This window comes from Macaca nemestrina, chromosome 11, assembly GCF_043159975.1.
Source record: "Macaca nemestrina isolate mMacNem1 chromosome 11, mMacNem.hap1, whole genome shotgun sequence".
Classification (NCBI taxonomy): Eukaryota; Metazoa; Chordata; class Mammalia; order Primates; family Cercopithecidae; genus Macaca; species Macaca nemestrina.
In genome coordinates, this window is record NC_092135.1 from 43,201,293 (window position 1) to 43,273,381 (window position 72,089).

Below are 72,089 nucleotides of genomic sequence, written 5' to 3' on the forward strand. Positions count from 1 at the left end.
AATTACCCCACTATGCTTCCTATTCAGATTCAATGATTTTAAATCTTACTGCTCTCTTCTCTCACACTTTTTCTAACTTCACACCTTTTCCTTCCGCCAACACAACTAATTTGCTTACCTTCCTTCCCTCCCTCCCTTCCTTCCTCCCTTCCTTCCTTCCTTCCTTCCTGCCTTCCTGCCTTCCCTCCTTCCTCCCTCCCTTCCTCCTTTTCTTTCTTTCTCCCTTCCTTCTTCATTTTCTTTTCTTTCTATCTTCTTTCTTTCCTTCCTTCCTTCCTCCCTTCCTCCTTTTCTTTCTTTCTCCCTTCCTTCTTCCTTTTCTTTCTTTCTTTCTTTCCTTCCTTCTCTCACTTTCTTTTTCTTTCTTTCTCTCTCTCTTTCTTTCTTTCTTTCCTTCCTTCCTTCCTTCCTTCTCTCACTTTCTTTCTTTCTTTCTCTTTCTTTCTTTCTTTCTTTCTTTCTTTCTTTCTTTCTTTCTTTCTTTCCTTCCTTCCTTCCTTCCTTCCTTCCTTCCTTCCTTCTCTCACTTTCTCTTTCTTTCTTTCTTTCTTTCTTTCTTTCTTTCTTTCTTTCTTTCTTTCTTTCTTTCTTTCTTTCTTTCTTTCTTCTTTTCTTTCTTTCTTTCTTTCTTTCTTTCTTTCTTTCTTTCTTTCTTTCTTTCTTTCTTTCTTTCTTTCTCTCTTTCTCTCTTTCTCTCTTTCTCTCTTTCTTTTTCTTTCATTTCTTCTCTTCCCTTTCTCTTTTTCTTTTTCTTAGGTCACCTTGATGCCGTTTCTATGATAATAAATTTAGCTCTTCTAATTCTCTCTCCGGACTTATAACTGAGCACCACGAAGAGTGTTACTTAGAAGAAAGAAATTGGACATTATTGTGAAGATGTTGCTATTTTGGTTCATGGCCACTGTGTAAAGTTGTGCAGGTTTTGTGTGTGACAACAACTTTCAGTTAGAGGGAGCAAATGAAGGCTGAAGTCCAGATAAGACCACGCTCCACCTGTCACACATTGGAGCTGCAAATGCGACAGGCACTGACTCAATAAAACAGCACCCGTATTTTCTTCTGTATTTTTATTCCGTATTTTCTGCTAACCAAGTCATGCTCCTAGAGGGGTCCCTCTGCTGCCTGGAGGGGACCCTCTTTCTAAATAGTACCAAGGGCATTCTATGCTCTCTGAGGTTTTGTTTTTTCTGTCACATTAGGATTATTATTTATATTGTTCCTAAAACTGCACTAGGACAGAAACCCTTCAAAGAAACAGGAAGAATTTTTGGACCACAATGTGTGATTTTAGTGTAGAAAATTACAGAGGATATCTGTAGTCTGCTTAGGTAACCATAACCATCGTGTTTCCCTTTATTTGGCAAAGTTTCCTTCATTTATCATTTATCAGATTTCTGTAGCCCACTGAATGGTAGTCAACATGATTGGGCTTCAGTGAAAACATAAAATGAAGCCATAGTGTAAGATATTTTGAAGCTATTTGGCATCTCATTTTCACCAAAGCCCTGTGTGTTCTGAGATCCTCTCAGCCTATGATGCATCCTCACGAGTTATCAATAGAGCAAAATTTAAATGCAAGTGACAAACACACACACAGTCTAAGCTTAAGCATGGGATACCATTTTTAAAAAGTGTTCAGGAATTTGGATAAAAGCTAATCTGTGAATTATCTCAAAACTGAACATGTCTTATTCACTAATTAGTTAATTTAATCATGGGATGGTCTCCGTGCTTTAGGGTATCCTGTGCTTTGAGGTTCCTGGGTCAATATAAAGGAATTTAGTTACTTCTGCACTGGATTTGCAGTGCATTGCATAGAACAATGACAGTTATTCTCAGGAAACAAAGCCTTACTTCCATGAAATGGCACTTCCCAAAGCTGCCCTGTGATACGACTTTCTTACTAGAGCTGAACCTTTTCCTATGCAGCTTAACAAAAAGGTACTGCTAAAAGTTCTGGGCAGTAATTTAATTTGATATGATAGTGTGATGATTAAATGGATCTATGTCGCCTTTCCTTTAATTTAATGTATGGAACAGTTTTAATTTTAATAAATATTTTCTATGTAAACATTTAATTCATTGGAGTTCTAAATGTTGAACTCATTCTCATTAAAACTGCACTTTAAAATCATCTCCACTATGTCTTGATAAATCTAGTATTAAAATATTGGGTTTTGTGAAGATTGTTTTCCCCTGTGATGCATATTATTTCAAAGATTTCACTTGTAAAGCAGGTAATGAGAAGATAGTCTTTTGGATTTTACTGTAATTTAAGTAACTCTTTTTATTAAAAACAAGTAAATAAAAATGGGAAATGGGATAAACATTGAGAGTAAAATGTTTCTCAGATATGACAGACTATAATAAAGCCCCTTCCAAATATATGTTTTTGTCCTCCTAAGCTAAAAAACATATTCTCTTTTATGAACATCTAGCTTTTTAAAATAAAATAATATAGTAGGGAGAAAAAAGAATTTTATGTCCATAGAGCTTTCAAAGTTTTTATGAAGATTTATTAATAAATATATGCAAATATTCTTTTTTTCTATATTTTCTCCTTGTTAGCCAACTGCAAACTGATCACTTACAATTGTACTTGAGTGTTTAGTGACCAGAAAATTTACAAATGCTGCTGCCGCCAGAAAAACTGAAAGTGCACAAGCAGATTGAAGGAAATACTACAGGCAAAAATTAGCCATCGTTAGTTACTGTTGTTAATATTGCAGAAAATTGAAATGCTTGCCTCACTGAGAATTGGAAAACATTTCAGAAGTTATCTGGAACAATCCAAAAGACTCCTATATATACACAGATATAATCATTCTATGACATTGTGTTGTTATATTTTGCAACTATATTTTAAAATTCATTTGTACTTAATTAGATCTAAGATAATTTTAAAAATATAATTCTAAGCTCTTCGTTTGCATTTTATGACTGTATATTTAAAATCTCATAAGAAGATAAAACTTTTAGGATATGCATGCCGTAATTTATTATTAGTTTTATTTCCACTAATTCTTCACTAATATAACTGTCATATTGACATTCCAGGGTTACTTTTACAAAATTACCTCACATTAAGATTCTTCCTCTGAACATGTCCTTACTAAGTCACCACTAAACCATTAGCTAATCAGTGTTTTCTTGGCTGACTGACAGGACTTGAAATTACAATTTAAGATTCAGTTGGAAAATACATTCATTGAAGACATACTATGTTCAACGACACTCATTTAGATCTTACAAAAAAATCAGAAATAAGTAAGAGGAATTATATTACTTAGTGAGGAAGACATATATATCAACAATCAAAATACCAGCCAGAATGTTCTACATGTTCTAATAGAGGTAAAGCCATGCTACCCCATTAAGAAAACAATTATTTTTCACTGCTACATGTATTTGTTTTTACAGGCTTTATTTATTTATTTTTTTGGCATATAATGACCTCTCTCTGTCTCTATCTTAAATATATTGGCATATTTAAGAGCTCTTAGTCTTTCTCTATATTTCAGAAAGAATGAGAGGGGCTGAGAGAGAGAGAGAGAGAGAGAGAGAGAATCGTGAGGTAAAATTTTAGAATACTTTAAAAATACATATTCACATGTATGTGTTTAGTTTTTGTTTTTAAGGGACATCATAATTGATTTCTCCTATATATAGCTTTTCTCCCCTCTCATGCAACTAATGGCTATTGATATTTTCAGTGTTCATGCTTACAAATGACCTTATTGTGAATATCTCTGTCAAGTACATTTCCCTGACACCTGTTATAAAATGCTACAGGCTTCCATGCACATGTGACACCATATTGGAATGATCCAGTTCATTTGGCATAATGCAAATAGGTAGAGTACATGTTGCCTAACATATTTAAGCAGCATTATATTTTGATCAAGGGAGACTTTGGGAAGATTTTAGATGGTGTAATGTATAAAGATTCTTTCAGAGTGCTTATTATTAAAACCAACCAACCAAAGAAATGCCATTGAAAAACATGCCCTTCTTGGTTAAAGATAATGCTGAGACACATGATAAAATATGTGTAATTAAATTAGAATTTTCACTAAGTCATCATGCATATGGCCATAAGTAAAAGCATGTAAGCATATTATTTTTAAAGCATTTGCACTTTTATTTGACTCTAAATCTTTCCTGAAGTATTTTTTGACTCATAAGTTTTCTTAAATGGATTAAAATGATCAAGTGGAAGAAGTTCTGTGGGAATTTTTATCTTTGAAGTATGTCCTATATATTGAGGAACCATGAAGCATTTAGCACCATTAGTATGGAACTGATAAGAAGTTCTATCTGCCACTGATTTCTCACACTGTCAGTATGGAACAGGGTTAGCACAATACAGAACAAAAACAAATTTCAAGATTAACTAAATGACTTCTTTTATTTAACAAAATAATTTTATGTGCCTACTAGGTGCAATGTCTTCGTGCTTGGTTTATTGATTTATAACTGAATACAATCCAATTCCTGTCTTCAAAGAACTTTTATTACACACACACACACACACACACACACACACACAAATTCTCAGACATGGTGTGTACAGCCTAGCAAAGATTTTTCTCTCAGTTCGGGCATAAGGTGGTGGCCTGAAGGAGGACATAGTTATTTGAGAATACAAAGTTACAAATCAAACAAAAAAAATGCAAAATAATGTCATTTTTCATTTCTTTTAGGACTGTAATTGCAGATCCCTTTTCCTTAAGAGGAATGAAAGTTCAGGAGACAGGTCATGCACAGAGGAAGATGTGTCCAATACAAGGGGCAGGCAATGAGAATCAGATTGATAGGTATACAAATGCCTATTTTTTTTGCAAGCTACTAAGGTAAGCACTTAGCACACTATCACTGTCAGATAGACAGTGAAGGTAATGATCGCCAACCTTAATAAAGACCATATGACAAACATATGCTTCGCCATAAATGTTATATGTTTCCTGAGTGTACAGTCATGATTCTTTTACTTCCCTTTAAAGCCATAATGTATGTATTCTATTATGGTATAGTAAGTGTTTACTTTGTATGTGACTAGATTTTATTTTATTTTCTTCATCTTCTTCCTGGAATAACCTAACTTTTATTTTGTGTTTTTAAAACTCATGCCTTCAGTTTTCTATATATTACTCCTAACTGCTATTTAAAAAATAAAATTTAAAAACTGACTTAGTTTAATAAATATTTCTACCTCTATAACTTATTTCTTAAATTGTAGGTTTCTGGTGTCAAGAATTTCTCATTTTTTTTTATTCGCAGGATTCAACCCAAGTAGATGGTCAATATATGTTGTTTTCAAATTATTTTTGAATAAGCGTGTCATACAATCAAGTAATCAGAAGGAAAAGGAAACCCAAAATCTACTAGAAATGCACGGCTCCACTGTAATACGACATGTTCCCAAAGCATGGTTAGTCTTAGTTCTTTCATCTTTAGGACTTAGTAAAAATGCAATCATAAACATAATAAACATCAAATAACAAATTGAGTAGACAGAAACATTAATAATATTGGATTCATAAGCTGCACTGCTATAGTTGTTTATACACAGGGCTTAGGTTTGATTAGGTGGCATGGGATGATGCAAATGGCATTACAAATCTCTATTAATTGGGAAAGATTTCTCAAAGGATGTAGATTTTAAATTTCCCTCTAAAGGAGCTGAGTAAAACAGAATGTTAGAGAAGGGACTCTTCTATGTGTGATAGCTTGTTTCCATTCATAGGTAAGAAAATATTAGGTATGTTGGAGAGGAAATTCACTTTGGTAGTTTTGTGGGAAACCTTGAAATTCATAAGTATGATTGCGATGTACATGTTGTGTTCAGTGACAGATTAAGTTAGGGTTGGGGATACACAAGGTGACTGCTTTGATGGCAATATTATGTAGGGGGAGCAATTTGAGACAGAAAGCCCAATGAGATGATGAAAAAGATCATGATGAGGATAAATACACACCATATATATATATACACACACACCACCATATTTTATATATACATATATATTTATATTTGTGTGTGTGTGTGTGTGTGTGTGTGTGTGTGGCTATTTGTGATAGATCTCAGTTTATAAAATTTTTCCTACCTTTTTTGCTTTTAATGTTCACAAAATTGTTTAAGGCAAGTATAATACCTTTAAAGGATGAAGAAATGTGGAATGACTTATGCCAAAAGTTCAGAAATATGGAATGGAGAAGGGAACTGAATCCAGGTTTTTCTATATCCAGTCCAAAGCACTTTGGAGAGGGAGTAGCAGTGCTCAATGAGGCAGCCGGGTAAGAGGACTTTTCCAAGGGTGGTGATTCATTCATTCCTGGATAATGTGAATCTATCAGAGACAAAATGCCTTGCTCTCTTTCAGGCTCCTTCGTATTTCAAATTTGTCTATTTAGAAATATGACTAGAGGGGAACAAGGAATATTTTCATTATTTTCTTGAAATAAAACCCTGGTAATTACCAAGTTTTTTACTTCATGAAGTTGTTTGTGCCCACTGATACAAGAACTACTACAAATTTGCACATTGTATGCTTTTCACCAATGAAAGCTTCTTAAATAGTATAATAACCACCTAATTTTGTTAAGCATTGCTGCCAATGGGAAAGATGCATGAGTTAAGACTGGAGGATCAGACCTAAGCTCTTGGGTACAGTGGCCATAATTGGAGATTTTAGCTCATGAGAGGCAGGGAATTATTGATGGCTTCAGAGTCCTAAATATATCACCATTTTCAGTAAATTGAAAAAATATACCTTAAGTTGTAGTTAAATATATGGTCACTTGATACTGTCTATATGTAGCTTCACTGGGTATAGAAAAAAAGAGCTTGCCATTGAAAATATGCTAACCAACAGTTCTTATCCAGAGTGGTCTTATTTTTATTTTTAGCTCATGATTTTATCATCAGAATAACTGATAACCGTGTGTGTACGCCGATCCATTCAAGAGAACAATGTTCTTACTGATTAGGATGGTTGTAGAGAGGAGATTTGTTGTTGCCTATTCTATGAGTGTGAGCTACGCTAGTCTTGAAATATTTGGTGTAGCAAGAACAGTACATAGTTTATGGGCTCATTCTAATGGTATGCTCCTCCATCCTTCGTTTTTCATTGATAGTTAAACTGTTAAAGAATCAATTCAGAAGCACCAAATTAAAAGAAGTCAACTTGAATCCACAGTGCATATAAACTGCTTTGGTTCCAACTACAATCCACTTAAATGTCTAAAAATCAAGTGTAATTTGATAACTGGTAGAGAAAATGCTATCTCAGAACTTTAGTCCGATAAATATCATCTTCACTTTTTGGCAGACACTATCTGCAATAACGTCCAAATGAGAAAAATTCCCCTAGTCAATCACACATTTACCAAATAATATTATGGCAAGTGAAGCGTTCTCAGTACGGATTCACCTTAACAAGTCCAAAATAAGACTGAAATTTGTGCTGAGAAATAAAAAATGAACTAATTATTCAGCATAGAATGACCAAAAATACTGCAGAAGCATTTCTTGCAATTCCAGAATTTAATAGGGTGTATTGTTTATTATAAAAGATCATTGTTCTGAGTAACTTTTCCCAAGTTGTATAAGCTTGAGGATATTTGTGTTCACAATCACAGTCCTTCTGTTGGCCACCATGAGTTTAATTTTATGCCACTTTTTTGGAACTTTGTCATTCATTATGAAGTAATCGGTTAATAATTTATATGTTGGTGTACTAGATCCTAAAACGCCTTTTTGCTGATTATACAAGCGATATTTAGGAGAAATAGAAAGGGAAACAGAATACAAGCTGAACAAAAGACAATTCAAAAAATAAGCTGATGTAAATGATAGCATTTTTTAATCCATCTCATTGATATTGTTTAAAGATACTTCTGTAATTACTCAGATGCTTGCATGTCCTTATGCATAGTCAAAGCTGTTTATTTCACACCAAAGTATGAGCTACAGACGATTTTTCAAGTTGTTTTTTTCCCCTAGACATTTAACAAAACCTGGTCACAAATAAGCTTTGGAGGAGAGTATTTTTCTTATTGGTAATTTAGGTTGGATCTGAGGAAACAAAGGGTAATTTATAACTTTAATTTACTAAAAGCATGTGAATTGAATATGCTAGGATTCAATATCGGTACTGTGCTGCTTAACTCCAGCTGTATCTGTCTTTGTGAATGGTGATTAAAAAAGGCAAATTTGCTTACATCTTTCCTTGCTGACACTGAGGTCATTGCTTTATGGGTTTACTTTCATTTGCTCATCCATAGTAATTTCTATTTTTGGCTACTCTTGCAAAAAATTAGATGCCCTGGATCAAAATAGATATTCTCATAGTGCAATTGTAGCACCAGGCAAAAGCTACTGTATATGGAAAAAAAAAGAAGAGAAAGAGGAATATGGCTAGTTTCTTCATAAAATATAACCAATAACATTATGATACTTAACATGGAGAAAACATTTCACACGCTGCTCCTTGTTACCACATGAAAATGCCTTCATAATGGTTGTTCCTTGACACAAGGTCTTTATAAAAGAAATAATTTATTGTCCTACCTGTGACTGAAATAATGACTAAATCATTAAAGGAAAAGTCTAGTAGCTCTTTCAGAGTAAATCTTCCACAACTTGCTATACTGCTAATCGTAAGCATGTTATACAGTAAGTTAGCCCGAAGCTAAGTTAAGCAGACAGATTAGGACTGTAATATAGTAGCAGGACTCATAAATCAAGCTTGCTTGCAGATTTCCTTTCACTTACTGCTCCTTCTTACAGTTCAGACAAGTCATAATTACACATCAGTAGGCATTGTGAACAGAGGAATGAGCTACAACATAACGCACAATAAACCCTGTCATATAAAAGCAAACTGGATAAAATAACAGAAGCAATACTCCATTTTACAACATCACACTAAAGAATTACACCATGCCATTGTGTATTATTCTGATCAATCATGAATCCATCCACAATTGACAGCTCAGTGGGCTAAAATTTACCATTGAAGAATGGTTTCCAGTTTTATTATTTTCTTGTTTGATTATACACATTGAGCACAAGACTGTGTGTGATTCTGAAAAGCCACAGGTACATAATATAACACTGCCCTGCACGCATTGCAATTAAATAAATTCTGCTAATGCTCTTTTAAAGCTTTCTTTTATTAGACATGCTTAAAATAATTCATACCGGATGAACTGTAAGTGGTTCTTTATTCATGTTTTATTAGTATTATAATTTTGAGTAATTATTCAGGTATTCTTGTTACCTTAGACCAAAGAGATGTTGACTCTGAAGTCTTTTCTGTTATTTTCAGGCTTAGATGATATTACCACTAAGCTCAAAGGACCCTCCTTTATCACTAGGTTTGAGCTGAACATTGAAAATGGGATTTAATGAAACATGAGCAAATATTGGTTGTTTCAATTCTAATAAAACATTTAAAAGAACTAATAAATGTTAGGTAATTGTTGAATGCTAATCTAAAATTGCTACTACCAGTTTTATTTTATAGTTGGAACTCAGCAGGTGGGGGTATATATTTTTTACATTATTCATCAAATATTGTTTTGAGAAGCACGAAGGTGTTTTACCTACTCCTACTCCACATTCATAAGAATGTAATAGTTAATATATTAATGATATTAGAAATATAGAGAAAATAATTTTAGAGCCAGAGGGCAAATTATATGGTACTCTGGAATTTCCTTCCAGATGTTACTGGGTTCACATTTTAACTATTATTCCTATATACATGAAGGAAACCCTATTGAGAAATGAGAAGTTCACATAATGACTTTTATTTTAATTCTGATTCTTTTAATTTTTCCCCCATAGGATACTGTTTTGTAGATATTAGGATTTGGAGAGAAATGGGGAAATATAAGATTGCAAAGGCTAATGGGGGGGAGTGTGACTCAGTCCTATTTTATGCAAACAGTGACTTTGGAACCAAAAGTCCTAAGTTGAGGCTTGAATTGATCTAAATTCTACCATGTCCTTAAGAATCAGGGCCATGTTTTTGATGTCTGTCCACAAAACCATATATATATATATATCTGGTGTAGTAAATATGTTATGTTATATAATAGGTTAGGTCTCATTTAATCTTCAAAAAAAGTGAACATATGTGTGTGTGTGTGTAAAATTCCAATACAATTCCAATTTTTCATATTGGCAATTGCTTAAGTTCACACAGCTAGTAAATGGAGAGCCCAAGATCTGAAGCCAGGCAGTACAGGTAAGTCTGCAGGTCCCTCTAGTGACCATGCCCCACTGCTTATCATCTCAGGTCAACCCTTTGACCCTTCCCAATCATAGTAAATGTAATTCTCCTCTCCATGAAGAAGTTCCTGTCTAAATGATTGAGGTCAAAGTCTGATGCTGGGCTAAGTCTCACACTGGCCAGGGTAGAATGCCATGGGACCTTAAACTGAGAACATTCTACTAGAGGGATTTGGCCAGAGAGATCTGCTGGAGGATCTCTTTCAGGATTTGCTTGCATTTGTCCTTCCTGATACTGTGGCTTTATGGGTTTGCTTTCATTTGCTCATCATTTGGATTTAAAAAAAAAAAAGTGTTTGGTTTTTCGCTGGCTTGTTTAGTTTTGTTTTTGTCCAAACCTTTTGAAAATCAGAGCTAGCCTTTTAAAAGGCTATAAACTATTTATCCATTACAGAGATATGGGTGCTTTCTGAATACTGTAATTGAAGACTACAATATTTTTTGGTAGAATTAGGCCAGAATAATTTCCTACATTATGGCTTGCTTTATTGAAAACATGGACATGCTTGTGCCTTTTCTGTTATATGGCTACCCCAAATAATATTTAATTGAAATTGAATCAACTAGTTTATTTAGGCTCCATCACTCCAATATGTGAAGATAATGGTGAAAAATTGGTAATGGGGCACTGTGTCTAAATTAAAACACTTGGTTGATCAAATATTTGACATTCTATCTCTTATTTTCTTATTGTTGCAGTGTGACCTTAAGAGAATGAGGGAAGTCTATGAAAGCACAGGATAGGCCTAGGTTCAGGAGAGGTAGAAGCCTTCATACAATTCTGAATAGAAACTGTGTGTATATAATTAAAGTTATTTAGAGTCCTAACATTTTATTCTAGCAAAGAAATTTTACCTCTTTCTTGTTGTGAAGCTTTGACATCAGCTGCTAGTAAATACTGCAAGCAAATGGTAACTTTGTTATAATAAATGAAAGGTTTTTTTTTTCTTTTATTCATTGTCTTAGTGAAATTAACAAAAGGTGAGTAGAAAATGGCAATAAAGGGAGGGACAAAAAGGACAATGGCCTAAAAACTGAGAGGACAACACCTAAATAATTAAGATGCCTCTGTCTCTCTTGAGACTCATGCCCACAGTTAATTTATTAAAAATTGCACTTAATACTAGTATTGGCAGCTGAAGTTCTGAACTGTTTGACTCCTCTCCAGTAAAGTGTGAATCAAGTCAACAATTCATAAAATAGTTCCTTTAAAATGACAGCAGATAAAGCTTTTCCTAATAATGAAATAGAGAATGTTATGAAGTTCTAAAAAGTTTCAAATGGAGAAGCTAAGTAAAAAAGGATTAGTGACTGTCAATCTATGAGGTGGTGGAGGATAATTTTGTCTTAAACTGGAAATGTTGCTAACATCAGGAAAATTGGTATACAAAACACTATGTGAGACATCTGTTAACTTGGTAGCCAAATTAGAAAAAAAAACTTTAAAATTTCTAAATAGTCATCACTTTTCAATGGGTATCTGTGTGGACAGCAAAACTCTATAAAATACAGTTGAAGTTCAACTGTATGAAAAAGACATTTTGGCAATAGAAAATATCTGTTGGAAAATATGGATACTGAAATAATGAGTAATTCATAGTTGATTTGCAGTTTGGAGATTATATAAGTATATGCAGCCTTAGGGTTAAAAAGGCTTTTTCTTCCTCATTTATTTTCTTAGAAAGTGTTATTATCTAGCTTGTTTAAATAGCAACTATGCAAATTTCTTATGCTTTATAAATGTTTTACCAAAGAATTCTCGACCAATCAATTAATTCTATTTATTTATTTTTCCTGATTGTCAGCAGATGCGTATCTAGTGAGAATGGTTCTTTTCTTCTATGTTGGTTTGTAAAGACTGTAAATTCATTTCCTGTAGAAGTCTTTTGGGAAGGGGGAAAATAGTGACTCACATGAAAGGAATTGTTTTCTTCCCCCAGAAAGTTCTCTCTCTTCTTTATAGCTGGAATCTGGAGGAGTGAAAAATATAGAATAGCTTTGGAATGAAAATATATTTAATGAAAATTGCTTAGTAGGTACTGAGAATATTTAGCATGCATTTGTGTTAATATTCATCTTAAACTGTCTCCAACTTTTTTTTTTTTTTTTTTTTGAGACGGAGTTAAGCTCTTATTACCCAGGCTGGAGTGCAGTGTCACGATCTTGGCTCACTGGAGCCTCCGCCTCCTGGGTTCAAGCAATTCTCCTGCCTCAGTCTCCCCAGCAGCTGGGATTACAGGCACCTGCCACCATGCCTGGCTAACTTTTTGTATTTTCAGTAGAGATGGGGTTTCGCCATGTTGGCCAGGCTGGTCTTGAACTCCTGACCTCAGGGGATCCACTCGCCTCGGCCTCCCAAAGTGCTGGGATTACAGGCGTGAGCCAACATGCCTGGTCCTCCAACTTTTATTTATATAAATATCTGTAGGTGTAGGAAACTGAGATAAAGTCTTTGAAACACAGAATCGCAATTTTAGAAGGAACATTTGAGAGTGTCATCAACATATAGATGACATTTAAAGTCAAGGAAAATGGATGTATGTAGCAAAAAGAACATACACAAAGTTCTATGGCATCCACCACTACAAGGTTGGGAAGAGAAGGAGAAGCTACAAAAGAGTCTGAAAAAAGCAAATAGAGAGGTAGGAAGAAACTGAAAAGAGCGTGGCATCCTGGAAGCCAAGTGAGAAAAGTGCTCTCAGATCAAACATGATAGAAAATGAGAGTTTGGCACTGGATTTAGCAATATGGAGACGACGGGTGATTTGAAGAAAGGCAGCATCAGTGATGTTTCTAGTAAAATGCCTTTCCAAGTAGGCTTGAGAGAGAATGAGAGTAGAAAAATTGGTGACAGGAAATTTGAACAACCCTTATGAGGAACGTTGCTGGAAAAGGGAGTGGAGTGAGAGGGCAGTAGATGGAAAGGGAAGGAGGGTATAGAGAGAGATTAAGATGGAATAAATATCTACATTAGGTATATCTCCTAATGCTATCCTAATGTAAATGATGAGTTAATGGGTGCAGCACACCAACATGGCACATGTATACATACGTAACAAACCTACACATTGTGCACATGTACCCTAGAACTTAAAGTATAATAATAAAAAAAGATGGAATAAATAGTATGTTTATACAAAGGCAGGAGTGAGCAGAGAAAAAAACAGCTGTTGTAAGGAAAGGATAATTGATGGGATGATATACGGGTGTGACAGGACTGAGTCTAGTATACAAATGAAGAGGTTGGATTTGGGCAGGAACACCGGTTTAAAACACAGCTATGCCTATGTCTGTCTGTATCTCTATCACTCTAACTATCTACATGTTAATGTCCATCACACATACATATATTATTAGTAACTGAGGGCAAACGATATGGTTTCATTTGTTGGTAGGTGAGTGGATGTGATAATCGGAGTTTGTATCTTCTCAGTGCTTCAGGTTTCTCAATGAAATGGGAAGCCCAGTGATTAGCTAAACACAGTATCAGGGAATAAATGTTGGAGTATTGTACAGAGAGAAGGATGCAATAGTCTGGGAAGGTGGATGAGATAAACAGATCATGTTTGCCTGATAACATTAAGGTTAGGTTGTTGTTTATGAACTTAAGGCAAGAACAAGTAGCAGGTTATATGTTTCTCCCAAGCCCTAGGAAGGCATAGAGTAGGAAAAGAATTGGATTGATGCACTCTTGTGGTTTTCCAGAGAGTACAATAAAGCAGCAAGCAAGGCAAGGGAGTTGGGATTGTAAACAAGGAAATGATTACACTGATTGACCTTGGAAATCAAGCTAGGAAGGACTTATGTGATCTTCTGCAACATTTTCTGAAGTGGTCTCCTTGACTGCTTTCTCCTCTTCCTCTCTATCCTCTATGCTGCCATAAATTATCTATACTATATAGTGCAGAATATATCATCCCTCTCTCTTTCTTAGTAACCTCCAAAGGCTACCCATTGTCCTTAGGAGATACTGTAAACTTCTTAGCATGACATTAAACTCCAGCTTCAGCTTGCACCTTGCTTATGTCTCAGTCTAGTCTCATCATTACCCAGTCATGGCATGTTCTTTTAAACACGTTATTTTGTTATATTGTTCTCTTTATTCAAAAGTTTCTAGCCCATATTCATCCTGAAAAATCCAAAATGAATTTATCACTTCGAACAAATTTTCTCAATTTTTTTCAAGGCACAGATTATTCTTCTTCCTTTATGCCCATTGCATCTGGTAAATATATTTTAAGACACTTTAACACTGCATAGTAACCAACTATTGACACGTCTGAATCATTAGATTTAAAGCTGCAGACTGGATACTACTCACATGTTTTATTCCTGTAACTCCAAAAATTCTTGGCTTATGATTATCAGTAGGTATTTTTAATGAATAAATACATAAACATGCAGACTAAATTGAGGCCATATGGTGTGGTCTAATGACCTTCAGCCTTGGGTAAAAACTGGAGGAGTTCTGATTTAATATGATAGATATAGATCTTAACTCAAAAAAGAAAATATGAAATATAAGGTACAAATATGGCAGCTGTTTTGGAACTATTGTGTCATACTGTCTAACTGAGAAAAGTGGTAGGGTGTCAATTCTAAAGGCAACTGCTATAGACCTGAGAAGTTATTGGAGAACTATGCCTCTGGCCTAACGAATACAAACACACACATCATCCTTGCAGCTATGATCACTCTAAGTTGCTGTCATCCCCTCATTCAATGGGACTTGTGATTTTTCCCTAGATCGCATTAGCATTCGGGTATCTTGTTGCCCTTGAGCATTTGTGTATATGATTGTCTGCTTACTTGGTAAAATGCACAGTTTGTTTTCGTGAAGTGTCTCCCGTCTACTGTGCCTCAGTTTACCTTCACAAAAAGTGGGGGTGTTGATTTTTTGTTCTGTCTACTTACAAATGCTGGGAAATATAGATTAACAGAGGGATATGAATGTCTTTTAAAGTGCCAAAAATACAAGGAATTATTGTCTGAAACAAGAAAAAAATCTAAAATATTCGTTGTGTTGTGAGAAATGGAGAGTTAGGCACACACTGCCTTCATCTACTTAATAAATAAAAGCTAATTTAATAAGCAAAGCAAATACTTGTGTCGAATCTTTCACATTAGTCCAAAAAATGCACTCAGAGGGAAAATGAATAACTTTAAGCTTTAGCTATTGAATAACTATGAAAAATCTGGCAACAGCACTAATGATTAGAATGTTCCCATGGTATCAGTCATGGTGGTTTTTTAAAAAAAATGTTTTTTATGGTATATGAAACAGTGAGCTAACAACATAGTGAAGGCTTTTCTCAAATAAGGGAGAGTTTTTAGGCTTTGAAAGAAATTAGATTACCACGTAGAGTTTAAATAACCTAGGCAAAACTTAAATCAGAAAGAAAGGAAGGGAAGTGCAGAGCGGGTAAATGGATGTTTTCCAAAGCTGGAGAATTGATAAGAAAAGAGAGTAACACAAATGTGCTAAATTACCCAAGCAAATTCATTCAGCATTCTAGGCCTGAAAGGTCTAAAAGAAAACATAGCTATCTGAAAAGCAAGCAGTGTGTCCGTGTGGCTTCTGTCACTAGGCTCATCATTAGGGTGTTATGTGTGGTAATTGCAGGCTAAACTTTTGTGTGCTAGTTGAAAGAGCTGTGACCAACTACAGTTTTCAACCTATAGTATAGTTGTTTGGAGACTTCTCACTATGTCTGAAATGTGTTTGAGTGAAGTCCTTGATTATGTGTCTGGCATGTTGCATTTTCAATCTAGTCTTCTAATTAGCCTTTTATATGTGTATATATCTGAAAAAAGTAAGAGGTAAAGCAAGGAAGAGGAAGGAATGCTTTCTTCTCTGAACTAAATAAAATGTTTAATAAAGATAAGGAAAAACACCTAGCAAACTAAATCTCTAAGGGGATTGGTTCTAATTAGGAAATGATGTTTGGAGGGTATTGTAAATAAAAACGTTAAGTTTGAAATCATATAGACATATGATTTTAAAAATACATTCATTTTCCTGTGTAAAATCTTCAGAGAATTTGATGTTATTTGATGTAAGAGGAGGGAGAATTTATAAACTGCAGGGATTTTCAATTACAAACCTGAGGGATTCCACCTCTCACATGCTGTAACTCTATATCATAAAAGAGATTACGACTAAATTACTAACTAAATGCTGGTGTGCCAGAGATGACCTACAAGCATGGCACATTTGATAACTACAGTGTCGTAAAAAAATGTTGAATAGATGGCCGAGACTTAAAAGTTGAGAGATTTTACATTCAAAACCAATCCAAATTTCCAGTTTAAAAAAAAAAAAAAAGTGAAAGAAATCTCGAGAGCTGGCAACACCGACCACACATTGCTCCCGGGCAGCAAGTAAGTGGATTTCATAGTAGTTGATCCTTTACATGAGGCATCCATTTCCTTGATCTCTTAGATTGTCCTCATTCCCTATTTGTCTTATAACATGCTAACTTCACTCATTTAAGTTCCCTGATGGGCACCTGTTAGCATCTCAGTTTGAAACTTTGCCCTTAATGGGATCGTGACCTCCTTTGACAAAACTTGACTTTAAATCACATGCTGCTATGTTAAAACTTGTAGCATATAATGAGGGGCCTGTGCAGCTGCAGAAATAAAAGCAAGATGTTATGTGTCAGTTGTAATTGACACCCCCCAAAAAAGAGTGACTTAGTCGTTTAATCATATCAATTGAGTTATTCCTTAGGTGGAAATCACGAGGTTAATACAGATTATTTAATGAAAAACTATTTGTATTGATTAAAACAAAGGCTAACTTGAAAGTAGGTCAGCACCTTGTAGTAAGAAAGATGATCATTTAGACATAAGGAATGGGAAGTCAATATAATTGGTTATATGTAAACAAAGAAAACAGAAAAATAATTTTTTAAAAGCACCTGCATCAAAACCCAGACAAAATGGTTTCAAACAAATGGCATAGATTTAAAAACTGCCACAATACCATTTCTAAATAAAATCAAGCCGATTTTTAGAAATATAAAATGATCATATGTTATTTTTCCCATTTGAACCAGATTTCTCGGATTAAATTGCTATTTAAGTTGAATTTGATAAAGATAAAATCCATAAATGAATGCAGAATATATTCATAACAATATTGCACCTTGAGGATAAAGTAGATGAAGTAGATAATATGATATTTTTTATTGGACCAATAAATAAAAGGCAATTCTCGAGCCCCAAAGTCTCAAGTACATTTTCACTTTAAATGAACACACTCATGAAGCATTTTATTGCAACAATTTCTTGTGGGAATATATAGGTAAACGGCTGCAAGAATGTGAAAGTGCATTGTAAATTGTAAATCTCTATTTAAACATTCTTCATGTTTTTAGCATAGAGCTGGACCTTATTATGACTTCTCTGTGCCCAGATTCACCTCTGCTTTATAGAATTAAAATAAATTGCAAGAGAAAGGACCGGTAAATATTCCCTCACGTGGAGAAAATGATTAGACTTACAGTATGACAAAATCATTGATTTAGCAGCAATATGAATAAATATAATTATATACTCATAATGGTAATTCGCATAATTGTTATACAGTTATACTTTCAATTACATGATTGTAATACTAATAGCTAACATGTATTGAGTGCTTACTATGTGCCAGTAAGGACTTTGCCTGTATTAACTAATTTAATCTTCACACCATTCCTAGCAGTTTGAAACTATTATCATTTGCATTTAAAGAAGAGGAAATTGAGACAGGGAGGTTAAGTAAATTCTTTGAGAGATCACACAGTTAGAAGTTGGCAGAGTTGGGATCTGAACCAAACCAATCTGGTTCCAGAGCCTGTGCTCAATTAGATGGAAAATTTCAGGACAGGGGCAAAGACTTAACACTTTGATAAATTTGTGTTCAGCCTCACTCAAGGAGTATAAATTTGGCAAACTCCTTAATTTATCTGCCTCAGGGTTTTGTCTTTGGCGATAATAAAAGCAAGTTCTTAGGTGTGCAGTCAATGTTAATTAAATCACATAGAAAGCATGTAACTCTATATATGAATCTATATGTCCAATAATAGGGGGTCAGACATTGTTACTATTATAGCTTATTAACAATGTTCACATGGGTATTAATAATAATAATTGATTGGCACCTAGCATAGTGATTTACAAATCAAAAGGTAATTAACATTTATAAGAAAATGTAGGAAAGAAGAGGTTAAATGTCCTCCTTATCTGTAAGATCTGGCCAAAAGTTATCACAGTGTCGTAGAGCCTAAATAAAATGCTGGCTAACACCTTTTTTTGGTAGATGGACAAAACCTGGTTACTTGCTCAACTGTACATGAAGGTACTGGCCTTGCAGATTTTACCCATGCCACAAAAGTAGCAGAGCAGCACAGTGTGGATCACTTGGTGGATATTGTGAGTAGAAGTGTCTGATGACATCCACAGACAATAGGGCAATCTTCCCCATGTCCCCATACAGGTGTAGACATTGAAGGAGGTATGGAGGAAGAGAAAGACAGAGAGGGGAGAGAGAGAGAGAGAGAGACAGAGAGAGAGAGAGAGACAGAGAGAGAGAGCGCCTTAGCCCAAAGAGATATCAAATTTATCATGAGGGAAGGCACACACAGTTTTGTAGTATGCACCAAGTGATCAAGGACAAAGGGAGTATGGAACATTTAAGTAAAAACTAGAGCACCAGTGAATGGGGAATGGGGATTTCAAAAGGTATCAGCAGAAAACAAATGCCTCAGCCCAAGGTCTGCCCTCTACTTGATGCCATATGAGATCCTCTGAACAATATCTGCTACAGTAGAAGAAGGGCAATACAACATGATTTGGGTGCATTCTAACCTAAATGAAAAGGGAACGAACACTGACATTATTGGATTTGCCAGAAACTGATTATGTTACAAGTCCTCAGGTTTCATGGAATCTTAAAAATTATATTCTTGACATACATAATTATAAATCCCTTGGAAATTATAAATATAGCAGGTATAATAGTATAGGTCTAATTAGAAAATCTGAGTAAATCAGCATGAAATGATTAGATCTAAAGATAAGAATGTTGTGCATGACACATTATAAAAGTAAATATAATTTGTACAAAGCAAGAAAAAATACAGAAACCCATTAATATTAACAAAAATATATTTTTTATATATATGTTATATATCCATAGGTATAACATATCCCTAGGGATATATATGTTATAAAGCTAATCAAGAACACAGGATCCATATAAAGATAACTATTGCATTTTTATTGAGAGATTGAAAATTAAATATATGAAAAAGATGACTATGCTTTTATATGGAAAGACCATAATATCAAATCTTTTTAGTTTTGAATCAATTCATTCAACTTAAAAATAATTTATATTGGCCAGCTGTGGTGGCTCACACTTATAATCCTAGCACTTTGGGAAGCCAAGACAGAAGGATCGCTTGAGGCCAGGAATTTGAGACCATTCTAGGGAACACGGCAAAACCTTATCGCTACGAAAAATACAAAAAAAAATTAGCCAGATGTGGTGGCACGTTCCTATAGTTCCAGATACTGGAGAGCTGAGGTGGGAGGATCACCTGAGCCCAGGGAGGTTGAGGCTGCAGTTAGCCATGACTATGCCACTGCACCGCAGCCTGGGTGACAGAGTGAGACCCTATCTAAAATAAATAAATAAATAAACAAACAAACAATTTTATCTATTGGTGAAAATGTCCCCAATTTTATTTAAAAATAATGGATAGGCTGGACACAGTGGCTCTCTAAAATAAATAAATAAATAAACAAACAAACAATTTTATCTGTTGGTGAAAATGTCCCCAATTTTATTTAAAAATAATGGGTAGGCCGGACACAGTGGCTCACACCTGTAATCCCAGTAGTTTGGGAGGCTAAGGCAGGTGGATCACCTGAGGTCAGGAGTTCAAGATCAGCCTGGCCAACATGGTGAAATCCTGTCTCTACTGAAAATACAAAAATTAGCCAGGCGTGGTGGCAGGCACCTGTAATCCCAGCTACTCGGGACTTTGAGGCAGGAGAATGACTTGGGCCTGGGAGGCGGATATTTCAGTGAGCTGAGATCCAGCCACTGCACTCCAAGCTGGGTGACTGGACGAGGCTCTGTCTCAAAAAAAAAATAAAAATAAAAGTAAAAACAATTGGGTAATATAAACAATGGAATTCTGAAGATAAAAGGTAATTGGTAGAGGAATCTCATTACAAACTACTAAAATATATACTAAATGATAACAATAATTATCACAGAGAAGAAGTGGTTCTAGAACAAAAAGAAAAATAATGTTTATAGAATAGAGAAGGTTAGAAACAAACACAAACTCACGTACGTGTATGTGTGCATATGTGTGTGTATAAATGGTGTGTATACACCATTTATATATATAATACATGTCTGTATTCATAGATGACAACATTACTCCAAAATACTGGTACAAAAATATATTTCATAAATAGTACTGAGATAATGATTAATTATCTGAAAAACTTACTTTATTCCTGGTATCACAGTAATTTTGAGTTGGTTATGAGAGTTAAATATCAAAGAGTAATGCCCAGAAGAAGTAAAAAAAAAAAAAAAAATTGGTGTTTTTGAAGGTAAAAAGATTATCTTATAGTATGGTATTACAAATGAATAGATTGATTTATTTGACCATATAAAATTTATTCTTGTTGAGATGAACAAAGGAAAATTTCCACCATGAACAAAGAGAAAGGCAATGACCTAATAGGGGAAATATTTGCTACATATGTATTATATTTGGATGATATCTTTCATGTATAAAGAAGTCCTGCAACCAAGTAATGACAAAATGAATGCAATAATAGAAAAGTAGGAAAATGCATAGCAAAATGTTCAACTTTCTTAGTAAGCAATATATTGGTTTTTGCTTTATCAAATTAACAATTTTTTATAACATCTATTTTGGCTAAGGATAAGAAAGGTCACTCTAATACATTGCCAGGAGCAAGGTAAATTAATACACACTTTCTAGAGGATAATGTGGTAATATTTTTCATAACGCCAAAAAGAACATAGTCATTGACCCAGTAATTCCATTATTTTTAAGGAACTAATCAGACAGTTATATAAATGATTTTCATTAAAATGTTGTTTATAATAGTAAGAAAACATAAAACAATCTAAATTTCCAGTAATAGTAAAACAAATTATAGTAAAATTTGCAAAATGGAATATCACCTAAATGCATATTGATCTTTTGACATGGAAATAAGTGTACGTGTGTGTAAGTGTGTAAATGTATGTGTGTGGTATAGATGTAATTTTGTTAAGTTGATTTTAGAGTAATATTATATCACACACATACACACACATACACCCACATACAGAAACACACAGAGAATATAAATGCACAAATACATGTTTTCATTTGCATATAATTTACATATATCACATATGAGACATTTAAATATCACATAGACTAATAAATCACTATATATAAATATACATATATACACATATATACAAATATACATATATGCACAAATATACATATATGTACATATACACATACGTATACATATGTATACACATACACACCATAGCTGTACACACAAACATACGATAGCTGTAGTCTTTTATTTGCCATGTATCCATATATTAGTATCTATGCATATATATCTAATATACATCCTCAAATGATATAATCCATAGATGTTAACCACGATTATGCCTGTGTAAGAGGAATAGTAACGATTTTTATATTTTCTTTATGCTTATTTATGTCTCTAAATTTTTCTATGATATGCTATGTAGAATATTGCTATATAATTAAATAAATAATGTGAATTTTTTTTTATAATGACTTAGTAAGTAACATCTTGGTTCTTTCACACGTGTGATCAGTGCAATTCTGATTACATTTTGTGCTTGGATGAAAATAAAAATTCCATTTCTCATTTTAATCAACCCTGCATTAATCTCTGGCAGTAGTTGGGTATACTGAATTGTTCTTTCAGCGATAATCTTGTGAAAGGTAACTGTTTTCCCAAAAATGCATCACCCTAATGAACCACCCATTGATACTGGGCTGTTACTCATTAGCCGCCTTCTATACACTAAGATTTGAAAACCAGGGAAGGAGAGTTTAAAACTGACACAAAGTCACAGTAATGAAGTGTACTAAGATTTCTTTCCCCCAAATTACAATGAGGAGAGCTCTCTGGATTTATTGTAAATTCTCAGTGAATATTCTCCATTAACAACATACTATTTTTCTTTGACTGCAGTGTATGTCATCCTTGCCTAGTGGGAACCCTAATTTGCTTTAAATTGCCAAAGTGCTCATTATGGAATGCTTAGTAGCTAGAGTTTGTACATAATATTTGAAAATCAACCTTAATTTTTCTGCCTGAGATGAACACTTGGATTCCACAGTAAACATAATCAGAGATTTACAGAAACCTAGTGAACTCTGTTTATTATACTTGTCTGAAATAGCTACAGAAAAGGTCAGAGGTCCAACGTCTTCATGCAGAGACAGATCATGTTCTAGCTGGTTCTGAAGAGAAAAAAACAGTAGGTGATGCTTTAATGAATGGCTTATCATGTGAAACACACTATGTGATAATAGCAGTGTTGGTAAGACAAGAAGGAAGTTTTTTCTTTCCTTCTTTGTAAGAGCTTAGTTTTACATTGCTTTAATGCTAACATTTCAATAGTACCATGTAAAACAGTTCACTGAGAAACTTCAATTCTGCAATGAGTCAAGTGATTGATTTCATAAACTAAATTAGAAACTTTTAAATTTTATTTTATTTTAGCAAAAGCTGGCCTCTTATAAATGTAAGCATCTGGGCTGGAAACTTTTAGATTTCTTGAATTTATGATTTTCTTTTATTCTTCCCTAGGCCTTAAGTGAAGAAAACAGGAAAGAGGCCTCCCAGAGGTGGAAGTTGTATTGTAAAAAGTGGTCTTATGTTTTAAGATAACTTGCGGGAATGATAGGAAGGATATGAATAGGCATCCCTTGTTTTGGTGAGTTCGTTTTTCACAATGCAGTGAACCAATTAGAACACTTAGCTTACCAGATTCTCCTGACTTCAAACTATTCTCCTCCCCTCATTCAGCCAGCAAAACAAGAACAGGCTCAATGTCTAAAAGAAATTGTTGCATACCAACCAGTTTCTCTCTAACTTTTATTTTATTTAATTTTATTTTAAGTTCGGGGTAGATGTGCAGGTTTGTTACGTAGGTAAACGTGTGCCATAGTGGTTGCTGCACCTATCAACCCATCACCTAGGTATTAAGCCCAGCATAAGTTACCTATTTTTCCTAATGCTCTCCCTTCTCGCTACCAAACTGCCCGACAGGCCCCAGTGTGTGTTGTTCCCCTCCCTGTGTCCATGCGTTCTCATTGTTCAGCTCCCACTTACATGTGAGAGCACGCGGTGTTTGGTTTTCTGTTCCTGCGTTAGTTTGCTGAGAATAATGGCTTCCCGCTCCATCCATGTCCTGCAAAGCACGTGATTTTGTTCTTTTTATGGCTGCATAGTATCCCATCGTGCATATGTACCACATTTTCTTTATCCAGCCTATTATTGATGGGCATTTGGGTTGGTTCCATGTCTTTGCTATTGTGAATAGTGTTGCGATGAACATATACATACATGTATTTAACTTTGATGTGCATAGGAATAATGTAGAGACCCTTATTGTGCAGGTCTGTGATTGTTCATTTCTAACATGCTTCTGTGAGGGTGATGCTGCCTGTCAGCAGACCATTCTTTGTGTAGCAAGGTTGTATACAGGTGAACAACAACAACAAAAATAATTGAAAGGATAATTCCATGTATCAATAGATCAATAGAACAGAATGGAGTGATGAGAAAAGGGTCCTAATGTAATGAGAACTTAGTAAATAATAAAGGTAGATATTTTCATCAATGAGGAAAGAAGGATTTAGCCCATGATTAGTGTTGAGGAAATGGATCAGGTCTTTGACGCAAAGAGTATCGTCTTCCTTTCTCACATCAATACTAAAGTCACTGCCGGGTGTATTGCAAAATCTTATGTAAAGTTCATTACTGTAAAAAAGTCAAGGCTGGGCGCGGTGGCTCAAGCCTGTAATCCCAGCACTTTGGGAGGCCGAGACGGGCAGATCACGAGGTCAGGAGATCGAGACCATCCTGGCTAACACAGTGGAACCCCGTCTCTACTAAAAAAATACAAAAAATCTAGCCGGGCGAGGTGGCGGGCACCTGTAGTCCCAGCTACTCGGGAGGCTGAGGCAGGAGAATGGCATGAACCCGGGAGGTGGAGCTTGCAGTGAGCTGAGATCCGGCCACTGCACTCCAGCCTGGGCGATAGAGCGAGACTCTGTCTCAAAAAAAAAAAAAAAAAAAAAGTCAAACTATAAAACCATAAAATAAACATAAACCCAGAATGGGGGGTCATTTAAAGTATAAAACAGGGGCACAATTACAAAGGAAAACAATTGATACATCTGAAAAAATACACTTAAAACTTTTTTATGTTAAAATAATTGTGAGGTAGATAAGTTATGAACATATTTACAGAGTGTAACATTTCTAGTAAAAAACTGATTCTTGAAAGTTTCTATCGTGACTCAGTAATTCTACTTATTTTAGCAAAATATTCCAAGATGTGTTTAAAGGTATTTTCATATAGATATGAATCATAGCACAAATGAGTATATTAAAAACAGAAAATATCCAAATTAAATCATTAGGAATGAGTTCAAATGTCTAGACTGTGAAATAGTAGGAAAACATATTGAGTGATAGTTCAAACGAGTATTTAAAATTGTATGGAATTTTCATGTTTTTTTTTTTTTTGATATGGAGTCTCGCTCTGTTGCCCAGGCTGGAGTGCAGTGGTGCGATCTTGACTCACTGCAAGCTCCGAGTCCCAGGTTCACACTATTCTCCTGCCTCAGTCTCCCGAGTAGCTGGGACTACAGGTGACTGCCACCATGCCCGGCTAATTTTTTTTCTGTATTTTTAGTAGAGATGGGGTTTTGCCATGTTAGCCAGGATGGTCTCGATCTCCTGACCTCGTGATCTGCCCGCCTCGGCCTCCCGAAGTGCTGGGATTACAGGCATGAGCCACCGCACCCAGCCTTCATGGTTATTTTAAAGTGTGAAGTAGATTATCAAATTATATTAAATGTCTGGGTATATACATGTGTGCATATAATACATGTAAGATATTATGCATATGTATGTGTTTACATATATCAATGATGATTAATGGATGGATAGATAGATAGATAATAGTAGGTAGACAGATATACCCATATATATATCCAGAGAGAGGAAGAAAACATCAGGAAAAACAGATTTTAACAAATATTTGCTCTGTTTAGTGGGATTACAGGTGATGCTATTTTATTCTTTATATTGTTCTATATATTCAAATTTTCTGTAACAAAATGCATTATTTTTATAATCATAAAAGGGACTATAGTAGTTCTTTTTTAATAAGTAAGAACTATGAGCCTAGAAAAAGTACATTTTTCATAACACAACAATTTTAGTCTGGATAAAACCAAAATCAAAGAAGACCCAGAGCATTCTCTGCCCTAATAGTTGCCCCTCTTACCCCTAAATAATGCAAAAGGGACTCCAAGGGACAAGAATCCAGATTTTCCTTTATTTTTAATTTGTCAATCATAAGCCATTATTAAACATCTACGATATGTCTAGCACTCTGTTAATGCATCTGTTTGTAAGACATTTCTAATGAGTTAGCATGACAAAATATACATACTTGGAAATCAAAAGATTTGTTGTTACAGTTAAGGACACATTTCCACTTTGAGATTTTTCTGATTTGCCTATTTTAAAATACAGTTGTGTCAGAAAAGAAATACTTTTTAGTGAGACCACAGATGTGATGACCACTGTGCATATGTTATGTATAAATTCATAATCTTTTGCAAAATAGATATTATCATCCCTCATGTTGCAGATTCAGTAATTGAGATTTGTTTAAGGTATTAGAAGAAAGAACCCCATCCATCTAGGACTATAGCCAGTGTTCTTTCCTTCATGCTATATTGCCTATTGTTAGAATTTTTACTTAATAAACAAGGAAAAGCAAGAGAAAATAGAAGAAACGTTCTATGCTATTGAGTGTTATGGATTTGCTACCAGGTGCTAGGTCTGTACAGCTTCTGGGGATAGTCTGTCCTGATTTCTTAGCCTAACAGTCCTCCGTCTGTCCAGGATCAGAGAACAGGCATTAATTGAGTTATTTTGAGTCTGTTTTGTGACTATAGACGTCCCCTAGGGAAAGTGCCCAATGTGTTCTGTGAGGATCAGTCATTTATTAAACTTCTCACACACTTTAGAGAACTAGTAAATAAACAGGAGCAAATTGTGACTACAGAAACAAATCCTTATGGTGTTTTAATTGTTAATATTTAAAAAGATGCTAAAGAGGTCATGGAAATTTCTTCTCTGTTGGACTGGTACTTCTGCTCCAGGTTATAAGGGAACAGGTGTGTCGCAGTAGCTCAAATATCTTGAACATCTTTTTCTTCCTGCTGCCAAATACTTTCCACCAAAAAATAGGAAACTAATATTTAACATGTTGCTTAATAAAAGAACCAACATGTATTTTAACGTGGAAAAAAGTCACCCTTGAAAAGCGGCACTGAAAATGGGGCTAACGCAGGCCGTCCAGAGACCTGCAGAAGAGGAACTTTGCTACTTCCTTCAGGGTACACTCAGAACAACTGGGTGTCCTTTGTTGCTGTTCTGGAATCATATGACCAGTCTTGGTTCCACCCACTTGCTTCAGCAAGAACATATACTATGGGTCTAGGGTGCTCTTAGGCCACTTATGTGCTTTATTTTCAATCTCAATCTTTATTTTCAAGCTCAATCTAAACCTGCAAATTCCACTTGTTTTCACTGATTTATGACTAACTTCTCTGAATTCATTAAACCCTTCCACCCAATTCCACTCATTTACACAAAGAACATTTAACACACTGATTTGGATATCTTGCACATGGAAAGGAAAAACTGTCTTTCTGAGAACATTCTAGTTTTGCAGTTTTCATATTTCAAAAAAATATTAAAGTGAATATATTTTACTAAATTGTATTACTATTAATAATATATTATAAATAGATGTGTAATAAAGATTTATGAGGTATATAATAATATAATATGTTATGTAACATATAACATACTATAGATTAATTTTAATGCTGTTTAATATATTTTATTAGTGTTAAAGTAATTTATATCATGCCCGGTGTGGAACAATAAGTATAAGCTTGGGGAAATTAGTATAGTTTGGTGGATAAGATGGTGAGTTCTGGAGCTAGAAACATAATTTTAAAATTCTAATCTGCCATTTATTTGCCAGTGTGACGTGAGCAAGTTACTTAACTTCTCTGTTGCTTTGTTAACTTAACTTATAAATGGATGTAATAATGGCACTTATCTCAAAGTTTGATAGAAGGATTAAATAAAATTAATGCAGTGCTTGGAATATAATAGTCTCTCAAGCAATGTTAGCTACTATTAATATTCTCTGAATTGTCATGGATTATACTGCTTTTCGGAGGATACACACATAAACACAGAAAGACATGGATTCCTACTTAGGATAACTTAAATTCTATCTGAGTACATAAAAACATAAGCAAATCACTTCAACACAACATGGCAATGCTATGCTATAGATGCACCACCTGCGTCTATGGGAGCACAGATAATTCATATTGGTTCTGCCTCTGGTCGGGGGAGGATTCCTAGAGAGGACATCTTTTCCTGAGACTTGAAGGAAAACGAGGTGTTATTGAGGTAAGTAAAATATTTTGGAACATAAAACGGCATATGAATGAATTGTATAGGATTTGGGGACTGATGAAGAACAGTTTCTGGATTAGCCTATCATATGGTCGTGACAGTGCCATTGCCAGATGTAGGGTCACTGGAGGAGATTTATGATGGGGAAATTAAATCTATCTACAGTTTGGGACATGTTAATTTAGTTCCGCTTGTGACACAGTCAATTAAATGTATCTGGTGGGCATTTAGAGTCAAAATATCGGGTCAGTACTGTCACAGTAAATTTGAAAATCTTCAGAATATAGATGGTAGTTGAAAGCATACAGCAAAAGACTTTTTTTTTTTTTTTTTTTTTTTTTTTGGTAAAAGAAACGGATGAGGAATAAAATGTTGGGTAGAAATCAGTTTCAGATACCAAACAGAGGAGAATTTCTCAAAATTACCCCTAGTGATGCCTTGCACTGAATAACATTTTGTTATTGTCGTTGTGGGAGACCATCCTATGCAATACAGGATATCTGGCAGTTTCCTTGGGGCCTCTTCTCACTAGAATCTAGGAGCATTCCTTGCCTTCTCTGGTTATGACCCTGTGTCTCCACACATTGCCAAATGTCCCCTGGAGGACAAAGTCACTTCTAGTTTGGAAGTGATGAAACAGAAGAAGGGAAACTGTGAAGCAGAAGAAGAGAGGATTTTCAGCCTGATAGGAGGAAAACAGCATTTCAATGTTCTTGAAAACTACAAGGACAAATGCTTTCAAAACATTGAGAGAATATTCATTGGTTTTTAAAGACAGGTAGTTTTCTATTATTAATATTATTATTTTATTATACTTTAAGTTGTAGGGTACATGTGCACAATGTGCAGGTTTGTTACATATGTATACATGTGCCATGTTGGTGTGCTGCACCCATTAACTCGTCATTTACATTAGGTATATATCCTAATGCTATCCCTCCCCGCTCCCCCCACCCCATGACCGGCCCCAGTGTGTGATGTTCTCCACTCTGTGTCTAAGTGTTCTCATTGTTCAATTCCCACCTATGAGTAAGAACATGTGGTGTTTGGTTTTTTGTCCTTGTGATAGTTTGCTGAGAATGATGGTTTCCAGCTTCATCCATGTCCCTACAAAGGACATGAATTCATCCTTTTTTATGGCTGCATAGTATTCCATGGTATATATGTGACACATTTTCTTAATCCAGTCTATCACTGCTGGACTTTTGGGTTGGTTCCAAATCTTTGCTATTGTGAATAGTGCCGCAATAAACATACGTGTGCATGTGTTTTTATAGCAGCAAGATTTATAATCCTTTGGGTATATCCCCAGTAATGGGATGGCTGGGTCAAATGGTATTTCTATTTCTAGATCCTTGAGGAATCGCCACACTGTCTTCCACAACGGTTGAACTAGTTTACAGTCCCACCAACAGTGTAAAAGTGTTCCTGTTTCTCCACATCCTCTCTAGAACCTGTTGTTTCCTGACTTTTTAATGATTTTCATTCTAACTGGTGTGAGATGGTATCTCATTGTGATTTTGATTTGCATTTCTCTGATGGCCAGTGAAGACAGGTAGTTTTAATCCTGGACAGTGAAAACCATTACTTAGATGTGTCAACATGAATGTCTGTGATTGAATTTGCCAGAGTAAATTCAGATGCATATGGAAGCCAGTTTATAATGGGTCAAGAGGATGGCTGGATTGAAAGAGAAAACGTAGAGAAAACAAAGGTAGAAGAATCTTTTATGAAGTGTAGGTGAGATGGAAAAGTAGAAAATAAGGTACCTGTCAGTGAGGTCACACACACAGGGTGCAATTCATTTTGGTAAGAGAGACAATGGGGAAATTGAGAGTGAAAAGGAAAGAGAAGAAAACTGATGCAACAAAGTCAAGCAAGGTGTGAGATCAAGAGACGAGGGGAGAGGTTGACTGGGAGCACTTGATTCTTTTAGCCTGCAGGAAAGGAAAGCTTAAGTATTAGTTATCTTTTGCTTCATATCAAATTATCCCCAAACTTAATGGTTTGAAGTGAGAATACTACTATCTCTCAGCTTCAGTACCTCGAGAATTCAGAAGCATCTTTGCTGAGTTCTCTGCTTCAGGTCTCTCACAGGCTCCAGCAAAGTTGTTGGCTAGGGCCTATGCTATCAAAATCTACCTTAAAGGATATGCTTTCAAGATCACACAGCTGGTTGCTGGCAGGGTTTAGTTCCTTGTGAGATCTTGGACCCAAAACCTTAATTCCTTGCTGGTTACTGGAGGCTGCCCTCAGTCCTTTGCCCTGCTGCTCCCTCTAGGCAGCTTATAACATGGCAATGTTCTTCATCAAAGTGAGCAAGCCAAGGAGAGTGACACAGAGAGACAAAGAGAAAGAGCGAGAGCAAAACAGAATTCTGTTTTCTATAATCTAATATCCAAAAAGATATCCCATCACTTTTGTCATATTCCATTCCTTAGAGGCAAGTTACTAGGTCCATGCCATACAGAAGAGGTAGGGATTACACAAAGGCCTGAAGACCAGCCATCATTAGACTCCATTTCAGGAATGGTATCCCACAGTACAGAAGCAGGAGCATATTTGTAAAAGAGGGGCACATAAAGCTGAGAGATTTCACACAGGATGGCCTCAAATTTCTCAAATATGTCTCTCTGAAGGTGAAGGGGAAAGTTTTGACTAGAAGGCTGAGGAATAACCTGAATGAAACAGATAATAATCTGTAATATCTGCTGAATGAAACAGAAAAACTTGACCAAGAGTAAGAACAAATAGAGTCTTGAAAGAGCTGAGAGACCAGCTATGGTCAAGGTCAATGAATATTTTTGGCATCCATTTATAAGTTGGGGGTTTCCTGAAGCAGGAATCATCATCCAGGTACAGAAAGAAGAAAATGCTGATTTTTGGAACTCATTTATGACTGGAATTTATTCAGTGGTCACTGTAGAATAGGTAGCCAGCATATTGAAAGACAGTGAGAAGCTATTCGCAGTTTGGCATCGTAAACTCTAGGCAGGAAAAGAGTGGAGAAGAGGAATGAAATGACAGAAACCAGAGACTTTAGGGCTGTATATAATAAAAAAGAGATTATTGGAGAAATTGGAATGAGAGAGAACATAGTGGGTGAAAGTTCATGGTCAAAGATAAAAATGCAGGATTTTCAGACATTTGTTATGGAGCAATTCTAGGTTAAAGCAAGACCCCTCTGCCACCACAGTTAAAATCTGCAGTAAAATGGTACTGAAAATCAGTGGTGGGTGGAGGCCCAGGAAATGTGATTGCATTGAAAGAACCAGATTGATGGAAATACAAAATGTCAGAGTAGAGAACATCTTAGGAAACTTGGGAAATACAGATTATTTTTGTAACTGAGAATCAATATGATAAAGTGGAAAGTATCAAACAGACTGATTGATGTGCTCTTAAGAAAGATGTTGATAAATGGAGTTGATATTTTTACTAACAACTGGGAGTTAGTTAGTGTAGGAATCACCATACATTTCTGGAGCCTATTCTGGTTTCATGTTTTACCAAACCTGATTTTGCTAACTCATGTAACCTAACACCCATTGTTATATAGGGTGTATATATAGGTAATGGGAATTGTACTTATTTCATAGAATGATGGTGATCAAATGAGGTCATGCCTGTAAATCACGTAGAAGATGGCAAACAATCAACTCATGGTGAGATCATCCTTCTTATTTATTTACTGGCCATTTTGAGTTAGGGTAAAAAATCCCAAGCATGGAGTTGGAAATCTACTTGAATATAAAATGATATATTACAAAAAATAATGTAGTCTTGTGTGACGTTGCTACTTCTCTCTATTGGATGTAGAAATGAGCACTCCTTGTCTGAAGTCTCCTCCTAAGTGTTTATAGACTGTCAGTTTGCTCATTCAGGTCGAAGTGCCCTTAGACTTGAACCAGCTGTCTGTGGATCCAGTTAACAAGCTAAGGAAGACTGACTGGTGGAGGAAGACTGACTGGTGAAGAAAGAAAATCGCTCATGCTGACAATCTGAAGTAGTATACACCCTTACCCTTCAGTATCAAACCCATCTCAGACAAATGTACTGCCTTTGGTCAGCTTTGCTTTTTGAAAGATAAAGCACTGTATGAAGCCCTGATTCTTTTCAGTTTTTAATATCTTCCTCTGCACAAAGCTATGCAGATCTATGATCTATGATCTGCATATGGAGGATCAATCCTTCAAATACAGGCTTATTTGGAGGAAGGTGGAAAGTAATAAGACAAAACTACTAGAATTATTTTTATCATTTTTTAATTTACACTCATCTTGCTCATTAAAAAAAAGTTATTGAAAAGAGCTAACATCAATATACAAAGTTAAGTTATCTATGGTGACACACCCAAAGGAAAAAAATAATAGATCACATGGAATGGTCCACAATTGAATTAATGCATCTGTCATCAGCATTACTTTAGAGTTGTTGATAAACTTGAAACTTTTTTTTTCATTTGGGAAAACAGGGTCATACACAAAGAAGATCCATTTATTAACAACATGTACAGATATGCTTTCCAAATATATTCATCTTAGCTCATTTATGTGAAAAATTAATATATGAAATATTAATTAAGATAAAGACTTAGCTGGTGTAAAAAAGAAACTCAAAATTACAATGACTTTATAGACAAAATTTTCCCCTCTTACATGATAGCATCTGCATGAAAAGTTCCATTTGGTAGCATAGCTCTGATCCACACTGCCTTTCAAAGTCCAGGGTTTCTTACATCTTCCTGTTCACCCACCTCTAGTTATTTTCCTCATCTGCCTAACTCAAGCTGGGTGAGTTTGTTAGTGTTTATGGGAAAGGCAAAGAGAGTGTGTGGAGGATACATTGTTACTCTTTCTAGGCCCACACCTGGAAGTGGCACACATTACTTCTCACATTCTCTTCATCTCATGGATACATAGAGCTGTAAGGGTGTCTGGAAATGTAATCTCTATCTGGGGAGGTTGGGGCTATGTTTCTATTACTGTGAAGAAGGAAAAGGGACTTTAGTAAACAAGTAGCAATCTGAGTCAAAAGGAGTAAATTAAACAAAATCAATATTATCCAGATAGCAATTCAAAATAAATGCAATTGTTTCTTTAAAAAATATACAAATAAAGGGCTATTTCTTAGACTTTTCTATGCTGCATAATGAAAAGCATAGTTATCAAAAATGTAAAACCAAGAAATATTTTATTTTTCTTTTTGGAAGAAATTTCTGATTTTATTTGGTTCAAACTGTTCTGTAGCATTTCCTAAGGAGCTATATTAAAGTTAGAAGAAAACTGAGCAAGCTCATTAGGAGAACATACAGAAGATTATTGCAATTATTTTGAGTCATCAGTTTTATCTATGCTTAACATGCAAGTAATGCCAGCTCAAGTAATACCAAAGATAACTGGACAAGTAAGAGTTGTTGCCAAAGTCTTCTCTATATTTTTAAACAAGGTATTAGTTGTAAAAATAATCTTTATAAAATGAATGAATGACTTGCTTGCACTTTTACAATGTGTAAAAATTAAACTTTTCATTTTAAGAGGGATATAAGATTCATAGGAGGGAGATGCATAGCTATGAAAGGATCCTTTTCTCTCAATGTTTCACACAAATAGTATGATCGATGTTTTCATACTAAAGTTGAGGGTGTCAAACTGAATAGAGAAGGAGTTAGTGATATGTGAATACAGAGATCTACAAGTATATCTCCAGTGTAACTCACTTCACCAGCTTGAGGAATAATTAAAGACTCGTTTCTTTTCAATATTTAAATAAATTTTCCAAGTAACTGGAAGGGCACCCATTACATTTCCTCTCTTAAATAGTTCGTGAACACCTAGAGCTTATTTAGTCTAGAGAAGTCTAGAGAAACCTATCTTGCTTTCATATGTGAAGGAGAAAGACAACTGGAGAAACTGATCTGCCACCGATGGGCCCAGTTTTCTGCTTTCTGTTGTATCTATTTTGATCATAACATACATATCCCTATTGAAAACCGGTCCAAGACAATTTGAAGTGCTCTTGTTCACCGCTGTAGTGATGCTTTACCAGACGTAGGGAGGTTGATTCCTCCACCTCGTGATTTCTGCACTTTGGATTAATCATGAAATATCCAGATTTGGGGAATTCCAAGCTTATAGAAGTTTACAGATGTTAGCTGACTTCTCTTGCCCTTTTATCGTTTCCATAGTTGATTTCTGGCTTCAGCTGTATGCTAGATGATACCAGCTGAATCTACTGGTGGATTCTGATTGGCCTATAAAGTGTTAATGTGTAGAGTGGACACTGTTTAAAAAATCAAAAGAGTTGGTTGGGCGCGGTGGCTCATGCCTGTAATCCCAGCACTTTGGGAGGCCAAGGCGGGCGGATCAACAGAGGTCGGGAGTTCGAGACCAGCCTGACCAACATAGAGAAACCCCATCTCTACTAAAAATACAAAATTAGCCGAGCATGGTGGCGGGCACCTATAATCCCAGACACTCAGGAGACTGAGGCAGGAAAATCGCTTGAACCCGGGAGGTGGAGGTTGCGGTGAGCTGAGATTGTAACATTGCACTCCAGCCTGGGCAACCAGAGCTAAACTCCATCTTAAAAAAAAAAAAAAAAAAAAAAAAAAAAAAAACTCAAAAGAGTTCACATAAAAATCCAAGTTTCTAGTTTATCTTTAAAAGGGAGATCAGACAACCTTTGATCTACATTCCTGCAAGGGGATAGGGAAGCAACTGCTTTCTCGCCTGGGTTTTGCCACACTCACTCCCTTCACTTGTTTTTGTTACCCAGGCACTTGTGATTGCAGCTCTCTGGCGCCTGGTGTTGAATGTGGGTCTTTAAGTCGTGCTGTCCTTTCCCTCATGTCAGTAATTCTCAAAGTGTGACTGGGGAGTTTGGAGATCCTAAGATTCTTTCAGAGATATCTATGAGATCAAATGTATTTTCATAATAATAATAATATATATTACTCAACTTTGTCATTTTCATTCTGTCACAAAAAAGCACAGTTTGAATTTTGTACTGTGCATCTGACAGATCTGCATAATTCAGTGGACCAATATTTTTCAAATGATCAATGCATGATTTTGTAAAATCATGCATGGTTAAAAGATTTATTCAAAATGTGTGATAGACTAATTGGTATTGATGAAAGTGAGTATAACAAATACATCAATGTTGTTTTAGGTTCCATATTGGAATCTAACTCATCTTAAAGAAACTAACACTTGTCAAGTTTTGGTATATTAAATAATATAAAAACCATGTTGAAGAAAGTTTAAACTATCCCTCCATTTTTCAACTACCTATCTGTGCGACATTGAGTTTTCTTTACATACTTCATCCAAAATAACACATCTTAAAGATTGAATGCAGAAACAGATATAAGAATCCAGTCTTTTTTTACTGTTAGATGTTAATTTGTAAAATGTAAAGAATTTTTTTACTTTAAACAATATAGTCTTAATAAAATATGCAATTTATGTAAATAAGGATAAGTATTATTTTAAGTTATTTAGTACATATTTTTAAAATATCTCTATTTTATTATTAATATGATAAATGTTGAAAGATATAATTCATATAATCAACAGCTCCTGAGGGGGCATTGATAATTTTAAGAGTGTAAATGGGTCCTGAGGCCACGTATTCGAGAACCAGTGCCAGAACTCATCCGGAATTCAGTCAGTGCCACTGCACTTAATCAGGAGGATGGAGCCAGAGCCCCACGGAACACTTTCTGTCAGGAATCCTGGACTTATACAAATATGTCCACTTTTGATGGACTAGCTCTGTGAGTGTTATTAGGATCCAGTCACAAACAGCTCTTTTATGACACATCTTTCCCACGTGGGGGGTGCCTGTTTAATGTGCTTTTATTTGCATAAGCAAGATGTCACAAGTAAGACAGTGATCTTTGAAGACAAAAATATCGTGTCCTAAATAGAAAATACTTAAATGGTAGCTTCTTTCCATGAAGTTCCACCTGACCGAGCTCCCTGCTGCTCATCAAATTTGCAAATGGCAACATAAGCTACTAAGAAAAACTGAACCAAAATCAAAATGACTGACTTCAGGTCAGCAAAGAAAATATCGCTTACAGCTGGCAATGTTAATTCCTATGTGGGCAAATACTAATTTCTCAAATATATATTGATGAATTGTCAACTATTAACTCAAGGCAACCATTTGTACTATGCAAATTATAGATATGTTCACGTTTCCATTTATGCAAATGTATCTAAAATTCCATATATGAATATCTCTCATAATTTACAGAACTACTTAGTTAGGAAGGCAAAGTTTTTTGTGTATTTGGTTATATGATTTTTATTATTTGACAGTATAAATTATATATATTTAATTTATGTGTTTATATATAATATTTTATGAAAATGACTTTAAATATCATAAACTTTCTTATTGCTGTGACTTAAGATATGGCATTAAAAAATACTTGCCAAACAAAAAGCTTTATATTTTATTGATACATCACAACTACATACCCAGAGTTCTAATTGAAGGGGAAGCTTAAAACTGGGCAAAGAAAATGGAATCTACTGTTAATAGTTATAACTTTGCCCTGAGCACTAGCTAATTTTTGTGTCATATGTATGATTTAAGGTTAGACTGCAAGTTTAGCTGCTTGTGAAGATCCCTGTGTTCAGAATCTCTTTCTAGTTTGTTTATTACTTTACATATCTGTTCATTTAGATAATTATCTGACACCTGCTCATGGCAGATTGTTTTGACAGATTTTATTGGCTGAGATCAGTTTGTCACCTGCCATCTGTCCAGTAAAGGTGAGTTCAACAAGCTGGTAATTTTTGGAGCATTATAAAATATCATTTCTTATTAGTTATATTTCATAATCTTTTCCTATTCTTAGAAGGTATTGAACAGAAAAAAATGTTATTGACACATATTATGAGATACAGTATCTTTAGTCTTTATAAGATATATTTCTTTATCAGAAATGATGACTTCAACATTATTTGTATTTAATCAGGAATATTTGATATTGAAAGAGAATGTTGTTTTAAATTAAGTATTTAATTTGGTTTGGCATCTTGAACAGTTTTAAATAGCATTATTCCCTTTTCTCTTTTGTTGTATTTTTGACACTTTAGCAATCTATAAATACCTCAAATTAAAGTGAATATTTTAAAGCACATATACAACATTGTTTATATAATAATGGAATTAGAGCATCTCTATTAGTATAGACCTTTTGAATCCATACAAAGCAAACAACATTCAATGAGAGGAAGAATAAGTAACTCAGTGTCTGACTGCCTAATAAAGAAAACAGTTTTTAAGCAGCAGTGATAATTATTTTAAGTTATTTTTGAAATGAGAATTTAAAGAAACTTTGAAAGCCAATTATAAAACTCATATAAAATTTAAAAAAATATATAGGCTCTGCTTCTTAGAGTGGGCCAATATTCCTGTTTTTTTTTTGAATCAAAGGAGTAATTAATTCTAGTGGAAGAAATAATATTAAATTTACTTTCATTTTTTTTCTACTTTTGTAATTATTTACCTACCATTACCTGAACACTTACCATATGTCAGGTGCTGAGGATGTGGTATTCAGCAAGATAGAGCTAGTCTTAGCCCTTCTCAGACCGGGTAAGGTCTAGCTTTTATAGTTGTCCTAACGTAGCCCGGCTATGTATGTCCTCTCACCGACGCCTCTAAAGATTACTATTTGAATATGCACCTCTTTTTGTAACCATATGAATTGACCAACAGCAATTGTGAAACCCATGTAGAAAGCAAAATTAGAACATCTTGAGACACTTAAAAATGTATCCAGTGGCTTGCGAAGTGACCTGTACTTTGGATGTATATTTATTAGAGGGGAGGCCAGGGTTTTTGCTACCCTTGTAACTTCTCCCTAGTTATCTGGCATGATAGGAATTTTTCACAGACTGCTCTGAGAAATGAGTCCAACACTGGTTTAGAGTATGCTATTGGACTTTGGGGAGTTCAAACAAACAAACAAAAAAAGAAACAGGGCAAGGCAAGTCCTTACGGACCTTCTGGGATAATAGGAAGACAGCACCAACATAAATATATGGATATAAACACAAGTGACTCCAAGAAATAAATATACACAATCAACCACTGGACCAAAGGCACTCTCAAGGGCCTCTTTGTGCTATATGATCTCACGATTTGTTGAAGCATAGCTTTCTAGAGGAATATACAAAAATCTTAGAGTTCCAAGAGGTATTAAGTTCGAATAACTGGGAATCCTCAGAGCCTCTGTGGAAAGACTTCATCAAAGAATTAAGCCTTAGGTCATACGTATCAGACACACAGAATCACACTCATCAGAAGCACAGCCAAATTGCCACCATGTCGACATGCTGCCAAAGTATTTAGCAGAAGAATGAAAAATACAACCAACTGGGCCATTGTCTACATGGCATGGAAGAATTGCTCAACTAATTTTTTTGATTGATGTGACCAGTTGTTTTGGCACCATGTCAAGACTGCATCATACACAAGTGCCCTGCATGAGTCATTACAGATTCCAAAGATGCTCAGATTCCAATCTGGCTACATTCTGAAAACTAGGATTAGAGATATTTTTCCAATAAATCTGTTGACTTATTTCTGATCTAGACAATAACAAGAATTTTGTTTCTTTATTTTAAGGATGATTTATCTTTAAAATGTTAGGCAACCTCATTGCTTATTTTACGACTATATATGGAAGAAAAATTGCAGAAAATGTTGTGCTGTACAGTAAAAAGTAATTTTATCAGGATAAACTGTTATTTTTTCTAATAAACAACATGATGTAAAATAAGTTGAATGACAGAAATTCTCCTTGAAAAGTAACACTTGGGGACCATGAGGGAACTGAGTGTGGGAATAGCTATGCCACATGAAACAGAGATCATGAATACAAGTACATACCACAAGTAACTTCCATTCACTTTAAATAGCACACATTTGAAGTAAACTCAGAAAACAAAGGTAGTTTTAATCTTCATGTCTAAAGAGTTCAAATAGAAAGAAATAAGTAGATAAAAACATGAGAATCATGCCTGTTAGGAAAGCCAGACAAGTTAGAATAAGAGAAATCAAGTACAGGAACAGAAGATGATTTGGAGAGGAAGGCAGCCTCAGTTGGTCACGTCTATCTTGGCCTTAGGTGAGGGTAGAGGTGTTAACCACACCAAACTGATTTAGTAAGAAAGGAGTATATTTGGTGTGTACTAAACATAGTCTTCAATTGGAAGGGAGCACGTTTTTCTGATCTCCAATAATTGCCCCATGAAAAAGATATTGGTGATAAAGAAAACATACTAATCGGCGGTATACATGCTAAAAGTTTTAACATAGACTATCTCTGGGAATGAGATTTGGGAATCTTACTTAATGTCAGATTTGCCCACTGAGGAACCTAGGTTGATCATTCAGTGCGCTTGCGTCATTGTTTACCTGCGGAAACTGAGACTCAGGGAAAGCAAGAGTCTTATCCATGTTCACATGATGGCAGACAGAGGAAAAGGCATAAGACTCTGGGGACCTGGCCAAGTGCTCTTTCTGTTAGTTACATGCAAACATGCTAACAGGCAAAGTGAACTTTCAGCTGTTGATCTTTGGCATTAGAGTAACAGACAGTTTTAGGTTCAGTATTCTGTATGTAAGTCATCACTTTCTTTTGTCATATTTTGCTGTTAATTTTGAGCACTCTTGGAATTTCTGGGTTTCTTGTATAGATTAACTTGGAAGTTGATATCAGGATTTGAAAATAGGTGTAAAGAATATCTTTTAAAATGAAGTATAGTATCTCTTTATGTAGACGGACACTGGGTTACCAGCACTAACAACAGATTCTTAGTGGTGAATTACCTAGTACTCCCTTCTTTCAATTAATTCCTAAAAGGCTTTCTGTTGTCCACTGTTTCTTCCTCATTCAGATTGCTGTTCTTCCAATGCCTTCCCTTCTTTTCCATATATGAGTTCAAACAGCAGGCTGGCTAAATTCTAATGATGGTACAGCCACCAATCTACAGAAAGAGGATATATGACCAAGAAGTTCTCTTCATTAACTTCTGAAAACATCAAAGGCATAGTTTAATACTTTGTTTTTCCGGTTTGAAGGCAAACAACTGATAAAGATAGAGATGTTCCTTCCCATAAGTAATTATTTTGTAAGTGGAGATAACGCCGAACTATCCTAACGCCTATGGATGGGTGAAAATTCTGCCAGGTTCAATGATATAAGACAATCTGAAGTGATCAAGAAAGGTTGTTCCACAGTACTGGAAATAGCTGGATTTTGCACTAATTGTCAGCCCTCTGAGCCCAAGCCAAGCCATCAAATCCCCTGTGACTTGCACGTATAGGCCCAGATGGCCTGAAGTAACTGAAGAATCGCAAAAGAAGTGAAAATACCCTGCCCCGCCTTAACCGATTACATTCCACCACAAAAGAAGTGAAAATGGCCGGTCCTTGCCATAAGTGATACATTACCTTGTGGAAGTCCTTTTCCTGGCTCATCCTGGCTCAAAAACTCCCTCGCTGAGCACCTTGCGACCCCCCACTCCTGCCCGCCAGAGAACAAATCCTCTTTGACTGTAATTTTCCTTTATCTACCCAAATCCTATAAAATGGCCCCACTCTTAACTCCCTTGGCTGACTCTCTTTTCGGACTCAGCCCGCCTGCACCCAAGTGATTAAAAAGCTTTATTGCTCACACAAAGCCTGTTTGGTGGTCTCTTCACACAGATGCACATGACACTAATGTCAGATATTTTCTGTTTTTTTTTCCTTGAGAATAAAAGTATAAATGACCTAAAACACTTTAATATTAATTATTTAGAACATATCTAGTATAATAACCAGAGTTGGGTTTTTATACTGCATGATCCATGGAGAGTTTCATCTTTTTTTCTGCCTGGGACTCCTCTTTTCTCACTTTTAGTTACTGCTCTGCCAATTGTTACTTCTTTGGGTGCAATATAAAGACCTGATTTTCAATGTTTCCACTAAATCCTTGATTTGGGGAATTGAAGTATTTTAAATTGTTTTGGTTTCTTTGCTTTTTGCTTTTAATATTTCCTTACAAAGTGACACATTCTCTACATTGGAAATGCAGCTATGTATTTTAAAATAATATGTTACATAAACATCTTGAGACTAAAAACTAAAAATATACCTTATGGTAACTTTTGTTTAGTAGGAAACATAATTGGTAGGAAGAGGGAAGTCATGTACATGGTAAATATCAAGTAAATATCATGTAAATGATATTTAAGATTTTGTGTTAGTGTGTGTGTGTATATATATATATACCGGTATATATATATATATATACCGGTATATATATATATATATATATATATATATATATATATATATACTGGTAAAAAAAGAATTGATTTTGTTTTTATTTAAAGTTTTAAAAATCTGATTTCATTATATATTATGTTCCCATTATGACCATTACTTTTATTCCATTTATTCAGAAACATTCGGGATACCTCATGGGCACAGGGTGCTAAACTGGGTGCTATGAGGATATGCCATTGACATTAACTTACAGTTTATTCAAGACCGGATTAAGACAGGCAGGGTAACTGCTGCATGTAGAAGGCAGATTTTCATCATTCCGTAGGATAAAACTTGGCCTTTTGACCCACATTCTTTCCTAAGTAAAGAGAGTTGATTTATCTCAGTAGAGAATTAGAAATTGGAAAGAAGCTACAACATACCTTAATTGCAATCGTGTCTTTATTTATTTTGGAATTTAGACATTTTCACTGGAGAAAGCACCTACTGGGAGAAGGGTGGTGGGGGAAGAAATAACTTGTAAATGTGATACGGTGAATTTAATACAGAGATGAAGTAATAAGCCCACCAGCATTGTTCTCGACAATCAGCTGTAATTAGTAATATAGATGCCAGTTTCATGTTTATTTGACTGAATCCCCAAAATTATAAAAATAATATAAAACAAGAGGGAAAGTTATTAGTGAGGTTAAAGGAACTTAAATAAAAGATTATAGTGACAGGAAAAGACTGTACTTCTGATGGAGATGCTCATAAGAACTTCACAGAGGGAGTAGCCTATGACTTGAACTTGGAAGAGTCAATAAAATTTAGACATGAAGATTAGAGAATGATAAGAGTGAAAATACAGAAGTGAGGAAGTATGAAAAGTATGCAGGAAATATCAGAAAAACAAGCAAAGAAATTTGACAAGTGCACTGGGTTTGTACAGTTCTTTGAACAAACTTCAGCAGTTTTGGTCTCTCAGGAAATGGCAACTCCATCCTTCCAGTTGCTCAGGTCAAAAAAAAAGGAGTCATCCTTGACTTCTTTTTTTCTCATATAACCCACATCCAACCTGTCAGCAAATCTGTTCATTCTAACTTCAAAACAGACCCAGAATCCAATTTTTTCTGAATCTCTCTATTGGCCTACAATCCAAAGGCTTCTCTTTTCAATCAGAGAAAAAGCTAAAGGCCTTTTAATGATCTTTCAAACTCTGTACAATCTGGATCCTGTTTTAGCTTCATTTCATCTTTGGCAAATCTCCACCCCTCTTTGAATTCTGTCCACACGGTCCTCTTTCTTTATGTCAACTGGGATGTGGCCTCGGGAACTTTACATTGTGGCTCTCTCTACTTATAACACTCTTACTCCAGGTGTCTCCATGACTGCTGTCTTATCCTCTTTAGGCTTGTGCTCGAAGAACACCTTACCAGTGAGGTTGTCTCTGACAACCTTATTTAAATCAGCAGCTCTGGCCCCCATTTCAACTCCAGACTCCTCTATTCCTCTTTCTACTTAGCTTGATAGCACTTACCCCTAGCTGTTTCAAACAGATTAAATTAAGTTCTGCTGGGGCAGTTAGTGACCCTCAGATCCCAGCCTCTTACAACATTCTATATATCCAGATGGGTCAGTTGTGACTCAGCTGTATATAATTTTCTCCCTTGGTCCCAGGACAATAAATCCTCTATATGGAACATCACTGGTTGTTTTCACAAAGAAAAATAAAACATTGTTGAACCACAAGCTAGCTCTTAAAGCTTTTTCCTGGAAGTGACAAATACCTCTTCCACATACACTTAGTGTTCAAAACGAGAAATACAGTTTGACCTAATGTCAATCAAGTGGTAAAATAGAATTCTTATGCACATAGTGAGGGGTATTGAAATATTTGGCAACCTGTAATAAAATCCACCACTTTATATGCCATAAAATAGTTATTATTTACTTGGATGTTATGTGTCTTGTTTATATCTTGGGTAAGTTTCCTGGAAACACACTCTGAGATAGAGGTTGTGTGAAGAAAGAGAGTGTTCTTTGAAAATTCACATGTATGGAAGTGAGGAAGACAGGATTAGACAGAGGGATATACTGACTTTTAATGTGGTTGCAACTGAAGATTCAGTCTACCCCATAGGAAGCTCTGGATCTTGGCGGCCCTTCAGAGTTGTCCAAAGTTAAGATCAGTAAGTCAGGGCTTTGTATTTTCATATCTGATGGCCATTGTTTGCAAGTATCTTCCTAAAACAGGGTGGAAAGTTGCCCAAGGGAGTTCTCTGCTATAGAGGACACTGCCATTAAGGGTAGAAGGATGAACGGTCAGCCATCTAAAAGTCTCAGCAACTGGGGAGGGCAGAAGTAAGTTAAGTGTGTTTGCTTGGACCAGAATATCTTGGCAGAGCATCAGAGCACCAGTTGCCTCCACCAGAATGAGACACCCAAGAAGGTTGGGGCTTGCACTTATTTGGTTTATTGCTATAGCCACCATGCCTTGAAAAGCTCCTCACATGAGATATGTTCAATATTTGTTGAATGAATAAACGATTAAATGATTAGTTTGTGTGAAATTTCAGGTTAGAAAGGGAGAAACAAGAAAAGCAAAGAGGGTCTTCAATAACTACAGAGTTTAAACTTGCAAACAATTTAAATGCTTTGAAATATGTTTCAGGAATAGGGATGAAATGGAAGTGTGAACAGTGGATTGAATGTGAGGAGGGATGCTAGGAATGGCTATCAGAAAGCTAGTGTCATACTTTAGGTGGAGGAAATGTGATGCTTATGGCATGAGATTGAAGGTGGGCAAGGGTGGCCCATGAGAGCAGAAGAATATCTAACAAGAATACAAATTTGGCATTATGGGAGAGCAGAAAAAGAGAACAAAAAAAAAATCAAAGATGTCTTGGAAGGATATGGTCTAGGTAATGAAACAAACAAAGCAAACAAACAAAAAATAAGGAAAAAAGTCCTTTGAGAGGGGAAATGAAGAACATACTCTAGTTAACTCTTGGGAAAAAGAGACTTGGCAACAGACTTGAGGACACATTACAAGACTTGGGGACAGAAACACATACAATATTGGCAACAGAAATAATGTCCTTTGGTTTATGTAGCAGGTAATTTTATATTTTTCTGATTAATAGTATAAGAAATGAGTTGTTTTCATCATTTGATTTGTTTGTAGAAAACTGTCTTAATTATACCAGTCTTTGGTATCAGATACATACTGCAGAATTTGGTTGTGATACGGACAGGAGGCAGTGAAATACTAGGCAGGAAAGGGTGGGGTTCCTGATGAAGCTCCACTTTCAGGCCTGGACCCACAGTTCAAAGAGGGAACATGAATTCCTGTTTTCTTGCCCAAATGTTGCCCTTTCCAAAACCACCCTGGCCTCCCTGCCCCCAGCCTCACATCCTGTACCCATAAAAACCCCAGGCCCTACCAGTGCAGAGACAGAGTGGCAGAGAAAGAGAGAAGAAAATAAGCAGCCGGATGTCAGAGAGAAGCAGCTTAACTTTAGAGGGATGGCTTGACAGTGGGACTTTAGAGAAGAGTTTGACTGGTGATGGATGAACTCCACGGGAAGGTGACCTTCCTACTCCATCCTCTTTCCAGCTCCCCATTCTGCTGAGAGCCACTTCCATCACTCGCCACTTCCATCACTCACCAAAATCCTCCACATTCACCACCTTTCAATCATTCACACGACTTGGTTCTTCCTGGATGCTGGACAATAACTTGGGTACCAAGAGTGTGGGTGCAAAACACTGTCACCCTGACCTTCCACTGAGCTGTTACACACTTAAGCTGTCCATGGATAGCAAAGCTAAAAGACTACACTGTAATACTTGCCCTATGGGGCTCCAGGGGTCATGGGTACCCCCCAGCCCAGACACTGGCACAAAGCCACATGGAGTTCTCCTGCTGGCAGCCAGAAGTACTTGTCCCAGCCCCTGCACCCACTCATCTGCATGCTCCCCTTCCCATGAGGGGTTCAGAGCTGTAGGCAGAGTAATCAAGCCACCCCTTCACAAATACCATGAAAGGGTCAAGGAAACTATTCCATTTCAATTGTTTGAAACAGAAATAGATGAAACATCTCAATTACTTAGAAATTATCAATTAACACCGGCTGGCAATCTAATGAGACAGTACATATTGTTGAGGGGATCTGACCATGGCTTTCATATATAAAATCAATTCTTTACTTTTTTTTTTCTGAAAATTTTATTTCAACACAACTGTGCTTACAGAAATACCCTCATATTGGTTAATAGAATGTGATTTAAATTTAATTTATCTTACACAATTTGAACCAAAAACTCGGTACATGGTTTAGGATTTTAAAAAAGGATTTGCAATCTGGTTTATTTTTATCTATCACAAATGTATAAAAGATCCTTCATCAAATGCTGCTAAAGAAGGCAGCAAGAACCTTGAGAAATTTACTATTGGTTTGCCTCAGAAAAATAATACATGTTGCACTGCCTAAGTTTATAAAATTGGTGCAACAAAACATTGTTGTAATGTTTCAATACCAGATTTGAAAGTTTAATGACTAATGGAAATGGAAGTGGCTGAGAGGGAACCTATGCATGCAATGCAAAACTATAAAACTTATCAGATTTAATGTTGCATGTAGATTGTAAATTCATAAAAACCAAGATTCAGATAATTTTTTATATCTGAATTAACACGATTTGTTCACTTCACCTGTTGAGGTCAACGAGGAAACTGGACACACTAGCTGTAAGTTTTTCTGAATCATGCAAAAAAGAAAAGTTAGTGTCTTTCTCAGCTTTTCAGTCCAGAAGTGACAGTCCACTACAGGCAAGGTATTCCTTCCATTGTCAACATGTACAGGGTGACATGCAATGAGGTTTACTTGTGTTTTAATTTGTATCTACACTCATATGCAAAACAGTCTCCAAAGTTAATGACCACATGACTTAATATGTATGTATGTATGTATGTATGTATGTATGTATGTATTTATATTGAGATGGAGTCTCATTCTGTTGCCCAGGCAGGAATGATGCCATCTTGGCTCACTGTGACCTCCGCCACCTGGGTTCAAGTGATTCTCCTGCCTCAGCCTCCTGAGTAGCTGGGATTACAGGTGCCCGCCACCAGGCCCAGCTAAATTTTGTATTTTTAGTAGAGATGGGGTTTCACCATATTGACCAGGCTGGTCTTGAACTCCTGACCTCAAGTGATCTGCCCACCTTGGCTTCCCAAAGGGCTGGGATTACAGGTGTGAGCCCCCGTGCCTGGCCAATGACCACATGGCTTTAGAAGTGACTCTGAAAAGTAAAATGGCCCTTTTTAGAAGACTGAAGCAAAACATCCAGCCATAGGTATAAGACTTGTCAAAAAAAAATGCAGCCCCTTTCTAAATGTTATTTAAGGATTCAATGAAGTGTTATATGATAAGTCCATTATCTAGTTGTGATATAGTACCATTTCCATCAAAATGGATGACTGATAACAAATTTATTATAGATGTTCTCTATAGTCAGTGAATGACGTATATGCAATAAATAAATACAATATAGGAATTTTTAAATATGAGACTCCTATTGTAATACTGGCATTCCCATTCCTTTTTTTTTAACTTTTAAGTTCAGGGGTACATGTGTAGGTTTCTTACGTAGGTAAATGTGTGTTGGGCGGGCATTGTTGTACATATTCTCACTTAGGTATTAAGCCTAGTATTCATTAGTTATTTTTCCTGATCCTCTCCCTCCTCCCACCCTCCACTCCCAATAGGCCCCAGTGTGTGTTGCTCCCCTCTGTGTGTCCATGTGCTCTCATCATTTAGCTCCCACTTATAAGTGAGAAAATACATTATTTGGTTTTCCATTCCTGAGTTAGTTTGCTAAGGAAAATGGCTTCTAGCTCCATTCATGTCCCTTCAAGGACATAATCTCATTCTTTTTTATGGTTGCATAGTATTCCATGGTGTATATGTACCACATGTTTTTAATCTGGTTTATCATTGATGGACATTAAGTTGATTTCATGTCTTTGCTATTGTTAATAGTGCTCTAATGAACATACAAATGCATGTGTCTTTATATTAGAGTGATTTATATTCCTTTGGGTGTATACTCAGTAATGGGATTGCTGTGCTGAATGGTACTTCTGTCTTTAGGTCTTTGAGAAATTGCCACACTGTCTTCCACAACAGTTGAACTAATTTACACTTCCACCAACAGTGTACAAGCGTTCTTTTTTCTCTACAACCTCACCAGCATCCGTTATTTTTTAATTTTTAATACTAGCTATCCTGACTGGTATGAGATGGTATCTCATTGATACCATTTGCATTTAGTATTTATATAAAATGCATTTTGCATTTTATATACTAAATGTATTTGATTTGCATTTCTCTAATGATCAGTGATGTTGAGGTTTTTTTCCATATGATTGTTAGCCGTATGTATGTCTTCTTTTGAGAAACGTCTATTCATGTCCTTTGTTTACTTTTTAAGGAGGTTGTTTGTTATTTGCTTGTTGATCGGTTTAAGTTTCTTATAGATGCTGGATATTAGACCTTTGTCAGATGCCTAGTTTGAGAATATTTTCTCCCATTCTGTAGGTTGTCTGTTTACTTTGTTTATAGTTTATTTTGCCGTGCAAAAGCTCCTTAGCTTAACTAGATTCTATTCATCCATTTTTGCTTTTGTTGCAATTGCTTTTGGCATCTATGTCATGAAATATTTGCCCTTACATGTGTCCTGAATGGTATTGCCTAAGTTGTCTTCCCAAAACTTTTTATAGTTTTGGGTTTTACACTTATGTCTTTAATCCATCTTGAGTTAATTTTTGTATATGGTGTGAGGAAGGGGTCCAGTTTCAATTTTCTGCATATGGCTAGCCAGAAAATTTAATAAATGTTCAGAATAAGACTTACTGTATTATTTCTTTACTGGCTAGAGGACACTAACATCATATGTGGTACGAAGATGTACAAAATATATGACACAGTTTACCAAATAGTGGGTACTCAACAAATGGTAAAAATACTGCTTTACTCCATTTTAATCTATGATAATTTAGAAAAGCATGCTCGATTAATATTTCTATTATTCTATATAACTTATATGGCTTACCAATTATATGGCTTACCAAATTCCCATGACTAGAATGCAATAAAAATGCTTAATGCTATAATTAAGAGTTTGATTAATTAGTTTCTATATTTTCAAATAAAAATTACATGTTAATTATTTTAAGTTTTAAGTAACCGTCTCATTCTCAATCCTCAGGTATTATGTCTCATGGGATCTATCAAATAATAAAATACCAAGAATTTTAGGTCTTAATCTCATGTGAAAAGAACATATTTCTAGTACTAGTATGGAACCTTGTGAAAAAGATATTCAAAGTGATTGGATTAGTTAATTAATTATGCATGTACATAAGCACTTCAGTAAATTTGCAGGTGGACAAGATTTGCAGGTGGGCAACATATGCTCTGTTTTATTTTATTTAAAATATTTGCTTCTAAATATATATTGCAGCACAAAATAGAATTTATTTATTGCTACCAACATTAATGCCATATTTTACATTGATTTTTTTTAGGGCTAAACAAATAATTTCAAATTCTTTCTAGCCTATGGCTATATCAGAATATGATGCATTTCAAAACATTCACATACCTTTAAAGTATGGCTGAGGAATCTCTCAAGGCACTAAAACAAAAATAAATAAAAAATAAAGCATTATTTTAAAAGTATTTTGCTCACCTTTTTTTAAAACAATGGGAGGGACTAAGAAACTTGGGGTTTATCGAATCAAGCAAAGTCTCAATCCCATAGTAACCTATTCGGGGTGATATTGATCAATAGAGTGAAAGACACAAGAATCTAAGTAAACACTATTTTTCTTATTCTCAATGGGTTTTTCCTGAGTTTCCTGTAGGTAAGAACATAAATATGATTTTCCTTTAGAGATATTCTGTTTATTCCTATTAAACATGCCTCAGGAATTCTCTAACACCAGTAAAGTCCACAGTGCATTCAATGTATTGGTTGCTTTTCCTAAGAATTGTTGAGGGTAGGGCAGTTTCAGGAAACCAATTGGCTAGAAGTCTAAATAATTAGTAACAAGTTTTTGATAGAAAAATATTAAAGATATTTGTGTGAATTTCTTTTAATAAAGAATTTAACAGATACTTTAAAAATGTATATTTTATTTTAAAGTTTCAGTCATAAGGACTATTCATGATTATGTGACATTTGTCTATATTAGAAGTTATTTGACCTCAGCAATTAAATACAACCTTTGATGATTTTATCTTTATGTATCATTTGTAAATGCAGTAGTAAGATTCTGTAGTCTCTTTGAATTTAATCTTTTTTGGAATCATGTGCCTATTACCTGCTTGTCTGGCTCTTTTGGAACTTGGAATATTTTTGTTCTTCTTTCATCTTTTCTAATTTCCTCACTCTCCTTGTGTTCTGTTTCATATTTTCAAATTTTCCCTGCTTAAGTTTTTCTGGTTTTTCTGTGCAGACTGTGGAACTCTTTGGTGGCAAAGAGACACAGGCATTAGAAAAATTACATGTTTGGGCATCATCAGGCCCATATTTAACTTGAATCTTCGTCTGGTATCCCAGAGTCAATACAAATATGGAAATCAGAAAACACAAAACAGGCCAGGCGCGGTGGCTCAAGCCTGTAATCCCAGCACTTTGGGAGGCCGAGACGGGTGGATCACGAGGTCAGGAGATGGAGACCATCCTGGCTAACACGGTAAAACTCTGTCTCTACTTAAAAAAAAGTACAAAAAACTAGCCGGGCGAGGTGGCGGGCGCCTGCAGTCCCAGCTACTCGAGAGGCTGAGGCAGGAGAATGGCGTAAACCCAGGAGGCGGAGCTTGCAGTAAGCTGAGATCAGGCCACTGCACTCCAGCCTGGGCGACAGAGCGAGACTCCGTCTCAAAAAAAAAGAAAAAAAAAAAAAAAAGAAAACACAAAACAGTTCAGAACAGTTTTGGCTTCACATAATTAAAAATAAAATAAAACTAATTTTTGAGAATTCAGGGTTTTGTTTTTTCTGGCATAGATGCTACCTTCTGTGGGTCTCTTGACCTGTAGACCAGCATTAATGTTTGATCTAGCAAAGAAGTCAGAATTAGTCCCCAAAGCCTTCCTCTCAATACATGGTTAATGTTTCCTTCTCCCACTTCAATTATGCCATCTTCATTATGCTTCCTTCCTCACTATCACAGTTGTTAAAATGAAGAGCCTCTTTCTGAGTGCCACAGCTCCATTATGCAGGCCTATACCTGTGCTGGCAGCAGGCTCTTCTTCTCACCTCATATTGCCTTTTGCTTGGGGAGGAGATCCCTGCCGTGCATCTCAAACTGAAAACTGAAAGAAAATTAAGTTGCTGTTTGGAGTTTGAGCGAATTATGGAAAACGGGCCCTTTTTTTGTCTACCAGGCATGCTGGCATAAGCTATTACCCACCTTCTCCCCCAGTCCCTACAGTGGTAGCTGTCAGTGTGGAAATCTCATCTGAACTTCTTATCCGTTTATACCTTAGGCAAGGACACACACATACAAATTTGGCATAGCCACAAAATGGTTGATCTGGCTACTTTAGCCATCTTAGGAGCTGACTGAGGCTCTGAGTTGATTGAATTCTAAAGCCTGACAATGTAATAATAACCAGTTTCTAATCCAGAAAAATTAAGAAACAAAATCAATTATTCAATAGCAAAATGTGAGCAGAGACTAAATATGAACCTGCCTTCAAATAATAGAGTCCATTGTAGAAAAAGCACATTATTTGATCATTCACATTGTGTTTGTATATTTTATTCTTTCAATTTCTGATATCTTTACATATTTGTGAGAAAATATCAAAATATACACATACTCAGACACAGCTGAAGCTGCATGTCTTAAGCAGTAAGGACCTAAGCCAATTGGGAAGCTGAGATGACTTTAATTCTGGTGGCCACCGAAATCAAAGCAAGTAGGGACATGAATGGGTGAATGCTGGTCTTTGGGAAAGTTAGCCTGGTGGTGTAAACTACCAGAAACAACAGATAGTTCCAGAACAATCTTATGGCTGATGTGTTTGCTTAAAGTAGTATTACAGTGGTATTATTTGCAATGTGAAGTAGGTAGAAGAGCGCTATCTATGTATTATGTTTTAAAAATCTTCTATTAAGGAAAATCTCTCCAAAAATATTTCCAAAATTTTTATGCCTGAGGCCAAGGCAATGAGAGCCTCTGTTAAGATAAAAATATTATTGGGGAGGACAGCACATCAAGCCATTTTTCACCATGAACATCTAATTTGATCTAGTTGCTGGAAGCTCTGCCTCAGAATTACAAGCTCAGGAGAATTAAATTTCAATATCTTTGATGAGGAAATTGGGAATCTGAAAAGTTACACAACTAGTGCATTGCTATAGAGTATTACAATTATTCTTTACTAAATCATTAGCGTACTTTCAGGAAATAGGAATAAGAAACATTGGGACTAAGCAGAAAAAATGGGCAAAATCAAAAAAGAAATGTATTCAATTCACTATACCAGGGTTATCCAAACTGTTTCATCTCATGGCAACATATACTCAAATAATTAAATTTTTAAAATAATGTGCATAATTTAGGATACAATATAATAACTGATTTTGCATTTACATTTTTAATTTTAGATCAATATATTTTAAGAAGCATTTTAAATATAACTTAAAGACCAATTTTAATTATATTTATGATGTACTAAAGACATTTTAAATCATTCTACAAACTAACATGTGCCATACACAGTTAAATTAATTTTAAATTAATCACATAACTAGATGAATGATTGCTGGAAACTATATTAAAATGAGGTATTGGGTCTGGTTTTAGGACTGAATAGTAGAGTAAAATGTAGACTGAAATTTAAATCTGTGTTACAGCTTTGTCAAAAACAAACAAAAGCCTTTCATGACCAGATACTCAGAATTCTGACTTGCTTTAAAATTAATGATTTATTCAATAGCTTTAAAATCAGTGATTTATAAATATTTCAAATTTATTAATAAAAATAAGGGAATTTATTTCAGATTGTATTTATAAAGCATTTCAATGCTGTGGATGTCAAGAGCATTTCTATAAAATAAAAACCAGTTTAAGTATAATAATCACGTTTTTATATGGTTAAATATATACTTGAAGGATTTCACTGGTTATAAGTGTATAATTCAATGAATTAATGATGTACTCAATCGTACAACTCAGAGGGTTAGCGGGTGAATGTATCTACCCATTTAGCCATCACCCCAATCAAGACAGAGAACTTTTTCAATACCCCAGGGTGTTCTCTCATACCTCTTCCAGTCAATTCCCATCTCAGTAATTCTGACTTCTCTGACCATAAATAAGCTTTGCTTGTCCTTGAACTTTATATAAATGAAAAAATGTAGTATGTTGTCTCATCTATGGCTCTTTTCACTTGACTTACATTTGAAATCCACTCATGCTATTGTGCACAAAAACATACGTTATTTTTATTGCTGAGTAGTAGTATTTGATTGCATGAATTTACCCCGATTTGTGTATCCATTCTCCTCTTGGTGGACATTTTCATTGCTTTCAGTTTGGAGCTATTAAAAAGCTGCTACAAACCGTTCTTGTAGACATTTATTAGAGGTCATATGCTTATATTTCTCTTGGTAAATATAAGAGGACTTGTTAGTTCATAGAGCAGATACATGTTTAATTTTATGAGAAACTGCACACACATTTGCTAACTGGTTGTACCATTTCACACTCTAATTAATAACATATGAAAGCTTCAATCCTTACCACTACTTACCAATCTTTGGTGTCATCACTCTTTTATATTTTAATAATTCTAGGTGATATGAAATGGTATTGCATTTTTATTTTTATTAACCTTGTTTTGTTGAAGTATGAAAGATGGCATCACATGTGCTAGAGGAATTTTAATCAAATTAGTGTAAATAACAAATATGGAATAGAACATTTTAGGCATTTTAAGAGTATCAGAATACATATTCCCTTTACTATTAGAAAAATTTCAACTTAATGTTTCCCTTTTTATTATTAGGAGCTTCCTATAGTTCTGAATTAGATAATAAATCACCAAGATTAAGAACAATTTTAACTATATATGCAGGCAAAACCATTATGCCACTAGTGATACTATACCAAGCAATGTGAAACTGAACATTATTTTCAGCTTGTTCAAACCCTTAAATCAAGAACACATTAATATTAGAGCTAGTACGTGATAGCATAACAGGGTGACTTATAGTTAAAAATAGTTAAATTCTACATGTAAAAATAACTAAAAGTGTATAATTGGACTCTTTGTAACACAAATGATGAATTCTTGAGGGGATGTGTACCCCATTTTCCATGATGTGATTATTACACATTGAATGCCTGTATCAAAACGTCCCATGCTCCTCATAAATATATACACCTACTATTTAAAAAGAAATACAAAAATTAAAATAAAATAAAAAATTTGAAAAAATATAAAGAAGACATTAATACTGATGCTAGTCAGAAGATCTAAAGGCAGTAGTATGAAATATGTAATTATCAGTAAACCTTCTGGTTTCTGCATTCTATGCTTTTAGACTGAGTGCAGTGACTCATGCCTATAATTCCAGCTACTCAAGAGGCTGAGACAGAACGATTGCTTAAGGCTAGGCGTTTGAGACCAACCTGGGCAAAAGAGTGAGACCCTGTATCTACAAATAAAAATAAAAAATAAAAAAAATTAACTGCTCTGGTTTTAAATAATGTGCCATTTTAATGTGAATGATGATGCCAACTTTTAATACTACAATGAATGAAGTATAAAACAAGAAAAGAAGATCCAGAGAATAGACAATTACCATGGTAATTCATGTCAATATTTTTTAAAGTGGTAGTCCCTCCAAGTAGTCATTTTTATTTCAGACCTGGAATTACGTCCTAATTCTAATCCTTTCAGAACAATATCTCTAATGTTACACTTTCTGAGTACCTTGGTAAGCCGCCTCTGTTTAAGACAAGTCTATCAAAATTATTTCAAAAGTAAAATATTCAGTCAGAAGATAGTACAGGTATCAATGTGGCCACATAGTTATAAACAACCAATTTAACTGGTTTTTTTTTTTTTTCCTGTTGAAATGAATGGTTGGAATAATTGTTTGGTTGTTTGTTTGGGTGTAGCCACAGCTTCTAAGCACTTTACCTACTCAATTAGGTATGAGTTGACATCTGACTCTGGAGATTTTAAAGATTATAACTTATTTCCCCATTGGTACCAGAAGAATTAAGTCCAATTTAGGAAGACTTTGACTTTGTATGGAGAAGTTAAGAGATTTCAGTGAAAATTATAAAACAGTGTAAAAATAATAAAGCAGTAACCATAGGACATAAAAGTCTATCTGAATTCTTTAAAGGGTTATGAGTAATTTCCCTTGAACAAACAAGTTATTCTGAAAGGGTTCTAAAGTAATTTAGAGGGAAAGCCGGGAGAGCATATGAAAACCCACATGGCAAGCAGGATCACTTTTTAAAAAAGTTTGTCAATCTAATGAGCACTTAATTAAAGTCAACAGAGTCTCTAAGTCTCCAAGTAATTTTCAAAAAGAGCTTTTGGGAAAGGGAAAATTTTTCTCCATGCTTGTCCTCTTTTTCTCTCATTCTCCAGTTGTCTGATAACTGTGGAAAGCCTTTATAATATTATCTTTGGGGTTTTATTCATATTAACTCTTTCTTCTCATTCTGCAGCTCAGTTGGAGACCATCAAATATAACCCCCCCGCCTTGTTTTTTGCTCCTATTAAAACATCAATATAGTGGTTTTAGAAAAAAATATGGTTTTATCATATTGTTTGATTGGCCTCTAAATTTTGAGTCTCTTGATGGTGCATATATATTTATATGTGTATGTGCGCACATACATCTGCACATATACATATGTATGGAAAATCTCAGTTTAGCTATTTCAGATGCAGTTTTGATCTGCTCACTTCTCATCAGAAATGGCCAAGAGAAGTAAGAAGAATAAGGAGAGGCAGAGGCATCCAGATGTTAGAAGAATGGAAAGGGAATATTAATCATTTAATACCTTGTTGGAAAAAAATAAATTATTAGTCAACTATATGACCATTTTAAGAGGCTTGGAGAATATAAAAATGCCTAATCTCTAATAATCTCATAATAAATAAAAAATTGCTGTTTCCTCTTTGAACTATATTTGTTCAGTTCCCCTTCTGTGTATCAACCAGGATTATGGTTGTGAGCCTAGAAATGACTCCTTTTCTTCCTTCTGCCCCTTGGCTCTCTTCCTCTTCCTCAACCTATTGACATTGGCTGGTTTAAAAGGGGAGTGAAGAAGTCTCCCGAGAAAATAATTAAAACATTTTTAATTCCTGACGCTCAGATGTATATCTGTATCTCTAGTGAAACTGTGGAAATAAAGATGAATGGATGAAAAGATTATGGGATCACTAAGAGAAAATCCATCCTGAAACTGGGGGAGGGAAGCAACCGGGCCTGAGGAATGGAGCAAAATGAAGTTGCCAGGTGAGCTGTGGCTGTTACTAGAATAGCACAAAATTAGGCACACTAGACATTTGTGTAGAAAATGAATACGGGTATAAAGAAAAAGTAGGTAGAATATTTTGTGCTATCAACGATTTTCTAAAATTAATTGCAGCTTTTATGTACTTTCAGCTGATAACTGTCTCTTACAATGATGAAATATTAGGAGGATTGAGGGTATAAATATAATGGTTACTTGTACCTCTCCTTCACTACATAGGCAGTAAGAGGACTGAAGAATCATCAGACTGATCCAGTTTGGACCTAAGATGTCTGACTTCCAAAGTCCTTACTTGTAATCACTATATGTTTGCCCCTCATAAAAAAAAGCAATAGGCAAACCATTAAATATTATTAGTTGTAATTGTCCTTGCTTATTATTATTTCAATTTATTTTATAATTAGAAGAAAATTATAAAATTATTAATTTTAGAACACTTCGAATATTTTACTTTTTCATTTTGTTTTCTTTTTGGTCAGGAACTAAGACTACAAGACCACACATAGGACAATTTTCTTTCAATGCTTGTGATAAAAGTCTATATGCTTACAAAGAGAGGTTCATCAGGGCCTTTACAAAAACAAGTAGAAAATAATTGCTCTTTATTACCAGTGTATGCACTGTCAATCCATAGAGGAAAATGCTCTCCAAAGGTTCTAATGTAATTGTGTTCACACTGTGTTTGTTTTTATGCAATCTACAAAAAGTTAAACTTTAGTCCAACCCTGCCTAATTATTATTAATTTTGCATTAACACACACCCATATTTAGTGAAGTCATACTGTACAAAAATTAATATTCCAAAACTCCTCCTAGTTGATCTTGAGGAGAGAGCTACAGCAAATTAACTTGTTCCTATTTACAACAGATTTAGTGAGTCAAATTCTTCTTCCAAAGACTGACTGTATAATATCCCAAACTATCTCTTGGAATGAAGAAATATTCAGAAGATTGAGGGTACAACTGTAATGATTACTTGCACCTGTCCATCACTACCTGGGTACTTAGGGGAGTTAAAATCATCAGATTGAGCCAGCATGTCGTCTATTGGCCGGTACCCATTCTCTCTTAATTGCCAATAGAAATAAAAGAGGTGGAGTGTGCCTCTTTTTGGTCCCAAAACAGAATTTCTTACCTAGGGTAAACCCAAAGAGCTTAGAATAGGGCCCTGCAAATGAATGACTTATAGGTAACTCTACCCCAAGAAATAGCAGAAAACTAATTTCTACTGCTAAGGAAAATACACCAAGGACAAAACCAAAATAAAACAGCACAAGGCCACCATCTGCATGTGCCTCATGTGCCTATATTCAGTACAACACAGATACTTAGTTAAAATAAAAAAGAACCACTGGGAATCTCCCATTGCTCAGCAGCTCACGGGTCTAAGTCTTCAAGAAATAAGGAAAATTATGACAAATAAAAACTGCAATCTTCAAACATTTTTACTTATGTACCTCATAAAATAAATTTGAAATGTATGTATTTCTCTTTGCATATTCACAAGCTGGCACGTGAAAGATTTTGTTATAGGTTTAAATAAGGTTAATTTTGGATAATAGAAAGTTAAAATATTGCACAGTTTTGGAAAATGAAATATGATGAAGTTTGACTATAATTGGAACAAAAATTTTATATATTGATAAAATAGATGTTAACTATCTTATTAAATAAAGTACACTAAGTCTGAAAGAAATCATGTAAAACTTTCATATCTTTGGCTTTATTCAGTATTACCTGGAAAAAATTGTTTTGGAAAACACTCCAGTTACATTTAGAATAATCAATATCACTAACATATTACTGGGGATGTTTGAATTTGGGACGTTCCAACACTGGCCAATCTTTTTTCAAGGCCGATCTTCATTTTTAGTGGAAATATGCATAAGACAAGGAAAGGCAGAGAGCCTTGATAAATCTGTAAAGGCAGGTGCCTCATACCCAGTGTTTTGATTTTTCCCTTTGACTAGTACTAGAATATTTTTATATATCTGGAAAATGCACTATCTTAAAATTTGGGATAGATGAGAGATGTTTATTTCTTCTGTAAAATGGGTAAAGGGACTATTTTGAAGAGGGTCATTCTCAGGCAATTTGATTTTCTGGAAGAAACTTTAGATGGAATTTGAATAGCTAGAAATTGATCCCCTAAAACTACCTATGTCTGTGTACTACTAAAAAATCCATCATCTAAAAGGTAGTCATACCTCTTCTTGAACTGCTGGGTTGAGAAAGCACTTCCATCCTAAAAGTTATCAACCTTCCTATAGTAGGAATAACCTAAGGCATCTGTTGGTGGCAGTGTGTGAGACAGCAGGAGACAAAGAGAGTGGAGGGAAGGCAAATACAAGCTTCTTAGTTTGGATACTCAGCAATCCTGGGAAGGGCAGATTACTTACTCGAAGTGTAGAAGAAACAAGTATTCTACTTGGAGTTAACGGTAGAGGTCTAAAATTTCCTGAATTCATTTATCAATAAGAGATTAATTCATTGTCCTTTCTAGCTGAAGGGGATGTTGAAATCATATGTCTTGTATTTTCTCTTGAAATCTTTATCCCTGCACCACACATGTTTTAGATATCTCTGCCCAGGACTGTTGACAAGGGGGTGCTTACGATTAGTGGCCACTGTGGTCAGCAGGACCTGCACTGGACAGGGTGTTGCCACGATCTCAGAGCCAAAGCCTCCTATCACACTCTGGGCCTCTCAGCCAGCTCCTGCACAGCAGTTTAAATGTGCATACAGGCACTCATGTGCATGCACGCATGTACACACACACATACATGCACTCACGTGTGCAGGAATACACGGGTGTCATTGGATATCAGCAATGGATGTCAGCTGACATCCTCTGGAAGTCTAGACAATTTATTCAGATAGACCTACTCCTTCCAGGCTCTGGTAGACTCTGAAGAAAAAATCCAAGTACCTTCCCTCACTCACATCCACCAGGGGCTTCTTTAGAGGCAAGTAAGTGGCCAGTTCAAACACATTACCTTTCATTCAGCTATCGACTTGGATATTTACCATCCATCCCCCAGCTCTCTGCTCTCCAGCCACACAACATAATCCTATTCCTTCTCCTAAAACTTTCCTTTATGTCCTTCAGAGCCCCCATTTAAGAATCAACAAGCTCAGCTCCACCTCAGCCTCTCTATGCAACAGTCTGCCATGTTCTCTCATATCAGAAATCTGGTACTCCTCCAAAAAAACTCTCTACTTCTCTTGTGTAAAACTTTCTCATCCTTCTGAATTCCATGTGCTTTCATGTAGCGTTCTTTCTTCCAAGGTAACCTTCAGAGCACAAAAAAGGATAAAAACGTGTCATAACCAAAGGGATCTCAGCAGAGAATCCGTGTTATACACTACAGCTGTTAATCCTTTTGCTTCATGAAGTCACTTCTCAGCCCCTTCTGCCTTTCCTCGCTGAGGTGGGTTAAAGATGGCAGCACATTTCTTTGTCACTCCTACCAACCAGAGGATTTCACATCCTCTCTATTTGAATCATGGCACGTTCGGTGACTGCTTGACCAAAAGAATAAAGCAAAAATGATACCATGTCACTATCTGGGCTCAGGCCTTAAGAGACCATCCACTTTCATCTCCTGTCTCTTGAGATAGGTGTTTCTGGAGCCAGCCAGCATGCTGTGAGAAAGCCCAAAGCAGCTCCTTGAGGGACCCATATGGAGGAAAACTGGGTTGCTTCTTGTCAGCTCCAGCAAAGCTCCCAGGTAGCAGCCAGCCCTGACTTCTCAGCACTACCTTGTAAGTGAGCTATCGTACAAGTGGTTTATTCAGCTCCAATGGATTCTCCAGATGATGACCTGTGAAACTGATGAACTCTTTCCAACTCCAGATTTGTGAACATGTTGTTTTAAGCGGCTAACTATTGGGGTAGCATATTACACAGCAATATATAAAACCAGAATATTTGCTTACCTATCTAGCTTAAAGTGGCATATTCCATTACTTCAATTCTTACAGATAGTCCTATCTTCAAGTCTCATTCATCTTTTTCTGATCCCTCTGGAAAAAAAAAATGTTTACCATCAATCAACTCATCTATCTGACTGCACCCTATCTACCTTATGTTGATGATCACAACTATAATCCCACGGTTTCCAACTTCAGATGGTCTTACATCCTGCTTAGAAATCAAGGATTTCCTTATCCACTCTCTCTCGCTTTCCACAAATGTTTTAAGCCTACTCTCCTCTTCTCAATCCTTTGACTGAGTAACCTAATCCCTCTCTCAGCAGATCAACTTGACTACCAGTTCAGAGCAAAAATAGAAGCCACCAGATGGAAACTCCTCCCACACCCTGCCAATTATTCCAGCGACTTCCCTCCCCTCTTTCCTTCATCTTCAGCTCCTTCTCTTTTACTGTCTTCTTCCAAGAAGCACTTAACTATGGTTAAATATTTCCCATATTAAAATAAAAATCAAAGACACTTTATTCCCCCATTATCCTGCAGCCTTTATTCATAGCTCTCTTTACAACCCAAACATCGCCAAAGCACTCTTAGACGCACTGCTTCCATGCTTCCCATTTTATTTCCTCATTACCCACTCTTGTTGTTACCTTTCCCATGGCTAAAATTGATCACAGTGTGGTGGCTACATATTCCCTTGTTAATGCATCTTCCAGATAACCTTTACCCCTTATTCAACTTGATTTCTCAGCAACCCTTGATTTTGTTGCCCACTACTCTTTCCTGAAATGTTCTATTCCTTTGGCCACTGTTATTTATTCTCCATATTATTTTCCTAGCTTTCTGGATGCTCCTTGAAGCCCTCTTTGCTGCATCTACTACCTTTCCTTGCTCATTAAACTTGGTATCATTCCCAGTTATATAGAGGCAAGAAGACCTATTTCACTTATTTTTACCGGGTGACCTCATGTGATCACATAATTTCAAAATTTGTACTGCCAACTGAGATATTTTTCATGAGATCTAGGTATATATATGCCAATATGCCTACGTACTACTAAGAGATTTACCCAAAAAGAACTTGCCAGAAGAAAATATATCATCTTGAACACTAAATATACTTATTCTTCTGTTTTCTTAAGTAAATGGTAAGAGCATTCTCTCAATCACTACAGAAACCCAGGCATCATTTTGACTCTTCTATCTTCCCTCATCCTACACATCTAACCACTGACTAGTCTTATAAGTTATATATTTGAACCGTTTCTTAAATCCCTAAATTTCTTTCCATTCCCTGTTTAGTGAGGAATTATCCTTTTAAATTAATATCATAGCTTGCAAGTTGTTTTCTACATTGCTACATTATATTTCTAAAATCAAAGTATCATCATGTGATTCTCTCCATTAGGAAAATTTTTCTTAGTGACTCTTCCTTTCAAGGATCTGCTTATCTCTCCTGTTTCATCCTCTAGGTCCTCAGTTCTGTCTCCCCAGCATTCACGCTGTGTTTGTCCCAGCCATGTTAATGAACCTTTACACAATTTTTCTCCTATGACTAACACTAACAATCGTGTTCCCCTTACTCACCCACCAGAGCAATCCTGGTTACCTCTTCGGCCTCAGATTAAACTTCACTTCTTCCAGGAAGCTTTTCTTAAACTGTAAAGTCCAAGTTCCCCATCCATCATATGTGATCTTCTAACACATGACTTGCCACTCCAGATGGTACTGATGGCATCATCTTGCAATTTCCTACCTTAACATCAGTAGATCCCACGAGACTGCATGCTCTGTGAGAACAGGCAATGTGTTACTCTGGTTTTGAGTTGTATCCTCAGTGCATGGCCTAATACCTGGCACATATTCCACAAATATTTTTGAATAAATGAGTGAATGATCTTCCCATTTCTTTTCTGATGTAAAAATTAAGGCCATCAGAGCAAATTAAAATATACTACACAGTAGATTTTGGGTGTCCTTCCTCTGTCAGTAATTCAAAGACTCATTTTATGAGGGTGGTTTTGAATGCAAAGTTTTGCACTTGCACAGAGTATAGGTATTGCTAAACTTTAACCAGAGTGTGGGATCTGGGCCCCATTTTCTAACCTGTATCTCAGATTCCTAACACTTCATATACAGAGTCAGGGCCAGAAGACAAGTATGCTCTTTCTTACTTTTTTAAAAGTAAAGTGTCGTTCATGTCATAAGCTATTTTCTTTGGTATTTAAATAATTAAATATAGATTACAAATTCTTTCTGGTGAATATTACACCATCTAATAAACTGTTCATCAGTTCTTTGAAACAACTATCTCTTATGCTCTAGTTGCTGCAGTAGCTACTTCTTGACAAACGAAATAAATGTAAATTAGAACATTTGTTTAGTTCTGCTGATAGTCTTAATCATTGAACCTCAACACAACCTGTCCACTAGAATTTGAACTCTCAATGGACCATGATTGTTTTTTATTAATCTTCGTGATTCTAGCAAATGTTGTAGTATTTAGTAAAAGGAGGGTAGTTAATACATGTAAGATGTGTGCATAGTTTTAAAGCTGCTCAATTTATTGTGAAAATAGTAAATAAAAAAGAAAAATTATATCCATAATTTTACAGTCTGCTTATATAATTCAGGCCTACTTTCTAGATATGCTAGGAGTATGAAAGCTGGTTAACTTTTCTGAAAAATAGAAAGATAACATGAGGAATTAAGGAAACATTTTTTTTTCTGTTTGCAATATATTCTATACATAAAACTTACCATTATTATTCCTGTAAAAGAAAATCATCAGAAACATAAACTCAGAGGTTGCTCAGTCCGCATTTTATTACTGTGAAGACGTCTGTTCACACAACTGCCAATTGCTTTGCTTTTGATAAAGCTACCGTAATTACTTTTAATTCCAATATAAATTTCCCTTTGTTGCAAGGAAACACTTAACCTTAGTTATGTTAGAAAGGCAAACAACATAAAAACTGGCTATATGCATATTTAAAATCATAAACATAAAAATACTAATTAAGATAGAACATTACACCACAGTCCCTATAATAAACACAAATTAATAATCCAATCAGGAACGTGAGCACCTTCAGAAAATTATGACATGAATCATATAATTTTACAAAAAATTAAGCAAAATGATGTGGAATTTGGTTAATAACCTAGTTAATTTTGGACACCTTTGAGGATTTCTTTTCAGACTATAAAGACAAAATCTTCATCTGTTAATAAAGTAGGTTAAAAAAATTAGTTCTATACTTTGTGGTTCCCAAAACAATCAAGATATGGAGGGATTTATTTTAAAACTGTCAACCAGAAGAAACTAGAGAATACAAACAAAATTACACTGACTATTCTTTAAATAAAATTCTGAGATAAAGACAGACATGAGGCATTTCTGACAGACTCTTGGAGATTTAAAAAGAGAAAATGTAGTTACCACAGTAGTGGCTCCACTGTAATGAATGCTGTGTGGTGCTGCCCACAGGACTAAGGCATTGATTTCTCCAGCTGCAAAGTGTTGGTGGCTGACAGCTCTCAGATGAGTCCCTCTTCTGGTATAGCTTTTGTTGTGACTACATCAAATTCCTCTTTTCCCTGTGCCCAGTTCTATGTCCTTCAACCCACCCCACAAGGCTGATCCAGAGAGCATCCCAGTTGAACAAGCTGCACACAAATCTCAGAGTCAGAATCTGTTTCCTGGAAAGCTCAACCTAGGATGAACATTCATACTGAAAAACAAAACAAAATCAATACGTAGGCTGTGTGTTTTATAAGAGTAATACAATTATTTGAAAGTAAGAAATCTGCCTCAACCTTGTTTACACCTTGGAAGGTACCTGGTCATCTGCAGATGGATTTGCTTGAGTGATTTTACTAGGCGTTCTCTATGTACACAAAGCATTAAAGACACACCTAAGTACATACACAATCTGCTTCATGCTTTTCATTATTTTATCTTACCAATGTTACCATTTTCCTGTTTCTTTCTATTCCTTATATTTAGCACTTACTTATTTTGCTACATCTAAATATACTCAAAATTTACAAAAACAAAAACAAAAATACTAACTTGTATGTAAACTGAATTTTTTTTTTACATTACAAACATGTGGAGTCAGCCCTCTCCTGATTGCCCAAATCAGCAACTTCCCAAACTTATATAGTCATGAGAAAACTTGACATTTGTAAAAACACAGATATTCTGATTAAGTCATTCTGAGATAGGGTCTGATAGACTTAAAAGTCCCTGGTGAATCTAATAATATGAACTGGAAAAAAAAACAATGGCATGGAGAGTAACCAATAGCTTAATATTCCATTTTCTAGTGCTTCTCTACATTAATGTGTATATGAATCAATGGTTATCGTATTAAAATGCAAGTTTTAACTCATGAGCTTTGGACTAGAGCTTGAGATTTTGCATTTCAAGCAAGCACCTAGGTAATACTGATTGCCCATAAATGTCTTTGAGTAATAAAATTGTAGCCTATTCAGAGCAACTGAAAGAGAAAGTATTTCACAGGTGTGTCTTATGTGTGTTGGAAAACCTTTTTCTTTGAAAAAAGGATTCTATGAATATTTAGTGCTTTACATAGGAGCTGACCTACTTTCTCATTCTCTTTGTTATTGTCTTGGGATTTATATCTGCAGAAGGGATAGAAATGGTTCTCCCTTTTAGTTCACGTGAACATAGAACTATACTTTGGTTTGATGATGATCACTCTCTAGATGTTGGAGATGTCTGTGACTCTCACTCCATAAGCACAGCTTCCTGTCTCAAACTCTCTATGTTGACTCAAGTATTCCCAAATTGATCATCTGCTTTTCATGTCCTTCAGTTCAGCGTGATGAATGGATTTTTGAGGTACTCAGGAAGTATCCTCCAGGAAAAGGTTTCTGTGACATGTTGGATGACATGCAGTGTAAAACAAGACAGTTGACTGGTTTGTTGTCTTTCGATTAACAGAAAAAATGACTATTTGATCAGTATATGAATTGGTAGCTCAAGGTTGGTGATGGACATTAAATGAATGTTGTAAAAGTTCATTTATCGAAACCAGGTTCTTGTCTAGCTTTGCTTTATTGTCTGGTCCTTTTACTTTGGGTGGCTGCAAATGTAAAATGGCTGTATTTCAGACAGCAAAGCCCCTTATGTTGAAATTGAACTTGGTGGTCATATTGTGCACATATATATATATATATAGCTATCTATCTAGCGAGCTATATCTATCTGTCATTTATCTATCATTCCTGATTAAAACACTATGCTGTGACCACTTAATGTCTTTATTTTGGGAACTATCTACAGTTAAAACTAATTCCAATATAATTTAATTAAATCAAACAACAACTAAGGTATCAGAGCTTTAGTCAAGGTCTCCACACAGCAGGGAAAGTGTCTTCTTGGAATTTTCTTGCTCTCGGCTTGATTGTGCTTATTTGAATTGGGTGAAATTTTCTTTCAAAGCTTCATGATGATTGCTGGTCTTTTTCTCTAATTTGAAGACACTGATTAATATTTTTGCAAGACTTTCCCTCTTATGGTTAATTCCCTTACTTTTGGACATGGATTTGAAAAATGAATTCGTTGCAAAAATGTGCCTATATTTTAAAATAATTTTCAAACAATTCTTACACTACAGAGTTTTAATGATCATTTTTAAGGAACATCAAATATTTCCAAAGCCCAGATGAGCTGGCTTGCTCATTTTCACATTTGTACAGTGGAGTTTTCCTTAGCGAGGACTAGTTTACCACCCTTTCATTAGATACTACTGTTAATTACTACAAGTCTCCCATATAACTTCTAGGACTGCATTACAGAAGGAGAATTCAGAGTCTAAGTCAGAACTGGTCACTGAGCTACTTAAAGCAAAAGTATGAATCAATACTAAAGATGATTTTCAAAATTTATCTTCATGAAACCTTCTCTCACCTTTTTGCAATCTCAAGAGTTCTAAGAGAAGCAGGAAAGGCAAGCAAATACATTTTCATCTTCCATGGCCGCCATGTCCTTTTAAGTAAAATTTACTCTTTGTCTGTGTCTTCTCCTAGTTATTTGTTCTCAAGCTTTAATATGTTTTAGAATTCCCTGGAGGCCTTATTTTACAAAACTAAAACAACAACAACAACAACAAACAAAACAGATTCCTGGGATCTACCTCCTGAGTTTGTAATTCATTGAGCCTGTGGTGAGACCCAAGAATGTACCTCTCTAACAAGTCTTCAGTGGTGTTGATGCTGATGCTACTGGTCCAGAGTACCTCTTTTGAGATCCACCATGCATCTCTGTTTTCAACTTTCCCCTCCATACTCTTCATGTCTTCTCTTCCCATATCAAATGCTATCTGAGTACTCAACGATTAAAAAATAGTGACAAACTACCTATACGTACAATCATATTAACAAATCTCAGAAGTGTTATGCTGAGCTAAAACCAGACACAAGAATACATGTACTGTACAATTACGTTTACATACAGGCAAAACTATCCCAGAAATATTGAAATTTGAACAGGGGTTGTTCCTAAAGGTGTGGAAAAAGCAAAGAGAAAGGAACATATGGGGAGGGTTATGAGGTGATGCAAATATTCTGTTCCTTGGTTTGATTAGCAGTAAGGTTGTATACATTTTTAAGACTTAGCCAGTTATACAACAATGATCTGTAATATTTTATACATGTAAGTCTTACCTCAATGAATAAAAAATTATGATTACAAAAATAAGTATGGCTGATGGTTGAAACGAAGTCTGTTAAGCCAATTCAGACTAACAAGAGAACTGACTTAATATAGTTCTTATCCTCAAGGGCATTTGAATTTTAGTGGAATAACAAAACAGAAAATAAATTCGTTTGATAGTGGATTTTGAGATATTTGCTAGACTCAGGATAGACTGTTCTGGGAGCAGGGAAGATTCCTTGAGACTGCTCTCAGCACCATTTCTCCATTTCCTGATTGGATAATCAAGACATGTTGAAGTTTGACTTATTTTTATTTTCTCAGAAAGGTTAAGCATCCTTACAGAGGACTTTCTCACTCTCCACAATAATGTAGGCCTCTCTACAACCCAATAAGTCTTTATCACATTATCACATTTTACAGCGTCTTTCCACTCTGAAATTGTCTTGTTTATTCATGCTTCTTTGGCTATTTTTTTATTCCACTCAACCATAATGTTCGCAGTATATCTCTAGCACCTAAAATAGTACCTTGAACATATTAAAAGCTCAATAAATATTTATGGGATGAATAAAAGAATGGATGAGTCTGATTCTTAACACTTCATAGAGTAAACTAAGCATTCTGGCCAATTCCATATCTGTCTCACTTTTATTTGGCCACTAAGACCAAAGATGAATTATGTCAGGCTACTTCCAAGATTTTAGGGAGGCTCAATGAGGGAGGTGGACAACACATGCTAATACAATCCCATATGTTCTGAATTGCTTACAAGCAGTCCTTTGATCCAGGGATATGGGTATCCACCCAAGGATCATTCTGGAAGATAATTCAGACACAGATATCCAGCTGTTTTGTCCAGGAGTTCACGATGCTGAACTGTGAGTGGCAATGGGGAAGAGCAGGTTCGTTGCTGGGCAATGATAACATGAAAGCTATTTTATAACATTGTTTTTTGTTATTTTTTGGCATTTTCATACATACTAAAATTTAAATATTCAGCTTTTTTTCTGTTTCTAAATTTATGTAAAGTAAAAGGCATCTCTGCGTTAAAAGAAGCACTACCTTCCCTCTGGAAATTTTCATTGACTACATACACATATGTTCACTTTGGAAAGTAGGAAAAACATAGTCATGATTCATGAGAAATGGAGAGGCAGAAAATGCCATAAAGGCACCTCTTGGTCACCTCTTGATGATGGCAGAAAGTGAATGAATGGCTCAAGATGATGTATATTTAAATTTCCTTTGCCAGGGCTGCTATCTGAAAGATACATTGGTATACAAATTACACAGAGAGTGTGGTTCTCAAAGTTCAAAAAATTTCCTATTTCTAGGTTTTGCCACTAAAATCTTGCATGTCTTTGGACACAAGTGACCTCTGAAATGGGAATAATTATTCTGGACCCATCAACCATATAAAGCTAGTCTGTACAATAATGGGTGTAAAATATTGTTAAAAATCAAAATATATTATTTGAATGTGAAGTAGTATTTCATTTTTATTAAAATTAAACAATGTTTTCTTATATGAGTAGTGACAGTAATAATATTATGAACATGCAAGTAACACAAAAAGTATTTTAAGCATAATTTAAAAGTAAAGTACATACTTTTAAACTTTGGAAGTGTATTTTTCAGTATGTGCTATGAAACTATTTTCAAATGATGCAATAATAAACTTTAGTGAAAAGATCTCAGGATTATTTTATAATATCTTCATGGTACAATTAAGGAAAGTTGGAGGTAGAAAAACTAAGTGACTTACTCTAGATGTCAAAGTTGCTTATTTACAAGATTGAGACCAGATTCCAGAGATCTTTACACCCCATTCGAGGAGGAAAAATGATTCAGATAGTGAATTTTTCCTACTTATTTGGTATGTAAAGACTAGTATTTTAAATACTAACTTCCATGTCATGACCTCCTTAGCACATCACTTTCCTAGAGTAACTTACCATGGACAGCGGATTGTAAAAATCAATGAGAAACATGAAGATAACTGGTAGAACACAGGTTACACAGTCATTCTTACACAAGTGAAAATGATTTGTTTATAGCTTACTCCTAGGTTTCTTGGAATTTTCTTTTTAAAAAGGCAACAAATATTTGTACTATCAGTTAGACTTTAAAAAGTATTGTTCAGAAAGAGAAAATGTATTTGCAAAATCCATTTAGTCAAGTTGAGTATTTTGAAAGATGTTGCTGTCATCACCATGGGCCATTTGGTTCACCTGCTAATTCCCAAGAATGTGTATATAGCAAAAGGTCTCTGCCCGAGGCAGTCCCTCCTAATGCTGGAGCCAAATCGGTGGAATGGATTGGATACACATAAATGTTTTGTCACCTTTCTAGTACCGGAGAGCTTAAATTGCTGAACATTTCATTCTCTTTCGTGGCTGAGACATGTGTGTTCTTTATTATGAAGGGTTTAGGGATTGCATACTGTGTAATAGCTCAGATGAGTGAAAACAAATTTAAATATCAGCAATGAACTGACTTATACTTTACATGTTGCAAATACTCTTAGAAACAGTATGGGGCCTTATTAAGTTTGAACCTCAGGTCTTTCAACTTCCCTGAGAAAAGAGAACAAATGGTAACTGCATGAGAAAGTAAGTAACTAACGTTTGTGATTTCCCACTTCAGCTCAAGCCCAGATATTTTTGTCAGTTGTTAATTACAGTCATATTTCCTAAAGCGTTTTCTTTTTTAAGGATTAAAAAAAGGAAGAATTTCAAGGAGAAAGGCTACACCATGCGATATAGGTTCACATTTCTCTGAGTGGAGAAGAAACTATCAGGGTGAAGGCGATGGGCAGGGTCACTTGCTGGAGAACGGGGAGCTGGCACTTAGCTAGAGTTGATGGAAGTGGAAATCAGACTGGGATAAAGTCAAGAAGTCGGACTAGATCAAGATTCAAAGCAGAAAATGGCAAGAATGCTGGCTTGACAGTGGGATGTCACAGGGGAGAGATGAGAAGAAAATATGGTGGGATGCAATTGTGTTCATTAGGCCAAGAACATGTGTTCAATATCACATTCAGGGCTCTTCTCTTTTGCCAGATACTTACTTGTATATGATTGTATATTAATTCCCTGTGTCTCTAATATTGTGAATATTCTTCCTGTAACTCATACAACTAGCAGATTTCTGGCTTAAAGACAGAAAGGAAGGGTAGCATTTTTACATGAGGAGGGATTAAGGCAGAGAGAAGTAAATTGATTGAAGATTCTATAATTAAATTACTAATGGTATCTGCATTAGGGCCACATTTCCTACCCCTTCATTCTGTATTATTTCTAGAATCTTTGCACTGGATTTGACCACAGAGAATTGCACTGGATTTGACCAGAGAAGTCATTTAGTCCAGATTTTTATCATTTGGTCCATCTTTCCTTGGAGATTAAACTACTGAGCTGGCACTGCACCCACCCACCTTGGCTTTAGCCTGATAATTCCCCTAGGGGTGAGTGGTAGTTCCCATGGAGAACACTAAGCAGGTGGTTTTGTTGCACAGTGAGCCCTGGACTTCCCTGAAATGCCTTGAAATGTCAGTTACTGTTTTGATTGCTTTTTTATTTTTCTATCCGGACACTTGTTGACAGGAAACTCTGTGGCCACCATTCATTGCATTTAAGAAATCAAACAACCACAAACTGTCACTGTCACTTTCATTTCCTGTCATCATTCATTTTCTTGAGCTGCTGCTAGTTTATCAGTGTAGCTGGATGTCCCATGCTCCTGGGCATTGGGGAGGAAAGACTGTAGGTATGTGCAGGTGCTGAAAAAAGATGTGAGAAGAACGCAGTAAACACTTGCAACCTCGCTCCTGGCTTTCCGTTTATGTCATTCACCTGTGGGTTTAGAAATGTTTTCTGTTTCTAGGATCAAATGGAAATCCTAGCCTTATTGCTGTAGGATTTTCTTAATCCTCCCAAAGTAGTTAAAGACTCTCCCTAGCTTCACTTTGTTTGTTGTAGCATGTGTAGGAGTGATGCAAGGCAGGCTTAACTGCTTCCATCAGCAGCTCCAGGAGAAAGTTTTGTGATGGTAAGAATTGGATTTTGTTGTCCTTCACGAGGACCTTTCTCCCAGCTGTTTCTATATAAATGTATGTCTCTATAGCTCATAGAACTATCAGGAAACAGGTGTTTTTCTATTAATAGCTAAGATGCATCAAAGGAAGGAGAAGGTACAGCAGTATGTGAAAATCAGGTGGTCCACGGTTGAATACTTTGTACACAATAACTAATCACTCAAAGCTTATATCTATTTATAATAAACTCTATAATTACAAGCCAGGTGGCTGTGGTTAGGAGATTGTGGGGTTTTTAAACAGGTTACTTGACTCGCCATTACAGCTTTAGAGGAGACATGTCCACCTGGGTAGTGGGTGATGTGGCACGTGTCAGCCTATAAACGGCACATATGTGCTCTGTCTTAGCTTCTTTTGTGCTGTCTTCTGAGTCTGTGTGCATCAAACTTGTATTCTACAAATCTCCTTGTCCATTGGCAAATATAATACCCAGAAAATGTTACATAAAGTTCTGTGGGCTTTGAGTTCAGAAGTTTTGCTATACTTTTTCCTGAAGAATATTATGTAGAATTGATACAAATTGGAGTTTGCTGATGCAGTACTTTGAAGTCCAAGATGTCATCTGACCAGTTAACTCTGTGTCTATAGAGTCTTCATTTTTTTCTTACCATTTGCTTAAGAATTCATAAGAGATGATTTGAATAGTGATATAATGACCATGAAATATTGTAAAAGTGAAGTTATGAGTAATTTGTTAATTATTTATTGAGTATCTCTTATAACTAGTGACACTTTTAAGGACTGTGGGGTATATAAATAAGTGTAGAAGATGGTTCCTCTACTGAAAGAACTCTCTTCTCAACTGGGAAGATATGATGCAAAGAGAAAATGTTGCAGATGCTACGTATTCTATCACTTGCTCAGACAATATGTGTTAAAGCTAGTAAGATATGTGGGATCACTATGCAAAGGAGATTGTTTGTATTTAAAGCTTCATGAAGAAGGTGAGATTAGAAAGATGAAATTAACAGGTAAAAAAGAACAATAAAGGGCATTTGGGTGTGGTGATTGTTTTAGTTTCCTATGGCTGCAAAACAAATTATCACAAACTTTGCTGATTAAGATAACACATATTCATTCCTTCTCATTTCTGTGGGTCTGGTGTCTGGCTACACTGGGACCTCTCCTCCATGCCTCCCAAGGCTGCAGACAAGGTGTCATTTAGGCAGCAGTACTCTTTGGAACTCAGGATTCTCTTCCAAACTCACATGGTTGTTGGCAGAATTCAACTCCTTGTAGCTCTATGACTGAAGCTCCTATTTTCTTGCCATCTCATGTCCAGGGAGCACTCTCAGCTGCCAGAGGTCTCTCTCAGGTCCTTGCCATATGGCACCCTCCATAGACCTCTTACAGCATGACAACTTCCTT

The 72,089-nt window shown here is 35.6% G+C and overlaps 1 long non-coding RNA gene across 1 annotated transcript; it reads right to left on the reverse strand.

The window, feature by feature from the left end:
- Positions 1 to 12,101: 12,101 nt before the first annotated feature.
- Positions 12,102 to 43,015, reverse strand: LOC105492625 (uncharacterized). The gene is made up of 3 exons (XR_011609537.1): positions 42,957 to 43,015; positions 41,689 to 41,795; positions 12,102 to 12,270 (listed from the first exon to the last, which is right to left on the reverse strand). It is a non-coding gene; the product is annotated as an uncharacterized lncRNA (long non-coding RNA).
- Between the last annotated feature and the right edge of the window lie 29,074 nt (positions 43,016 to 72,089).